Source organism: Cyprinus carpio, chromosome A13 (assembly GCF_018340385.1).
Source record: "Cyprinus carpio isolate SPL01 chromosome A13, ASM1834038v1, whole genome shotgun sequence".
NCBI lineage: Eukaryota > Metazoa > Chordata > Actinopteri > Cypriniformes > Cyprinidae > Cyprinus > Cyprinus carpio.
This window is the reverse complement of record NC_056584.1, coordinates 9,712,169-9,784,257: the sequence shown is the minus strand read 5'-3', so window position 1 is coordinate 9,784,257 and position 72,089 is coordinate 9,712,169. Positions and strand designations below refer to the sequence as shown.

The 72,089-nt window shown below is 36.7% G+C and overlaps 4 protein-coding genes across 5 annotated transcripts; 2 read left to right on the top strand and 2 right to left on the bottom strand.

The window, feature by feature from the left end:
• The first annotated feature begins 14,298 nt into the window (after nt 1-14,298).
• Nucleotides 14,299-15,614, top strand: LOC109079454 (homeobox protein not2-like). Its single transcript, XM_019094604.2, has 3 exons — nt 14,299-14,787; nt 14,898-15,085; nt 15,201-15,614. The coding sequence occupies exons 1-3, from the start codon at nt 14,442-14,444 to the stop codon at nt 15,393-15,395; spliced, it is 729 nt and encodes a 242-aa protein (XP_018950149.1). The 5' UTR covers nt 14,299-14,441; the 3' UTR covers nt 15,396-15,614.
• A 14,575-nt stretch (nt 15,615-30,189) lies between these two features.
• On the top strand, nt 30,190-36,218 carry LOC109079465 (homeobox protein EMX1-like). Its single transcript, XM_019094615.2, has 3 exons — nt 30,190-30,789; nt 32,684-32,868; nt 34,497-36,218. Exons 1-3 carry the CDS (start codon nt 30,447-30,449, stop codon nt 34,662-34,664), a joined length of 696 nt encoding a protein of 231 aa, XP_018950160.1. The 5' UTR covers nt 30,190-30,446; the 3' UTR covers nt 34,665-36,218.
• Nucleotides 36,219-38,313: 2,095 nt separating this feature from the next.
• LOC109079443 (sideroflexin-5-like) lies at nt 38,314-47,737 on the bottom strand. 2 transcript variants are annotated; one of them, XM_019094594.2, is made up of 12 exons: nt 47,711-47,737; nt 47,201-47,227; nt 46,897-46,951; nt 46,354-46,379; nt 46,199-46,252; nt 46,040-46,114; nt 45,531-45,596; nt 44,037-44,127; nt 42,242-42,357; nt 42,054-42,139; nt 39,365-39,475; nt 38,314-38,541 (listed from the first exon to the last, which is right to left on the bottom strand). In XM_019094594.2, the coding sequence occupies exons 1-12, from the start codon at nt 47,720-47,722 to the stop codon at nt 38,457-38,459; spliced, it is 804 nt and encodes a 267-aa protein (XP_018950139.1). In that variant the 5' UTR covers nt 47,723-47,737; the 3' UTR covers nt 38,314-38,456. The 2 variants fall into 2 exon arrangements, with proteins under 2 accessions (XP_018950139.1, XP_018950138.1); XM_019094593.2 differs by lacking the exons at nt 47,201-47,227; nt 47,711-47,737 and having other exon boundaries at nt 38,314-38,543; nt 39,367-39,475.
• A 1,947-nt stretch (nt 47,738-49,684) lies between these two features.
• Nucleotides 49,685-71,846, bottom strand: LOC109079457. The gene is given in 7 exon segments (XM_042768700.1): nt 49,685-52,424; nt 53,181-53,301; nt 54,393-57,113; nt 61,551-61,780; nt 61,783-62,288; nt 63,106-63,617; nt 70,685-71,846. Coding segments are annotated over 7 exon segments (4,728 nt in total). The 5' UTR covers nt 71,065-71,846; the 3' UTR covers nt 49,685-52,166.
• Nucleotides 71,847-72,089: the final 243 nt, after the last annotated feature.

The window sequence follows — 72,089 nt, the reverse complement described above, 5'->3', positions numbered from 1 at the left end:
TTACTTTAAATGTGCTTTACTCAACTCCTCAAAATTAGTGTTTACTCTTTAAAGCATGACAAATGATTATTAAACATAATGATTAAAAATCCACTTTTGACAGCAACATACGTCAAAGTTGCCTGGCAGCAGTGCTCAAAAATCAGCCTATGAGAAGCATTTTACTTCATTAAAATTATATTAATGCACATCCAATACAAGTTAACACATTTCTGTATTCGGTATTATTTAAAACACAGATACATTTCTCAGTCTTGTCTATTGTGACATTCTGACATACATTTTTTCTGCACACAGTGAAGTGACCACTGCTGACTACTGCTTTCAGGTCAGCATGAAAGAGAGGCACTGAGGCAGAGAGAGGGGGAGAATGAGACGGGCAAGAACATCTGCCTCCTGAGTCTTCTGGGAACAGATGGGCCTGCAGGGAGAAAATAACTCAGCCTTAGGCCAGTTTTCTGGAGGGAATACGAAAAAAGCAGAGACAAAAGAGAGAAGGGGGAGGAGAGTGTCGAGAAAAAAAAGGAGAGTAGGGGGTTTGTTGAGAGGGAGGCGTAGAGGCCAACGGGTTCCAACAGACCTGAGACGGAAAGGAGACGACAAGGCTAGAAAGGGGAAGAGAGAGGTGAAACAGACAGGCCTATACAGCTGATCAAAGACAGTGACAGCTGGACATTAACACACAGGACGGAGCAAAAGAATGTGAGAAGGGTTCAAAGGTGACACTGCTGATCAACATGAAATGTTTACGACAATATTAAAAGGATCTGCTATTGATCTAATAACATATCTTACAGTTTCCACAGAAGCAAACATGGTCAGATTCACACATATCAAAGTTCAAAATTATCCACATCATTTTTCAAAATCAGTGTTGAATGTTTTTAAACTTTAAAATGCAGAAATGTTGAACATTCCCCATTATCAAAATTAGCAGTTAAAAACAGCACAAATTATAACAGCTTTCTCTGAATGGCTAAACAGCATTATGGGAAACGGTTTTATTAATTAAAGACTTAAATACTTCCTCATCAAACCCCCAGTCAGCCTGTGACTCTGCTTTCAGCCTCTTTGTAAAGACACACAGAGCTCTTCAGTGGGGGTCCCGTGACGCATATTGATGGTCTATAAACACTGATTGTCTTCATTTAAAATGCATTCAGTGGTAGCCGTTCTGCAGTAAAATGGGTATTTGCAAATGCTCGGCACAGCCCAGTCGAAAGCAACCTGTAATTGTGTGTGAAGTGGACCATCAGCGGTGTTAATACAGCTCTGTGTTTGCACAGGATTGTTTAATGCACCGATTTGCACATGCATCTGTGGATTGTTCTGAGCTCAGCATCTTTTATCCAGTCATTAATAATCCATATCCCACCCGCTGATCAATATTTCATTATGCTTGTCATTTAATGCTGGACTTTAACGGCACTGAACAGTTACTGGACATAATGAATATGTTTTCAGTTGTTCATTAGTCATGAATTGAATAATGCTACTACTATTAAAGAGTATATAATATTAAAATATGGTATGTCCATTGTATGTATAATACATAATAATATTTAACAAGTTCACATTTTCTATTAAATGCATAAAAATGAACAGAACTGAAAATGAACAGCTGTTTACATACCCTAGCAGTGAATGACATGATTAAATGAACAGGCTCCTCCTGAACTTCAGTGTTCATAACTAAGATTACAAATTGTTTTGGTTAATTAAAATAAAGCTGAAATCAAATAAAATCTAAATCTTAGATGAAACACTTAAAATTTGCATGTTGCTGAAAATCTAAAAATAAAAGCTAATTTAAAATATTAATAAATACTAATATTGATACATTTTACAGTAAAAATGCTGCAGTTGTAAAGTGTAAAGTTGTAAAGCAAATTCAATTTAAGATCTACACTCTTCTAAGGGTTCTGAAGAGAATAAACCAATTGAATCAAATAAATGTCCAGAGATTTGTTTTTAGGCAAGTGCAGTCTTTAAAGGAGTAGTTCACGTCCAGAATGAAAATTCTGTCATCATTTACTCACTTCCTCCACTTGTTCCGAACAAGTTGATGGGCAGCATTGTCTTCCATAGTATTTTTGTTTTCCTACTATGGAAGTCAGAAATATCCACCAACTTTTTCTACACAAAAAATAAAAAAAATATCTTCTTATGTGTTCAGCAGAAGAAAGAAACTCAATCAGATTTGGAACAAGTGCAGGGGGAGTAAATGATGACAGAATTTTCATTCTGAAAGTGAACTACTCCTTTAAACCACCCAGGACGCGAAAAGGAGTGGCAGTTTCGTGGTAAAAGTTTCAGTAAACATCCTTGAACTTAAATTATATTTCAATGAACTTTCAGTTATCTAGTTTATAGCATAAATGACAGTATAAGCTTTCATAATTATCTACCATAAAGGTTCTTATCACTTTGGCTGCTGTTTCTGAAGTGAACTTTGTCACTTTGAATAAAAATGCACTGTATCTCCGATATCTTAACCGAGGCACTCATCTCAGGAGAAAAATCTTGATAAGTCTCTTGATAACTCAATCACGACAAGAGAAAACCTCTGAACATGTTGAATAGATTTAGCTCTGTCAGCCTGTTTTGCCCCAGCAGCACTCAGAAATCTGTGAGCCGTGTCAAACAAACATATAATTGCTAGAAGGTGCAATTGTTTGTTTGTTTTAGATAAGTGACAGCAGGCTGAATACTGAATTCATCTAAATTTGATGTTGTCAGGTATGTTTTGGGGATAACAGAAAGATGAAAAATGAACATACTCCAGTGTTTGAACATGCACAAACACAACAAGCGGTTGTCATACTGATCATCTGGTCTTATCTATCAAAGTTTATTTTCATTGTGGGATATAGGGGAGGTGAAGCAGAGATGGTCTGACATGATATGCAATGTCTCTGATATCAGGAGAGATGTCTGTTAAGTCTTCTTCTTTTGATTTTTGTCTGTTAGCAGTATGTATATAGGCTGTTTGTGTGTTTGTGTGTGTGTGTGTGTGTGTGTGTGTGTGTGTGTGTGTGTGTGTGTGTGTGTGTGTATGTATATGTGTTTAACAGGTAATACGTTTGGAAAGATCTCTGTGATCTCCATAGACTTGTTTTTAAAAGCTGAATGTTAGTGTTGCATTTTTAGAATGCAGTTTTATATGTGAGACACTCGGATGGACAAGTTCAACACATGCGCAGTACCTTGCAGTGGATTAGCCGGGTGCCAATATGTAAGTGTTGTACTGAGTTCTGACTCCCGCCAGATGGTAGTTTTAGGATTAGGTGTTGGGAAGGGGTTAGGATTAGAGGTGGGGTTAGAATTAGGCAGGTAGCGGGTTCAAGGAGTGGGGTAAGAATTTGGCAGGAAGTCAAAATTCGGCACAAGACCTTTTGACCTGTAAATCACAGATTTGCTGCTTCACAGAATGCAGACAAGTAAAGTAATTCCAGAGAAACGTGTTCGCTGTCCTGTGAAGAACTATAAACAGAAATACAGAGCATCTCCATGAGCACAGTGCTGGTAAGCCTTCACTGGGTACCTGGTTTCACGTGCACCATCGTTATAGAGGTTATGGGTGAGCGTATACTTTAGCTTAGATTTGTATTTGGGGGGGGGGGTTAGCGCAAGTTACCCTCAGGGGTCCTTGTAAAGCTGGAAGTAATGCAATGCCTGCAAGGTGGGAGGGTGGGAAGCAGGGGGCGCTCTAGATCATGACCAACATTTTTATTATTACTCTTTTTCCAAAAACAGACTCGAATACACTCTACACTTCACACCATACAAGTCACATACAACCAAGTACCATGATATTGTTTGGGACATGAACCAGAGTACCATTTAAATATCATGATACATGAGTTACAGTATCATGCTGTCAGCCATTTTTCTCAAAGTGTAAATGAAGATGAGGGGCTGTAATACTAAAGTTGTCCACAAGATGGAGCCACAGGATAAAATCAGATTGAATGGCTGCGTTTTTGTCTCTTTTGGAACTATTGTGTATATTCTGTAAGCTGTTTCACCAAACTTATTAACTTTTATAATAAAATACTGACTTACTGTAATATTTCGAAAAACACATGGCAGTTGTATCACCTCAATTGTCGTCATTTTGAACAAATAAAACAAATGATACATGTGAAAGTTCTAGTGATTATCTCTGATTAAACTTAAAAGAAACAACAGGTACCAGTTTTGGGACATGTTTTGTCCCATGTCTCAAGATCCAATGAGCTACAACTTGCTCATTCATCAGTTTCTTTTTTATTAGTCACACTGGTACAGATTTTATAGGATTAATAGGTTTTTGTAGGATAAGATTCTTGCACTAACAATCCAGCCAGTGAAATTAAGATTATTTGCACTAATTAAACAGCAAGTTAGAATAAGATCTCTAGACATGGAATCTAAACATAACTCCACCCATTAGGTCCACAAAGGTGGGGCTGGAATAGGTCATGCTCCATTACTTCCAGTGAAGGGAAGCTGGATGTCCTTGGTTCTGCAGTGAGCACTGTTTGCTAATACTGGAATTTTTATGTCTTTTTATATGATGATTTTTTTTTTTTTTTTTGCAATTTTACAACTAGGCCTACTTGACCACCATAACCCTACATGTGATTAAAATGTAGGACCATATTAAACAATTACTATCTAATATATCTGAATAAAAGGTAGAATCTTAAAATATTTAAAAGATTCAGAACTATTCGTTTTCAAAATAGCCAAAACCTACCCAAAACCTGAAAGGTTATCACAAAATCACAAGTAAGTAAATGTGCATGTGTGTGTGGATATGACATTTACACAGTAAATTAGGCAAACAGGCAAATTACAGTGAACTATAATGACACCTGGTGTTTGTTAAATATATTGCGGCTATTGTCAACAGGTTTGCTGAGGATGCCACCTATAGGGCCTTCTGACAGTCATAGTTTTTTCTTTGCTGTGATTCGACAGCAACAGCGATTCTAATGTTTCAAGGTGATCAAATAAATTACGACTCTAATTCAAACTGTGTCTGTGTTTATTTTATTATCATATAGATCTACTCAAATGTTGTCCTTAGTCGAACTTATTTTAACTTGAGAGCTGCGTTTTTGTAGGCTACAGGCCTTCCCGTATTGCAGCTAGAGACAATAAAAGCTTGAAAGAGCATTTATGTATTTATAATGCTGCAATAAGACGCATGCCAATGTGACGTCACTGAGATTGGCTATTGATATGGAGCATCTCTTCACGAGCGCATGGTTACACTGGGTAGCTGGTTTCACGTGCACACTCTGGGTTACAATAGGAACTTGTTCTTTAGTTTAAATTAGTACTTGGGGGGTTAAGCCCCAAGGGGACCTCGTGAAGCTGGAATAGTGCAGCGCCTGTAATGTGGGAAGCAGGGGGCGCTCTAGATCGTAACAACTTCTATAATTATTATCAATATTTAATCATATAAAATAGACTCGCAAACACTCTTTACCCTTCACGTTATTCATGTCACGAACAACCAAGTGCCTTGGTAAACCAGAGTACCATGTAAATATATATATATATATATATATATATATATATACATAATTTACTTTAATAGAAGACACAAGTAGTTAATTGATTTCAACATCATTTTTGAATAATGTCAGTATTGCTGACTTAGGAGTTTATGAACAAAGATGCAGGGGTATCACTGTCAGATATTAATTAATTAATATGGTCTTTTAGTTATAAGTTTAACCTTCAGTAATAAAGTCATCTGTGCCTAATCTAATAAAAAGTGTTCTTTATTTTCCTTGTTGTAATTTGACACTTTTGTTTTAAGGCTGGTCAAAATTCAAACAGAGCAACAGAAACTTATCTAGAAGCATAACAAAGTGCACTAAATGGTACAAACCAGTGTTTATGATTGTGATAATAATTTTAAATAATAAAAAATACCAGTTTAATTTAAAAATTGAATTCAAATGAGGTTTGGGACAGCAAAAAAATATATATTATAAAATTTACTAGATAACATCTTATTCCAGTCCATGAATTTGACTGTCAGTCTGCGTTTTAGTGGTGGGGATTTTTTTTTTTTTAGTGACTCTTTCCGAAGGTTTCGTAATTATGCCAATAGGACTAAGTGACTGTCTTTATGAATTCATTTTTTGAATCCTTTATTCAACAGGTTTGTTCAAAAACAGATTTTTTTCAGAAATGAAACAAGGGACTGTTTTAATGAGTTAGTCATTGAATGATTTACATGAACGATTATTTGTTATTCATTCAGTTCATTATGTGTTAACTTCTCGTTGATTGATCTGTTGCAATGTGCACTACACTGCATTCAGATATCAAACAGAATGAGGACTGCTGTCACTGTTATCCCACTATGTTGAATTTGTTTGTGGACATATGTATTAAGGATCTTTTGTATAAAAATGTCCAGGTATTTCAATGTTCAACCAATGCCAAACAGCCTTTCAATATTTGCTAGTGAATTGCCAATGTATAAAACCATGAATGTGAATTATTTAGATACAAATTAGCCTTATTAAATAAAGCATTTTACCAAAATTGCAGTTGTGAAGTACAAAGTGTCAGATGTTTCAGGACAAGGCTGGGCGAGAACAGTTTCACTAAACCGACAAACAGAAATCAAAGTAAACAATAAAGGATATTACACCCAATCATGTGATCATGGAAGCCACCTAAGCATCAGAAAGCTGAGAAAACTGAAGGGAGCATAAATTTCCCTGCAATTTTGATTGTTGGAAAGTTCAGTTCAGTCATGAATTACTCATCAATTGCATCTGCCTAGGTTAAATAAAGGATCTAGATTTTTTTTTTTTTTTACATTTTTTTAAGATGTTGTCTTTTCCAAAAAAAATAAAAATAAATAAATAAATAAAATAAAAATAAAAATAAATACATTAATTAAATTAATATATTTAAATAAATCAAGGTAGGATACTACTTACAATACTGTTTAAAAGTTTAGAGATTGTTTGTTTTTTAAACAGCAAGCACTGTGACAAAAAGAAAAAGAAAAATGGTAAACACTTTTATCAAGCCACATGAAATAATATATTATATTTTGAAAAAATCTAATTTAATTGTAAGTTCTACATATGTTCTAGGGCGACTTAAATAGAAAGCGACATATGTTACCCCACTCTTCACTGCTAAATAAAGTAATCATAAGCACCACTTGAGGGCAGTATAAAGGCATGGGTTTTTGTAGTTTATAAGAAAACAACCACAATGATCTCTGATGAGCAGTACAATGTACAATGTGCTGTAACACACTGCATCCGAAAACTGAAAAATGCTGCCTTCGGAGGACGCATTCCAAGGTAGGAAGGCATTAAGGCACGTCCGAATTCAATGTTAATTTCAGTTCCTGTCTCCCGAGATGCCTTCATCTGGCCGATTTTTGAAGGCAGCACTACTTCCCCAGACCGCATGTGTGTCATTGTGTGGGTGATCTCCATGGTTACAGGCCTTTGATCTTGTCCTCTTATGAGGGACACTAGCAAAAAACAGCGTTCACATAATGGCTTTGTTCTCTGTAGAAGGTTCCATTGCATCAAATACAGGTTAGCTTCAAGTACAGACTAAGCGAGACTGATTTAATCTGTGTAGGGAAACAGCTTTGTGTGGATGTGTGTTTGTTAGCAACCAGACTATGAGATGTGTATAGACTGCCAGAGATTTTACAAGGATGAGCAATCATTTCTATGACAGCTACTTGAAAAATGAGTGAAGGTAATTTTCAGTATCAAAAAACTGACTGCACTTAGCTATAATATTTGTATATTAAGTTTATAGGATAAATAAAGGTACTGTAAGATGACAGTTAATTATTTTTAAATATTGTTCTCTTTTCAAAGATTAAAAGAAAAAAGAAAAAAAATGAATAAACAAGTTATGTCAAAAAATTTATTATTAGGTTACCACTTAAAATTAATTAAAATTAGGTTACTATTATTTAAAAGTTAATGCTAATTTCTGAAAATAAATAGCACAACTGTTCTGAACAGCAAGTCAGCATATTAGAATCTTTTAGAAAAAAATTTATTTCAAATAAATGCTAATTTTCTGTTCGTTAAAGAAAATAAATAGCACAACTGTTCTGAACACCATAATAAATGTTTTTTGAACAGCAAGTCAGCATATTAGAATGATTTCTGAGGTAAAGGTGCTGAAAATTTAGCTTTGCTTCCCAAAAATTAATTATATTTTAAATATATTAAGATGTAAAACAGTTATTTTATATTGTAATAATATCACACAATATTAATGATTAACTGTATTTGTATGTTGTACAAATATATGCTACCTTGGTGAGGATAAGACTAAAAAACTTTTGAACAGTGATGTACATAAGAAACATGATGAACGTATTGTTAAAAAAAAAAAAAAAAAAAAAAGTTTTTCCTCTTCCTATTAGGTAAACTGAATATATGTGCTTCATATAACATCTAAATTAATTCGGTTTTCTTCAAGTTAATAGTTAAATTAACTCAAAATAGATCCCTGAGATTACATCTACTTAGTGGCTAGGTCTTCACTTAAGGTTTCGCCCTAAAAACTAAATTATTTGTGGTGCTTTGTAAAATAGGCAATAAACTGTCCATTGTTATTATTGCATGAGGTTGAGACATGTAGCTTTGCTCTTGCTTGCATTGTGTGCAGTAAGAGTGCAGTCTGTCTCTTTAAAATAGGGTTGTCTAAATCTCTATAGTAGGTTGTTTACAAAATACATCCATGACTTTCCTTAGTCCAGGGTTGAACACAGTAGTTAGGTATTCTGACACTATTTACTCTCTTTTCTCTCACTCTCTGTGACAGGAAGTGTAAACACTAATCAAGTGTCAAAGTCCAACCCACCAATTCTCACCTCCATTAAAAAGTGTCACCTTGCATAACTTTCCTAAATAACCCCCTAAAATGCCCCATACAATTCCACTACCCCCTCTAAAATACCACCATAAACTCTCCCCTTCTACTAAGGACCACCTGTGTGGGACTCGGCAGCAGGCTATCGATAGATCACACATTCCATTATTGATTTATTGAGATTACACCAAACATCACATTCTGTCGCCACTATGTTCACCTCAAGTGAAAATTTCACACCGCCTTGCACCACTGTGTAAAAAGACATGTAGCCGAGTGTGACAGAGGCTGTGACATATGACAACATTAACTCTTGTATTGAAGGCTGCAATGGCCATAAACCAACAGACATTACCAGAACAGACTAGCATAGGAAGAAATTATTTTGGTAAAAAAAATTACATTAGAATATCAGAAAATATGAAATAACAGATTTGTATTAAAAAATAGAAATAAATATATAAAAACAAAATTAAACATATCTATAGTAAAAAAATATTTGTATCTATTATATTATATTTATTATATTATGTTACTAAGCGTAAGTCATTTTTGTGGTTAATTGTGAATAGATGATGAGACGATGAGAATGTTTCTCTGCATATGCACAAACAATTTAATTGATCACTAGATTTGTAATGGAACAATTCGCAATTTCATTTCAATGTCAGTGAATTGATCAAAAGTGGCAGCAAGGTCTATTATAATGTTACAGATTTCAATTTCAAATAAATGCTGTTCTTTTAAACTTTCGGTTCATCAAAAAAACCTGAAATTTATGTGTCAGTTCTGACAAAAAAAACTTTTTTGAATATTGATAGTAATAAGAAATGGTTCTTGAGCAGCAAATCATTACATTAGAATGACTTCTGAAGGATCGTGTGACACTGAAGACTGAAGTAATGATGCGGAAAATAATGCTTTCTATGAAATAATCACTATATTGGTCTCATATTAGTGTAATAAATCTGTAACAATTAATATAAACTGAAATATAAGTGGTCTGCTAAATTAAATATTTAAATGCAATAAATTACTACTGAAATATTTTATATAAATATTCCTCAGAACAATTAATAATTATTAAAATGCACAATAAAAGTAGTGTAAAAAATAAAAGAAGAACATATATTTTCTACACATGATTGAATTTTTCCTGGCAAAATGGTTCAAGATTTAGACCCAAGGATCTGATTTTGGTTTCTAAGCAATCATTTTACCAAAGAAGCAATCAAGTCATCTCATTAGTCCTCAGTTCCATCCATGTTCTATTGTTGCTCCTGATGAGCAGACGAGAATGAGACAAAGGGCTGGAAGGATGATGGGACATTAGTTGCATGGCTTAAACGATTGTGACAACGGCCCAGTGTTTTTTATACTCTACAGCCCTACAGAGAGAAATCAAGCATTTGAATTGGCAATTGGTGCTGTTGAAAATGCTGGACCATCAAGTCAAGGTGGGGTCAAATGGTGTCAGACAAGCTGAATACACATGCAAAATATCACTCTCTCCAGGGACAAGAATTTTACTAACTGCCCTGTGTCATACTAACCTTTCTGCTATTTTCATACTACAAAAATGATATGGGAAATATCAAATGTGCTTTAATCTCAGATCTCATGTCTCACTCTTACTACATCTTGTTAACATTATATCAAGATGTTGTAGAGAATGACGATAGACCATCATCATGACTATGGTGTGACACACAACCATCATGACTTTGGCGCTTGGTTGATACTGCTTGTGTAAAATCAAAATAATATATATTGTCCAAAATTATAAATCTCTTGAAAAGTGATTGAAAAATGAATGAGGAAAGATGCAATCAGGGGAGCAAGTGGAAGAAAATGCAATCAAAAATGACAGCATCAAGAAAGTAAGTAAGTCCACTTTCCATGTAGGCCAACAAAAATTAATCACTGGTATAGACATTATTTACTGGTGTAACCGAATGTATTTGGTTGATTCAGAGTTAAATCATATTTTTGAATATTTAAATAAAAAAAGATGACGTCATGTGACTGGAAAAAAAATGATTGAATAAAATACATTTTGGATGAAGCATATTTTAACTTTTTTTTTTCAGTGTACATCATGACCCAGCTGAATGTGTATTGACGCTAGACGTAGGTTATGTGGTCATCCAGTCAAACTGCTCGAAACAGTAAATGTGAAATAGATCGACCAATTTGCCTTGTTTCTCCTTGATGACCCTGATGGTCCTACCAGAGTGAATAGAATCAGGATGGTCCATTCTGCAGTATTATGCCACTTCTGCATGTGTACAGAAGTCATCTTGATGCCTATTGACTGAGGTGAGATAATCAGGTGAGATAATTGGTCAGTTTTCACCTCTGAGGTAATAATCTTAATGTCACTTGCTAAATAAAACACTAAGCATTATATCCCAACAACAAAACACATAGCACTTTTTAGTAAAACAGAGATGTCTTTAACAGTAAACTGAAACTGTAACATGTTGAACTCATAATGCAGTCCCTAAGCAGATGCACAACCTTGTAATATTTTAAAACTCAAAAGAAAGGGGAGAAATTAAAAGAATAATATTTCTCTATAAGCTAAGAAGTTTCACTTTAACCTACATGCATTCAAAATCCAGAATCGACTCATTTAAATCCAGACTCATTTAAGATAAATCAAAATAATAAAACAGAAGAAAACTAAGATTCAAATACTGTAGAGCAGTCTTATTCTGCACATCAATGTTTTTATGTCAGAAAATAGTTTTAATCGAAGGTTCGATGTGACAGCTTTGGGTGGTGAACTGAGTTTCAGTTTTACAGAAAAAAGATGTTGTTGAAGGAGGGGCAGCCTGTACTTCACTATGAATATGAAAAGGACCACCAACACAAAAAAAGCCCATCCGTGTATTCTCTGTCTGGCTCCAATACACAAACCAGCACTCATCCTTAATTTTGGTTGACGTCAGAGCCTAGCAACACATTCTGTCCTTGAAATCTAAATCTAAATAAATCATAAATGATACATTATAAAACCATGTTCCTCACAATTAACAGAGGAACAAGCAGATCACAAGAAAATTCATGAGGTCCTATAAATTCATATGAATTAGCCAAAACATTGCAATTAGATTGTGTTGGGAAGTTTGATTCTGAGTGGTTCAGCAGAGCTGTATGAAGTGATAAATCACAATAAAACATGAGCTGCATGGTGATGTGTTGTCTTTGAAGATCTGATGAGAAATACAATAATGAATGCATCTCCAGCACAGTGAAGCAAGGAGGAAGATGTATCATGACGTGGGGAGCATTTTCAGCTGCTGGTGAGCAGCTTCACTGTGAAAAGCCAATATATATATATATATATATATATATATATATAGATATATATATATATATATATATATATAATAAGTTCACAGACAAGGTATTTGTTAAAACAAAAAAATGGAGATCCAAAAAGGTATCTCCATTTCTTTCTTTTGAATGATAAAAACAAAGCCCCGTATAATAATGGGCAAACGAAACACTGCTGTCCAGATGTGCTTGCTGAAGATTCAGACGTGAGGACTAAACGGTAATATGTAAACACCGCCTCGCGCAGCGTGATGCATTTCTTTCAAGCCCGTTCGGAGACACATGTCAACAAACAAGGAAAACTTGGTCTAAGTGGTCAGAAGCCGAGTTTGCACGGGCGCAGAGGCGCGCTGTTTGCGCTGTTCATTAGGCGCGTTGGTGTCAGGTGCGCTGCTGTAATTAGAAAACGCGCAGGTCAAAGGAAGAACTGTTTAACTGTGTTTTAGCAAGTCCTCTGCACTGGACTTGTCTTTTAGCAATGAGCACGTAGAGTTTGCAGAGCTGACTATAATCCTCCCTTGAAAGAGCGCGTCTTTGTTCTAAAGCAGTATTAGAAAGCAAATCACTTCCTTTAGTGAAGCCGCTGCTTTTCATCTGTGGCGTTTCATGTCCTAATTGAGAGCCCTCTTTACATATAGTGATTTCCTGAATTATGCTCCAGGCACACAAAAATTTGACCATGCTTTATTTTCACTCTAAATGCCAGCATAAGTGATAATGAATTAAAAAATGTTAAGTGACAATTTTAGGTAAGTTTATGCTATTTCTCGTGGCTAAACAGCAGCTAATTATAATTCTGAAAAGTCGCAGATAATAATCAGATAATTATAAATGGATTAATGTTAGAAAAACTTCAAATAAATTAGTTAATGCAAGAGTCAAGTGATTTTTATATTGACATATATATAAGATAAAAAAAAAAAATCAGTATAGTCTAAAAGCAACAGTGTGTGCTGCTTATGAAATTCAGTGAAGAGGTCACGTATCACTATCTAATTCAGTGGACTTCTGCAGCGGAAATTTGCAATAGATTAGCTGCTCATCGGAGTTACTCGCCCGAAAAATCAGCAGGCTTCTCACTCAGAGTGAGAAAACTGAAGCCCAGGTGAGGCAAATCCCCTCTCCAATTTTCGGGCAACACCAAAACTGACAAAAAGACAATTGGCACAATGTGCAATACACGCCAGCGCCTGACTGAGGGAGGAGAACTGATCAATGTGTTTACATGAAGCACAGGAGAAGAGATCGCCTATCCCTACTTTCATTTGACACCCCGAGACTGAAACTGGAAGTCAATTCTGACATTATCCACAACACATAAGTGTGAGGCTACCGTGGTCTGCGTGGTCAACATCTTTTCATCATTATGCCATAACAACATCTTAGTTTCAATCTAATTAACTTATCACAATCATTTCTGTCAGATTTAATGAGTTTCAACTCGTCTCGTTTTCTTAATCAGTAAATAACTTCAAAGTATTCCTAGCCTACACTGAATTTTCCAGATTGGCACAATTTTTCAGGCAATAATTAGCCTCAACTAATGTCTGAAATTTGTTACAGCGTGAGGCCTAAATTATGCATTGTTCACTAACCACGATTCAAAGATTATGAGAATCTGGAGTCTTAAAGACTGGCAACGGACTTTCATAGTGATGTACGCGTCGTCTGGGGGGTTCTCCCCTTTTCTTCGACCTCTGAATGTGAGGGTATTTGTTCCGCTGTGTGTCGCATTCGGCGGTACCCTTTGAATACATCGAAATAAGATGATTTGGGTAACATCAATGCACTCTCACAGGACAAATAAGATGATTTGGGTAACATCAATGCACTTTCACGTGACGTTTCTGTGGCGCACAGCCATGCAGGAATTTGTTGTAAATCTGGACCTCCTGGCTCTCGGCTCTTGACCCCCTCTCTGTGTTTCTGTGCTACCTCCGGGGGCATGTAGTGCAGAGGGCCATTAGGATATTTGACAATCTCAGCTTGTTACAACTCCATCAGTTAATTGGATCCCTTGTAGAGCCGCTCGTTTGACTCATCTGCCACTTAAAAGGACAAAGGCGCGCTGGGGGTCGTTCACACCTTGCGCCCCTGAGCAGGTATAAAAGAGCCGCTGGCTCTCCAAGCTTCATTCCACTGTGCTCTTCACAAAGTCGAAAACATCTCTACTGCGGATAACTTTTGCAGCTTTTGGACTTTTACCTACCCAAACAGAAGACATGCAGATGCCTGGAAGACCTTATGCACACTTTGGACATTCAGTGCGTCCTTTCCATCCGGACTATGCCACTTCATCAAAACCGAGCACAGGGAAATCCTTCACAATCGACGCTCTGCTTGCGAGGCCTGACCATACGGAGAGAGATAGAACAAGTGTGTATCGGAACATAACCAATCGAGGGCCAGTCTCGATTTCCGCTGTCCCATTTGCGGCACAAGTGTACTCGCAAATGCCACATTTTGCGCACAACCAGAGTATCATGCAGACGCAGACTGGGTATCCAGTTTTCTGCTACCCGCCTTACAACTACCAGACAACATGTCGTGGAGCTATATATGCACAAGGTATGAATGTTTGACAAATGTACTGTTAGAGATCTATTTTTAAAGATATTTACTGATATAAAAGAACAATGTTATAATGCCCTAACCAATGCAACATCTCTCACGCACAGATGCCGTACTGGCTAAAGCAGCAGTCCACTCTCACTATAAACACAAAGCTGGAAAATCAAAGCGAATGCGCACAAGTTTTACCAATGAGCAACTGTCCAGACTGGAGAAGGAGTTCGCACGGCAGCAGTATATGGTGGGATCAGAGCGCTTCCTCCTGGCATCTGCTCTCCAGCTCACTGAAGCACAGGTAAATAAACATCCGTAATAAAATAAAATTATGAATGCATTTATGTTACAATGTAGCATAAACATCGAGTCCACACAGATCAGACACTAAACTTTCTTTTTTCTTGCATCTCCAGGTTAAAGTTTGGTTCCAGAACAGACGCATCAAGTGGCGAAAGCAGAGTCTTGAGCAACAACAAGCCAAACTAGCCAAACTGGGACTCGCCGTGCCGCCAAAGAGTCCCGGGTCTCAGGGCAGAGAGGATGAGGAGAGAGATTTCACAGAAGAGTCTGATGTGGACATTGACATCGACGATTCACTTCAAGACTGAGAAAATCACATTCGCTGTTATTTTTATACAGTGTTTTTGTACATATCTGGTTTTCTCTAGATGACACAGTCTTCTCTGTTTTTACAAATATTTAATTAATAGATATATATTTAACGTGTTTCTCTTACACACATTGCTCTTATAAGGGTATCTTTGTTTTCGTTAAAACGTTTCTATATGGATGAAATAAAAGGAAATATATTTTTAAAACTAAATTCATGTTCTTTGTTGTGAAATTGTAATTTAAACATTTAGAGTGTCCAAAAAAAGACTGTATCTCGAATGCGAAAAACATTTAAATACATAAGTATTTTACTAAAAATAACTGGTTACATTAAAGTATATTATGTATATAAAATGCAATATAAAGTAGCCTAAATACAATCTAGTAATCAAACAGAGTGACTAATTGTAGAAAACTACAATGCATAATCTTCAGATTCAGTTTAAGTTAAATTTAGGTAGGCCTACATTTATTTCACATGTACTAGGAATTTATGTTGGCATACTTGCATACCAGTGCATACAAAATACTTCACTCAGCAGTAATAGTCCATTATATAAGATAGCAAGGATAGGATAGCAAGTATAAAGCAAATATCCAAATTCATACATAGTAAATAATTGCAACCACAAGCATCATTATATTGGTAGTATATATTATTTTTGCAGTTGACTTATTTAATTATAATTTCAGTCATTTTGCCACTCTTCCAAATGTGAAATCATGTTGATTTTGCAAATTTAGATTTTACAAATTAACTCTGCCAAAAAGTATACTACTTAATTTATAAGACAATGACCTTCACAAACATAATTAAATAAAAACATAGGAAATGAGCATTAATAACAAAATGAAAAAAACTACTAAAATGAAAACTCCAAGGGTCAAATCAGGAACACAGTTAGACTCATTTGGAATTGTGTCAACTTTGCTGAAGTAACAAAGTTGGATGAGAAGACAAAAAAGAGCTTATCTGAGTTCCAAGGGCAGCTGTTGGAGCCATAGTGTGTCTCTCCATTGTAGACAGAGCCTTTTAGACATGGTTGTGTCTTCTTCTTGTCTCTGCTCCGCAGCAGACTAAGACATGCTAAAGCCCGTTAGCATGGCGGCTTTGTGCAGTGGCTGGTCTAATAGCTTTGATAAGGATTGATTAGTAATCCCGCTAAGAACATACTGATTACTAGTTGACAAACTCGTCACAATGTTTCTGTTCCACTCTTTTAATCTAGTTAAGCCCTAAAGACAAGAATACAGAAATGCCAAAGGAATCTGTTCAATGGATAATGTTTAATCTTTAAAATAACACAGAAACATATGATCAAAGATAAGGGAAGTCAAGTGATTTAAACTTGAATAAAGTTTATTATTCACCTGTAGGTGAATGGAAATTAAGTCTGAAATAGAAAGACACAAAGTGCATTGTACAAAACACAGATATAATTATTATTATAAACCAAAATTAAATAATGCATACATTTCAGAATAATAACAAATATTTGCCTTACAGTAAAGAAAAAAACATTATTGAAATGTGTTTATTTATGACAGTTTACAGGAACATTTCTGTACTGCAAAACTCATTATTGGCCCATGGGTTGCATTTCACATGATTACTGGCTTTAGAGAAGAATAAAGCCTATTATGAGAGCAATGTCATAAAACCTCTTTTCCTTAATCCTAAATCATCTCCGAACAGGTAGGATGCTTCTGGAAGCTCTCTACAACATGCAGTACATAGATAAAGAAAGATAAAGAGAAAAGAGTCTGAAAGAGCAAGAAACGGATCGTGCATCAATCTTCTGCCGCCGTCCCATCTCTCTTCCTCTTTTATTTGACCGATTTCCAGGCGTGTGTGGATTTATGTGTGTTTGTTTACGTATAGACAGACTTTCTGTGATGTGATCTGGTGTAATCTCGCAGTAGGCCAAGATGTCCAACAGGGACGGGACCCTGGGAAAAGCCACAGGACAGAAACAGCAGGAAAAGGGGAGGAGAGCTCACCGTTCCAATTAGTCATCTCTCACCCCCACAAGCCACCTTCAGGGCCTCCGTGTGCCCCCCACTGCTAGTATTAGCCCAGTGTCTGACTGATTCAGAGATGCATCATCCTCTTATCTTACACCCCTTAGGTTACAGCAGCTCCCTTCATCCTCGGAACACAGATTTAAACCTTCGGATCAAAGGATGAAATCGGTTAATAATCACAAACAAACAGACTGCGATGCATGCAAGTGTCTGTATGGAAGCCTGTAATATTTCACTGATTAACAACATAGATTGTGCTTCAATATCTACATTAACTGATTTTATAGAAGACAAATTATTATTATATCAACCTTATTATATCAGGTTACACAAAGGCCAATGTTAAAGGTTATATAATGGGAATAGCCAATTTAAGTAATTTTTGCAGGTTAAAATTTTTTATGTGTACTTTTCAAACATGACAACCTACATGATTCTCAACATTTTGCCATTAAACTGCTAACGTTAACAAAGTAGCATATGATTTGAGTATTTTAGCATAGAAATAAAAAAAAACGTTCAATTTTGCATTTTATTTGCAGTGAAAGGTGCGTCCACTCCATCTAATGATCATTAAGATTAATCACCAGCGTTTGAAGTACACGCACGCTATTGTGTCTTTGTGAAAGGTTTAGTAGGCTATGTGAACAATGACTTCTAACGCGTTGACTGAAAGATGGACTGAAAGGAGCACAAGGCAAGGCCCTACTTAAAACGAGCACTTTATGCTAATACGACGCCCTGTGCAACATTTCAAGGAGGTTTATTTTCCCCTCAGGAAATTGAGCCGTCCCTGTTTTCCCAAGCTTTCATCGAAAACGACGACCATTAAAACGACACAAGTGCAATTTCAAATCAAAGACAATACAATTTATAGAATATAATCAGCACAACATTCACATTAAAAACAAAAAAAAAAAAAGAGTTACATTAAAAATAATTTAGCTGGACTGTTTATATCGGTAGCTACTTAAAGTAAGAGAAACCGTAAAAGATAGGCAAGTAATGAGTGCAGGTGGCGAAATGCTTGACTTGTCACGCAGGTGGCAGTAGCGCATATGTTTGGGACTTCTCCCAGCTCGTTCAGATCGAGTGAAAATCTGCAGCTACTTAATGAGAACAGATTAGCTAAACACACCAAGGTCATATGAGACAAAATGCGCGATTTGTTTTTTTAACTGGAGGAAGTGTGAGCCTCGAGCGAACACAGTTTGACAAGACGGATCTGTGCTTTGTTAAAATAGCGAAGCTTAAATGCATTTCATAAATCATCACATTATAGATATATACATAGTTACATGCCTAGGCTACTTGTTCTGGTATCACAGTTCAACCTTTCAGTTCAAAGAGTGATTTTGGTTCATGTGTTTCCACAGCTTTAGCTGATACTATGATTTAAGTTCGAAAACATACAAATTTCGTAATTCTTATTTTTAGTGTAATTGGACTTTTGACTTAAAGTAACTGAAATACAGAGTGATAACTAGCCCCGTTCTCCTCTATGATCAAGAACAAATACAATGTCACACATCTTGGATCACTAAAGGCCCAGAGGCCTCCAACCACTTGAGGGCCCCATACAGCAGCATATATTATCCACATTATAAAAATGCAGACAAAAAATATCTTCACTTCCACTGTGTTGAAATTCTCCACAAAAATTTGAAAGAGTCCAAAACCTTATTTCTGCTTACCTTAAAATAAATAATGCAGTATCCAAAATGATATTAAACACGTTCATGTAATGTCAAATTCATGGTTATAAGAATCCCAAACAGCTGTGTCATCATGTTTCAGTATATTTTTGTCTTTATTAAAATAGTAATTTCTAAACATTAGATAAATATACCTTTAATAGATTTACTTTATTTCAGAGTAAATTCAGTTTTACCCACTGCATGAAAATATCATGTAAAGGGCATCCCTGTGTCTGGAAGAAAGACAGAAATCCCAAAGAGAATATGCAGGTTTAGGTTCATAAATGCCATCAGTGGGTTTCCCCTGACTTCGAAGAAAAATATCTAACCATGTTCTCCCGTTGCAGAAAAGGAAACCAACATGATTGAATCACCAACTGATTGTGATTCATGCATTCTGTTACTATTCAAACAAAAGGTTTATCTGTTTCCAGAAGTAATCTAGCTTAAGCATCTAAACAAACCATACTCGTATGAGTAATTATAACCTGGCCGTATCTCCCACAAGCCCTTGAATAATAATGCGTAGCACTAGAAACTCCACTGTGTGACAGATGAGCTGACTTAGGTGGAACTTTTTTTTCCCATCATTATTATCTGCCACTAAAGCTGCTTTACACAAATCTAGGAAATAGCTCTTATATAAGATTCAGGAGAAATTAATTCTTGTTATTTAAACAAATACAAAATCACAACAAATTATTCAATTACATTTTCTATTAATTATTTAAATTATATTTTTTAAGGACGGCTTGACAGAAACAGAAATGTGTTCAAATGATCTGAGTTTTGTACAAGAAACATACTGTAAATATAAACAATACTCAAAGAGTTTTAAGATTGTCCGAAATATATTTTAAACCACATCTGACATCTTGTGGATCCACTGTGAAGATTATGATGAATCAGAGTCCAAAGATGTATCTTCTGAATATATTTTCTTAAGTGACTCAATCTTCCTTTTCAAACCACACAGAATATACGGCTGCATTGCTTTGGTCTTATTATTCTGCATATTAACAAAATTCAGTCCAGATACTGACTCCTCAGGCTCCCTTCACTGTCAGAGACATTCAGCAGCTCCACCACTTCATCTCCGTCAGTGTCCTCCTCTTCCTCAGCCTCCCTGGATGTCTGCAGCTCAACTTCACCTTTCCCTCCTAGCTCCAGGTAGCCTTTGGCGGGTGGGTTGGCTCTCCTGCTCCACACCCCAGGGTCAGTCTTGTTTTTGGCAGCCTGGGCCTCAGAGGTTTGATCGTCCCAAATCGAAGTTTGCATGGTGCTGTCAGCTTGGTCTCCTGATTCACTGCTTTGAACCCCAGCGTAGGGGGCCACTGCAACTGTAGACTTACTGGAACATAGCCCCATGTGTCCCGCTTTCTGTAAGAGGAGAGCTCCAAATACACAGTCTCCGTCTGCATTAAGAGTTCTCTTTGGACATGAATGCCGCTAATATTGCACTCACTTCTCATAGTAATCCATAAAAGGGTTGCTGGGAACCTATTTTAGTATTTTCCGCTCTCAGCTGGTTTGAACAGAAATCTTTGTCTTCAACAGGATCTGAAGAGCTCTTAACTTCACATGTCCCAGCAGCCTGCCACATCTCTCTGGCAGACACATATCACACATGCGCTTTTAGAACAGCCAAAAACAGTTTATTATGTGATATATTATGTTATCAACAGTAATTAACAGATAAACACACAGAGCAGAGTAAGGCTTATTAATAGTAAAGTATTAAACATTCAGTCTCTATATATCTCTCAGAGATAAGTCATCAAGATTCATCATACACAATAGTTAAAACTCAAATTCCACAGTTGGCAAAACTGGAGATTAGGCATCTATTATCTTTCATGTATGATGGAGATTCTGATAGTTTTGTCATTTTAATCTCACTGGATATTAGTGCTCCTGGTCTATAACTGGTCCCACTTTATATAAAGTTGCCTTAACTACTATGTACTTACATCAAAAAATAAGTACAATGTACTTATTGTGTTAATATTGTATTGCAAAACACTTTTGCTGCTATTGAGGTGGGAAACATGTAAGGTTAGGGACAGGTTTGGTGGTATCAGTAGGTTTAAGGGATTGGTCATAAATGTAATTACAGAACTTAATTACAGATTTAATTGCATGCAGATATTTTTCAAATATAAGTACAATGTAAAAACTTGTATGTACACAATAAGTGCATTGTACCAAATGATTAATTTAAATATAAGTACATAGTAGTTAAAGGGATACTCCACCCCAAAATGAAAATGTTGTCATTAATCACTTACCTCCATGTCGTTCCAAACACAATTTAAGATATTTTGGATGAAAACCGGGAGGCTTGTGACTGTCCCATAGACTGCCAAGTAAAATACACTGTCAATGTCCAGAAAAGTATGAAAAACACTGTCAAAATAGTCCATCTGCCATCAGTGGTTCAACTGTAATGTTACGAACCGACAACAATACTTTTTGTATGCGAATAAAACAAAAACAATGACCTTATTTAACAATTCCTCTCCTCTGTGTCTCTCCACATCACCATAGCTCATTATATGATAATATAATTTGATAAAACGAGCTGAATGCAGGCAGCTTACGCTCTTCTGTTTCAGCAGCGCCACAAGGATGCGCTGTTTTCGTTCAAATCAAAGTGTAAATACACGTAGAAAATGTATCCTTGTGGCACAGCTGACACAGAAGAGCGTACACTGCCTGCGTTCAGCTCATATTCTCCAAAGTGGCGCTATGATGATGTGGAGAGACACAGAGGAGACAAATTGTTGAATAAAGTCGATATTTTTGTTTTATTCGCCTACAAAAAGTATTCTGGTTGCTTCATAATGTTATGGTTGAAACACTGATGGCAGATGGAGTATTCTGACGATGCCTGTCACACTTTACTGGACCTTGACACTGTTATTTATTTGGCAGTCAATGGGACAGTCACAAGCCTCCCGGTTTTCATCCAAAATATCTTAAATTGTGTTACGAAGATGAACAAAGCTTTAATGGGTTTGGAACGACATGAGGGTAAGTGATTAATGACAAAATTTTCATTTTTGGGTGGAGTATCCATTTAAGGCCACTTAATATAAAGTGGGACCGAATAACTTCCTCTGATAAAGGAGAACAAAGCTTTTTCATGTCATGTATCACAGATGTATCACTGATAATTTTGTATTCTTGTATTGGAAAGTATGTATATTTTTTTAAGTTGTAAATAAAAAAGTTTTTGGAGTACATAAAACAATATTTAAATTTTTCTGGTTACACATTTTGCGTATAATTCAAACTTGGGTTATCTTTTCCTGGTAAATGAATCTCTCCCTGGAATGATTATGAAATTTTCTCATATCATTAATCATTTGATTATGCATCGGACCTCCAAAGCTGCACTGGCCCAACCAACGGTGTGAGTTTAGGGCAAAACTTTCAGTTGCTCCAACAAATGGCAGATGGGGAGGAAACCTGTTTGAAAACGTTGAAGTCGTTATTTCTAGCAGTGATCAGTTTTGTAATTTCTGTCATTTTTTTCATTTCACCAAGTATGTTTTACCTCAATTATTATTTCACATGTATGCACATGATTTTTGTCCTTATTTTTAGCTATGTCAGGATAATCTGTTAGCATTTAGTGAGTCACTCATGCTGGTCATATAAGGAACAGTATTTTTGTAATGCATTAACATTAAACTTCTACAATAATAAAAGAATTAGAATTTAATTCTATAACACTACAACACATTCATAAAATTCTAATTCATAGTGATCTTGTATTAAGTCTTGCGTTAAACACAGAGGAAAAAGAAAAGCTGTGATGAGTAGTCAAAAGAAAATTAGTTCAAAAGTCCCTTTTCAGAGATAACCTTTCTTTCAGCATAGAGTCATATTTCTGTGTCCAAAACAGATTTGGAAGGACATTCTCATAATGATGCTGCCAAATTTTCCAGGTGAAAATGATTCAGGAGATAAAGTGTTAATGAACGCTAGTTATACGGTAACTGTGACCCTTGGGTAAAATGGCGTTTGTGGGCATATGACAAATAACTAGTACTCAGCATTAAAGGGATTTCCCTGTTCTATGGAATTTTTACTCATTCGGGAGTTTAAAAGCTGAAGCCCTGAAAACTCATCAATCAGATCAATTGACAACTCTACGACAACTTTACAACTTCACGACAACTCAGAAATAGAGCAATGAATACCTATGCATGCTTCATATTTCTACTGGCCATTGGTCTTTCTGCTCAGATTTCAGAGTTCGATATAGACTTCAAAACAATGGTGAATACAGTCAGACTGGATGAAAATAGGACACTTTTGGTAAGTACTAAAAATCTTGCTACAAATTTGACTCTTTTGAGGATGTTTAAAAAGTACACATTTCTAAATGTTCAAACATCTGACTTACTTTCTTTCATTTACAGAACTGCAAAGAAAATTGCAAGGAGGTAAGAAAAAAGTACTCACAAACTGCTTTTGATTTTGTACTTGACTTGGAGTGAGTGCTGGGCTCCAGAATGTGCATTTGAAACTTGAAACATGTAGATACCTGTTAATACGTTGGGTCTCATACATGCTGTTGAACCACAGACTAATGCTTATCAGAATAACACAAGATAGTATCATATTTGTGCAGTGCTCTGACTTCCTTTCCATTTGCATGATTGTTCCATCTGTATAAGCTCAAATCCTTTTGCCACCAAAGAATACATTTTGCTTTGTTTTTTATAGTGTCTTTATTCTGAGACTGTAGACTCAAAATGGTTTTGCCATTGGCAGACTATACTTTAGAAACATGTCTGCTTTAATAAAGCAATAACGGTGGACTCTCTTCTCTTCTCATGCAGGAAGGACCATGCAAATGTCACAACTTCACTTGTTCGGTAAGGCATGTTTATTTTACAGTACACTGACCTGCAATCAGTTAGTAGATATGTATCAGTTATTCATTTCAAGTTTTCTTGCTTTATTTAGCTTACCTCATTACTAATGTAAATTTTACTCAGCAAAAGTGGCACAGAAGTGCTTCTGAAGTGGAATTTAGATGGTTTTACACAGACTGTTTAATGATTTTTAGAGGTGGCATAAATGCATTTACACAGCAATTGCAATTGTATACTTTGAAACTAGGGGCTGAGGTGGGTCTTCGCAGGCATGGCATTACACTTTTACACTGAATTTTGAGCAGGCATAGAGCAGCCTTACCTCAGCTGTATAAAGACACCTTAATAAGTGCTAAATCCACAGTATTGTGTCATTCTGTTTAGGTGAAAATTACTTTGAAGAAGTGCATTGAAATTGGCCTTGGCAAACTCAACTTAAACCAAACTGGAAATATCATCGAAAGACTGTCGGTAAGTTTCCCTTAGGGAATAATTCTTAAAAAACAGAAGTCACTTATGAATTACATCAGTTCACATGGTAAATAAAATAATTAATTCTTAAGTTGAGTAATATTAGAATGACTGTAACATCAACAGCTTAATTTTTTGCTTCACTCATTTGATGACATCAAGTTCTCTTTTTCTTTTCTTTTGTTTACTACAGGAGCTGGATTTAAAGCCTGAAAAAGAAAGAAAAGAGATATACCAAAGTCTCGCACTAAAAAAGTCTCCTAAAAGCTTCCTCAATGAAATTGAGAAGCTCTATCAAAGATTAAATGCAGAAAAATCTGGTTGATATTTATATTTATGTTTAATTTATATCATATTTATGTATTTATTCATTTATTTATTCTTATTGGTATGAATGGTTCCAACTGTCAAATGTAAAGATTATACAATAAAATCAAATTTCAAATCTAATGTATGTGTTAAAATAGTCTCATTACAAAACTTTTACATTTACATTTAGTCATTTAGCAGACGCTTTTATCCAAAGTGACTTACAAATGATGACAATAGAAGAAATCAAAACCAACAAAAGGGCAATAATATGTAAGTGCTGTGACAAGACTCGGTTAGCCTAACGCAGTACACGTAGCAAAGTTTTTTTTGTTTGTTTTCTTTTTATAAGAAAAAAAAGAAAATAGATTAGAAAAAGAATAGAGAATACTAGTGTCAGAGGCTCTCTCTCTTTCTTTTTAAGAAGACCAGTAGTAAGAAAAGAAATAGAATATAGAGTGCAAATGTTAGAGGGTCAAGAAGTGGCACAGAAGTGCTTCTGAAGTGGCGTTTAGATGACTTTACACAGACTGTTTAATGATTTTTATAGGTGGCATAAATGCATTTACACAGCAATTACAAACTTTGAAACTAGGGGCTGAGGTGGGTCTTCGCAGGCATGGCATTGCACTTTTACACTGATTTTTTGAGCAGCAATAGAGCAGCCTTAAACAGTTTGGTAAAGACATCTAAATGCAACTTCAGAAGCACTTCTGTGCCACTTTTGCGGAGTAAAATTTGCATTAGTAATGAGGTAAGCTAAATAAAGCAAGAAAACTAGTAACTGATACACATCTACTAACTGATTGCAGGTCAGTGTACTGTAAAATAAGCATGCCTTACCGAACAAGTGAAGTTGTGACATTTGCATGGTCCTTCCTGCATGAGAAGAGAAGAGAGTCCACTGTTACTGCTTTATTAAAGCAGACTTAGTTAGCTGGTAATTTTTCAATGTGGACTTATCCAATCAGTTAAAGGTGGTGTACAAAGATACAAATGTAAATACATTATATACTTATGCTTACATATTAAATAGCATACTTTACAATGCAGATTGAAAACTAATGTTAGTAGCCTATACCAAATTGGGATGTAGCCCATTTTACAAGGGTAGGTGTTCAAATAAACTATAAATATAGGCTATATTATTATAATATTTCCATACATTGTTTGCTCTTCTGTATATAACGGCAAAAGACAAAACGTTTTTGTCTTCATGCACTAATTTAAAAAAACATATGTCCATAATTTATCCTTGTTCTGACTACCTCCACAAAACGGTTTAATGCAAATACACATTTTTGTGCCACTAGAGGGCAGCAGCGGACAGCAGGACAGACTGATTGCTGCGAGAAACAGAATCTCCTACAGTGGCTATTTTAATGAATTAGGGAAACTGGATTCTAAAGCTCATTTAGAAAGTAATGTTAAATTTGTAAAAATTAACAGTAAAATGATTCTGGGTCAGTCAAAACTAGAAGTCTAAACAGGGTCCCTTGCTATACAAATATGGGGGACAACATGAATCTGAGAGTCTGGAGAATTTAGCAGAACATAGCTTCATATTTTAATAATATATTGCTTATATTTAAATTATATACTTAAATATAATAAAAATGAAAATATATTTATATGTTTTTTAAATATACAAATTCTATATAAATATAAATTATAATTTATTTTTAAATGTATAGAGTATATGTATTTAAAATATAAAAAGTTTATATTAATATAAAAATATGTGTATAAATTGAATTAATTTATATATTGTTAAATGTATATATTAAATGTACATATTTATATTTAAATAAATACATATTTGTGTGTTTCAATTATTTTTTATTTAAATAAATGCATTTCAATCAGATCCATTGGCACAGTTTTATAAAATCAAACACCTATAGCCATGCAGTCTGCATTTACAAATATTTGGGAAAAAATTATCGTTATGAATAGCTCAGTAATGTGATGGGATGCAAACCTTTGCAATAAGTCTAGTGAAATTTCAGTCAAGTTAGATATTCCATGGTCAACTGTGGTATTATTGGAAAATTAAAACGTTTAGGAACAGCAGTAACTAAAAGTCACAAAGCAGAGTCAGTAAGCGCTGAGGTGGCTGGTGTGTAAAAGATGCCAATGCCTTTCCTGATTCCATAGCTGAAGAGGTCTCAACTTCCACTGGCATTAATATCAGCAAAAAACTGTGTGACAGGAGCTTATGGAATGGGTTTCCATGGCCGAGCAACTGCATGCAAGCCTCACATCACAATTTACAATGTCTAGAATCAGAAGGAGTTCTGTAAAGCATGCAACCATGGACTCTGGAGCAGTGGAAACCTGTTGTGGGGAGTTACTCTTCTCTGCTTGGCAGTTTAATAGTTTAGAGTCTGGGTTTGGCGCATGTGTGAACTGTGAAGTGTGGTAGAGGAGGGATTATGGGATGGGGCTGTTTTTCAGGGGTTGGGCCCATTACTTTAAGTGAAGGGAAATATTAATGCTTCAGCATAGCAAGACATTTTGGACAATGCTTCCAATATTGGAAGGTGTTTGGGGAAGGCCCTTTTTTACTTTTTCAAGCTGTTATAGATGGAAAGGGAGGACCAAAAGCATGTATTTAGAATTTAAGTCTCTGTTGGTGTAATGGTCAGATGTTCCAATATATAATACATATTTTAAGTTTAGTCAACCCATGAATGTAGTTTTGGATGATTAACAAGCTCTTCAACACATTGTCCAAAAACTTTGCAAATACAGCTCACTTACATAAGGGTTCCATATTTGCGTGTCATAGTGGTAAGTTCTCTTGTTTTTTTGGATGTGCTCTTTGAATCTCTGACTGTGTCTTGCTTCACTTAAGAAATCCCAGTTTTCAAATCAGGGAATGGGAGAGAGAAAGTGAGATCGTGTTTGCTTACAGCCGATCCTCCTTTAAAATGATTCCTTTTGGTGAAAGGTTTAAATCTATCTCCCATCCTCCCATCTCTCTCTCTCTCTCTCTCTCTCTCTCTCTCAGCATGGTAGTTTTTAATTCTGTTTGTGCAGATGGCTGGTTGCCCCATTAGCATTCATTACAGATTCCTTGAGCACTTAATTATGGAACAAGAGAGAAGAGTGGCAGACGGAAACATTGAGGAGTCTCTCTCTCGCTCTCTTTCCCTGTCACTTCATTGCACCCTTAGGTCCATGTATGGCACAGATAAGATCCATTATTTTATTTTATTTTTTTTCAGAATGCCTGAATGGACAAGTATGTTCCATATTCCTTACCCTCATGAGGAATTATATAGATATGAAATATAAAATGTAATTTGTGTGACATAGTGCAAATTATGATTTGCTGCTCATTTTATGCAATGTCATGAACACAGTTCTGTCAGAAAGGCTGAGCATAGTCTAAAATGCTGAGAAGATTTCTGCAACTAATGGTACAGTAAAAAGTCGTTACACTAATATTGTCCAATTTAATCATGTTTTATGTCTTACTCATCATACAACTGAAAAAAAAAATTACAACTTCTGCAGCAGAGATCCACTGTCACTTCAAGATACTAAATACCAAGGACAATAAAAGTACTGGACACTTTAATTAAGTGTAATTTAATTGTAAATAATTTAAAGATTCAAATAAACAAATGGTCTGTCTGACTTAAAAGCAATAACAATATGTTTTAAAATTATTAGTAAGATAATTATTAGTAATGATTAGCTAATATTTAGGCAGCTGTAGCCTATACAGCGATGAAGACTTTGTGGAATATTCAAAAGTAATATAGCAAAAGCAAAAGCACACACACAAAATATTTACACAAACAATTTGGAAGCTACTGTTACTTATTGTCTATGCAATGTGCTGATAAAAGAAATATTATATGATTTAATTTTATTTTATTTTTTTCGAATAATGGTAAGCACAATTTTGTGTTACAAATGAAAACAAAGTACGAGCTTTTAACAATTTACTGAATCTATGATCTTGGCACAACTAAGGTTTGAGTTATAATAAACGAGACGACGTCTAGTTTATTCTTTTAGTGTATGTGTGTGTATATATATATATGTGTGTGTATATATATGTATATATATATATATATATATATATATATATATATAAATATTAATACTATAATTAATAAAAAATAGTTTTAAATAAAAAATAAATATTATAATTTAATTAAAGCATGACTGTGCGCATTCACGGGTTTTTGCTTTCTAAAATTGACGCTCAACATGTTGTTCTGCACTCTGTAATGATTTTCTAATGCGCACTGGAGTTAACGAGCCTGTCAAACATTTAGTCTAATCATTAGCTTTAAAAACACAACATAAAACGGTTGCTGAACAGCCCCACAAGATAATACATCGGCCTGTAAATTAATAGCGAGGCAGTCGTGAGCTATAGCTTGAAGCCCTCCTCGCAATGCCTGCACAACTCTTATCAAACACTGAGATGGAATATGTTCAATAATTTACCCGCTCAGTCGTGTAGACCTCATAATGCCGTCTTGTGGGCAGTCCGCTGACCGGCTGAGTGATCGGAAACAGGTGCAGGCGGCCTGGCCTGCCATGAGATGTTATCAATGTGCAGTTCTGGAAATCACGCAGTGAAACAAGTTAATACGTTACTGCGGAAACGGGTCAGCGACTCCTCGTTATAATCAACAAGCTGGTTAAAAACTAAAAGATGACTGTAATAGGTTTGTATAGACGAAAGAAGTGTCATCGCTTTGACGAATTTAGTTGTACTCGGTGTACATTTCATTAGGCTATGCTCTGAAACTCCTCATCAAATTTTGCACGTTATAAAAGGTGGATGGAAAATGAAATTAAATACTTGAACTAATTTGGTCTTGCCTAACTCTGTAGATGCTACCATAAGATTTCAAATTGAATACGACAGAGATGTTGGTCTGTGGGTTCATTCAATTAAAAAAAAAAAACTTTTAGGCTATTTTTGTTTTCTTGGAAATATTCTTGTTTTTTTGTCGCAAAAAAACAAAGCAATCGAAGCAACAAAAACATTCACGTTTTTACAATTACTGTCGTATTTAAGGTTAGTAGGGCTCACCATCGTCGCTGTATTTATGAATAGCTGAAGAAACGTGACATTTGAATGAAAGGTTAAAAAGCAAACCTCTTTGTCTTAACGAATATAAGGCTGGAATAGACCGCAGATTGTGGTACACCCTGAAGGCTTGCGTATACTGTTGGACGCGTGACAAGGAAAATGGTTTTTGAATATCTACAGCGTAGCTGTAACTGACCTGTTGAAGGCAGCCCCATTGAAGTGAATGATCAAACTAATAGAGTTCATTATCTGACCCAAATGAACGAAGGACCCGCCCACCGCCGGAGCTCTGTGCGCCAAGGGCTTTCATCCAATGAGCGCAGTCTCTCAAATCCAAATCGATGGGTCTCGAGCTTTTATTCTCACTTTTCCTTTTATGATTCATGGACACTCGTGGATCGATGGATTACACAGTATCCTAACTGGCCAAAGTAGGGAATATTAAGGTGTTTTATAGTTAGTTTATATCTGACTTCTCTACAATGTTTTTCTAAAATAGTGCTGCTGACAGAGGTCACTGAAGGAGTTGTGAAAGGACGCGAAGGTGAGCCTCATCTGCTGGACTGGACTGGACTGGCTCCGTCACGGACAATGTTCTCGGCAACGGGAAAGCGTTGTTTTACCATTGAGTCTTTGGTGGCTAAGGAAAGCCCCTTAACACCAGAAGACCCCATTCGCCCTACCGCCCTAAGCTACACGGCGCCTGCTGACAGTTTTCTTAACGGGTATCAAAGCCCCGCAGGCCGCGCGCTCTACCCAAACCCCGAACTGGTGTTTTCGGAGACTGTAAACCATGCACCTCTCAGCATGCACCCACAGCAGCTCGGCAGCACACACCTCCAGCACCCGCACTTCTTTGGCACGCAGCACCGTGAACCACTGAATTTCTATCCGTGGGTCTTAAGGAACAGCTTTTTTGGCCATCGGTTTCAAGGTAAGCAACTGGATATTTGCATCCACCGCGCATTAAACAACCCTTTTCACCTAAATGAAAATAATAAAATAAGCTATGCATATTTAAACGTAGGCTACATGTAGGCTGCTGGAAAAGTAGCCTACATGTAGCCTACGTTTAAATATGCATAGCTTATTTTATTATTTTCATTTAGGTAAAGTAAAAGTAGCCCGTGCTGTGCATTACAGGGCATCGCGTGTGTCTCTGAACTTAACTGACATATATTGCTTGCATAAATGCTCGCTTGCGGCTACAGATTACTTGCCACTGTAGAACGGGAAAACACTGATAGTTGGAGTTCGCATTGGAAAGTAACGCAGAAAACGCTGCAAATGAAAACCACAAATCTATGCTTACAGCTTGCCCTGGGGCGATACTTAAAGCGGGACACGCAGATTTAGACTAGGCTTCCCACGCACAAAAGCACAATGTCATACCTACCAAAATGAATGCATTATGTTCGTATAAGCTTATAATAGCAGGATTGGAGAACAGTTCTGATAACAGTAATTGAATTCAGACTTTCCACCAGTTATTCAAATTTATTCAGCCTTGATGCAGTTCGTGAGCTATTTTCTTATAACGTAAAATTACATTACCTCTATTTTTAGAAGATATTAGATAATCGTTAAAATTTTAAAAAACATATTTTATTAGTTGACAGTTACTTCTTAATTAATTACTATGCTATTACTAATATTATTATTGCCACACTATCGACTTCTTATCACGGTGGAGCTAATGACAGATGACTAGACTGCTCTGATGAACTCGTTACCTCGTCATTATCACAATTTTATTTTCAAAGCTCATTGGATGATTAGTTCTCTTCTGGTGTTGTAGCTGTTGTCTAAAGACTTAACAAACTTATAAAGGTCAAATATTATTAATTGGCTAAAAAGGCAAATAAATTAGCTAACAGTGATAATGACCTTTAAAGAAGAGTCTAAGTTTATGTATAGGCCATTCTTAATAATTAAAAGTATAGGTCATTCTTAATAATTAAAAGTATAGGCCATTCTTAATAATTAAAAGTATAGGTCATTCTTAATAATAATTAATGCAGGATTTTGTTTTGTTAAACGTTTGTAATTGAGAACATTTAAAATCGACGGACCCTGTAATTTTTTGTTTTATAGTCAGTCATCAAGTTAAAGGTTACTTATGCGTAATGGGTGTTAAACTAGGCAAATTACATGGCCATTAATGATAGAAAGTAGAAAAAGTGGCTACAACACAAAGAAAGTGGCTATTGATTTAAATGAATGTTTATATTATTTGGACTTAATATTTTATAGACAAATATTTTGTCAATTGATAGCAATTTCCATGGAAGACTCATATAGAAATATTGTAGGAAACTGTTAATTTTTTTCATCATTTTTCAGTGAGTTGAAAATACATCCCTAAAATATTATTATAAAGTCGTAAAGTCAAACATTTATACCTTTTTTTTTTTTTTTTTTTTTTTTACAGAATTACTTGTCAAGTTCAGACGGGTGTAGATGTAGGCTATAACAACAAAAGCGCCAATATCAAGCTGGAGTGGCATAAGATATACAGTTTATGTTTATTTTAAAATATTCTACAATTATAAAGCATAAAATATAGTTGTAATAATATTTCAACAGTTAGGCTATATAAGTTAAAATAGTCATAAAATCAGGGTAGCTACATTTTCGACACTTTAAAGTCGATAGTTGGTGTTCACATTTGTTGAAATTTATAGGCTAAACGAAGAGACCTTTCACGTGATGCCTACTCGGGCTACAGTTTTCTTCTGTCCCGTGCTGTCTATATCCAGTTTAAACTGCCTACTGTAAAAACTAATTAACATGCCTTTTATTGACTATTATTGTTATTATTATTTCAGGGAACGACGTCTCGCAGGACACGCTGTTACTACACGGACCTTTCGCGAGGAAGCCGAAGCGGATCCGCACCGCGTTCTCGCCCTCTCAGCTGCTGCGCCTGGAGCGAGCCTTCGAGAAGAACCATTATGTGGTCGGAGCCGAACGGAAACAGCTCGCTAACACCCTCAGTCTGTCCGAGACTCAGGTAAGCATTAGCAAACTCGTGCTGCAACACAACAACAACAAAAAAAAAAAATCAGTGTTCCCCATGCACATCGAAAATCTCTTTAGCTAATCATTTTAAAATCACAAAAGTAAAATGGTCTTCGTATACTGTTTCACACAGCTTATAACAGAAAAAAAACAGACTATAACTAGTTAAAATAATTCCTGTGAAACCAGGAAACGTTAGTAAAACAAATTAAATAAAAAACAGACAAATAGCTAATAATAATAATAATAGGCTTAATAGGCCTATGTTTTTAAAGTTATGATTAAATGTTTGATAAAAAAAAAAAAATTGTGCAACGAGTAAGAAACTGACTACTATAATAATGAGACATTTTTTATTTTGAATGATTAATGTTGTACTGACAAGCTGTTGCTGTTGGCCTACATGATAATGTAAACAACACTTGGGCTGCTTGCTAAATCCAGAATCGGGCCAATAGCAGAATAAATCCGAGTCTGAAAGGACGCTGGCTGGCCATGTGTGACTTATTAACTGCGCTCTGTGATATCATTTTATTTTAGGCCAGGAATGAGTTCTAGCCTGCTTGCTTTGCTCAGATAAGTAAGAATAAACCCATTCACCCTGATCAAATGATGTAAATCTCAGTTTGAAAACGTTTTATTTCTGATTGTCATATTGAAGAGAATACATTTTATATGTGTTTACATTTCATTCAAACCCTGGCAAAGTGATTATGCCATACAGCTAAATAAGCGTCAACTGACATGATTTAATATAGGCTAGTATCGCAACATAGCATACTTAATGTGTAAAATCTTACAAAATCTTGTAAACTATAGGCCTATATATAAAAAACTAAAGCAATAATAGAATTAACTGCGCTTTATATATCAACCCCAAGAGAAAGATAATTTTGAAAAAATATTATCCAATACATAGGTTATTTGTGATTTTTTAATTTTTTAATAATTAATTTCTAAGCATATGTTTTGTGTAAACTGATATAGGATTCAGTCAGCATCTCGTGAATTTGTTAAGCGAAGCGCGCAGGAGATCGCTTCAGAAATAAATCAAATAAGAAATAAAGGTAAATCATCGTTTTTTTTCTTCTTCCACTACCGAGGGGTTGTTTTTGGCTATCCTTGGTTTCCCTAAATGCGAATATTTATGGCGGTATGCATAGACTGCTCTTTTAAAATGTGTGAAATGTAAACCGTTATTGAAAGAAAAAAAATAAACAAACAAAAAACAATCAAATGCATTAAATTCATATACTATATCTTTGCAAGATCTGTTAGTAAATGTATTTGAATTAATTTAAAATGTATAACTTAATCGTGTTTGTTTGGATCTCTTCTGATATGCAACAAAGTTGGTTCTGATATGCAACAAAAATGGAATAAGGGTAAAATGGATTAAAAAAAGCAACAGAATCAACTGAATGTCTTGTAGGCACCGCGTGTCATCTGTGGCGTTAAAATGGTTCGATTAGAACACAAATGCGTTTGAACTGTAATCACAATATGTCTTGTTTTACCATTGGTAATGACCAACAGCTTAAACTGTCAACCTAGTTATTTATAGCCTATACTCACCAAAACCTTCATGGCACTGATGTCCTGGTCTTCTGCTCCCCTCAGGTGAAAGTGTGGTTCCAGAACCGCAGGACCAAGTATAAGCGACAGAAGCTGGAGGAAGAGGGCCCGGAGTGCACACAGAAGAAGAAGGGAAACCACCACATTAACCGCTGGAGAATTGCCACCAAACAGGCTGGATCTGAGGACATAGATGTCATGTCTGACGCCTAAGACCAACCTAAACCCTACCCAAATGAACACACAAGACCAAGAAAAGCACTATTTATTTAATGTTATTAGTCATGATATCTCAGATTCTAAACCTAACTGTAGAGAACCTGACCACTTGAATGTGGTGATTGTGAATTAAGGATGAATTAAACAGGTCAGCAATTAATCTACCACCAGGACTGAACACTATAGTTTTTTAACATACCTCTGCTGGAATTATCCAGTGTTTGAGACATGCATCACCTTTAAGATGTCTTTCTCTCGCTATTTTTTATTTTATTTTATTTTATTGGAAGAAATTATATTTAAAACTAACAATGAAGTTAATTTTCACAAGTCAATATTTTTAATTCTGATTATTTTGTTGTTTCTTTGTATAGTCGGTTACTAAACTGGACATTTTTTATTAATTTCAACATGATGTTGCTAAATTCATCAAAAAAAAAAAAGAGAAGAAGTTGTTCCAAATGCTTTAAAACATGCTGATGAAATTGGTGTCAGCTTTTGGTAATTACAGCTACTAGATTGAAATAAGGTTAAGTGATGTGAGGAATCAGTTTACCAGCCAGTTTTAACTTGACCACCCTGTACCCACAGCATAGAGGCAAGGGTGTATGTGTCTGTAAATAATGGTCTCTGTATCTAAAGGAGTGTAGGAATTGGTGTTAGAGTGCTCGAGTGTAACAGGATGAGTGTGTGCATGTGTGTGTGCACGCGTGTGTGAGTGATTTGCATGATGTCATTTGGTAGGCTGACTGGTAAAAACAGGCTGATGTATGCTGGTTTCTCTGTAACAGCTCCTTGAGTTACAAACTAAAGCGAATGTTTGCCAATTTACACATTAGCTTCTTTATAGTGTTCCTTCATCTCATTTTCAAGCAAAACATGATCAGAAATGTCCATAATTAATAAAGATGTCTCAGAGACAAGCAGCTCACACGAAAAATAATTTACCCCTTTTTTTTTGCACACACACACACACAGCCAGCAATTTCCTCTCATCTCACCATGCTAACTTCCTGTCAAAAGAAACCGAGGAAGACTGTGTTATATGAAGGTGACCTTTCATCTCAACATTTGACCCTGAGCCTGCAGTGTGAGCAAGGGTTGTGAGAGTGAAAAGCACAGATTGATGACACCTGAGTATCACTGTCAAGTACGACAAGAGCGTATTGAGACAGAAGGCGAAAAAGATTGTTTTGGTGAGTTTGTTTTGATGCTATCAGATATCCAATCCTGGGTGCAGGTGCACACATCACATCCTCTGTCGCTTTACATTGCACATTCCATGCATTCCCTAAGAGCACTCTTTCCTCTCTGAAAAAGGAAAGACACTGAGAAATAGATGGGCGTTTGTTAATGCATGTGAAAGAGTAAGAACTTTCCAAATGCGCATTTCTTTTTGTGAGACTGTACAAACTGTAGCTGCACAGTTTTAGTGAAAATGATCTTAATTTGAATGATAAAAGACTAAATATGTGACAATAAAAACATGTTAATTGTTTAATGGCAAGTACCTTTACTATATATGAGCTAATGTGAGACTTCATTAAATTTTACAGTAAAATATGGTTACATGAAGTCATCTCATAATTTACAGTGAAAAAGAATAGAATTCTGTGACATTTCACATTCATAGGTTTTCATTGAAAATTAACTGTTTGTTTAACTCTATATGAGTTTTGTCTTATCATTTATGTACATTAGGGTTTTATATGCTATATCTTATGCTGTTAAATTATTATTTGTTATTTTATTGATATGGGTTAACATTATGGTGTGCATCTTTCTATACATTAATATTTACCTTAGCATATGGAAAAGCTACTTGTGATGAACTTTGATTCATTATGTGGCTAAAAATTACCCGTTTTTAAGATATTTGTCAGTATATTGTAAAGGTATACAGATTTTAGTAATTTGGTACATTAACATTATTTCAGTTGAATATACTTTTTTTAAAATGTAAATTTAAGTTCAATTAATAAAACTTGCTTACACCAAATTTTTCATGATAAAATGCTTGCAACCACATCTGCAGGGTTTTTTTTACAGCAGTTTATTTTAAGCAATTTCATTTAAGCATGTAATGGTGTAATGGAGAACCTATGGTAGGTAAAGAGAAGCTTGTTGATGTAGAGTGGCGCTCTAGTGGAACATACTTGGCTGCTTGTTTTGAAAGGTACCTCAATGACTTTTGAGTTAACAAACTATTATATCAAATCACCAGCAATTTTTTTGTTGCATACTGAATCAGTTGCATTGGAAACATTTATCTTGTAACAAATTACTGAATATATGACTGTCATTACAAGTGTATTACAGTGAGCAGTGCATGTACTTCAAGTAATTATACCAACACTGGAACAAAATTCCAGAATTTTCAAATTTCTGTTTTCTCTGAATATGAGAATAGTTGAGCCAGACCCGTCTGTCACAGGACAGATCAGTTTCATAGTTCTGATTTTAGTCCATACTGACCAATTGTTTAGCCTTTATAGGATAGTTTTATGCTCACATGAACACCCATTCTCATTTTCATGTAAATTAAAGAATTGAAAACAAATTTTCTCTTGATTTTGAAATTAAAGCAAAAGCTGGCAAAAGGGAAAGTAAAAGCACTAATCTTACCCTCATTAATGCGATCATGTGCATGTTGTGCAACTGTGTATGGCAGTCCTGCACGGTTAATGATTCTACATGCGGCTTCATGTCATGTCTCTCCTCACTGCTGCCCACTGTGATCAGTTCCCGTGACAACCAGGTAGAAAAACCCACAGGTCTATTCCCTCATTCTAGCGATGGATCTAGCGATAAAATATAAGTTTACAGGAATCATTTTACAGCCCAACCAAAGGAACTCAAACACATCCAAATAAAAGCAGAGATACAATCATCTAAAAACACCAGAACAAATGGATAGAAAAAGAAGAAAGCAGGAATTGCACAAATGTGTACATTGTTACCATTCATTAACTATGATAAGGATTTCTGTGTATTTTCTTGAACCAATCAAAATAGAAAAGCATTTGATTTTAGTGTATATTTTTTTGTGTCTGCTTTCTGCAGTGTGCAAATAAAAAAGGAAACCAATGTCAAAAAATGGGGGAAAAAATCATTGTAGATAAAATCTGAGTGAGGGCAGTTATTACTGACCTATATAAAACAGTTGCAGAATAATGTTTCTGTATACACACACTTTAGATTATTACAGTGGATGAATATAAAATAATAATACATAATAAAATATAATGATAATGACAGGTCTACAGAAATGCAACAAATAAGGTTTAAGTAATAGAGATCATAACTTATATAGAATATATAAGCTATACATCTTTTCCATATGGGAATTACTGGTAATTCATTATTATTATTTAATTCCTATTCAATTTGAGCATGATTTGGGGTTTGTAAATGACTTTTTAGGAAATAACACAAAGGGATTCTGTGTAAAAATATGATGGTTTATTTATTGTTTTACACTAATTACCTTGTAAACATTTATTTTTTGTGATTTGTAGTCAGTTAATACAAAAATGTTTGAATGGGAAGACTGATAATTATGTAAATGTAAAGTATGTCACAGGGAAATTCAAAAGAACACTGCTGTAAATATCCTGAAATCCTCTATTTGCAACCTCCACGTTCAAGTACATAGAAAAAGGATGATTAGCGCTGGTGTGAGTCTGTCTCTGTGTGTGGTTGAGAGAGGATTCACATTCATACACAGCAGGAATAATCCAGTGAGATGCAATCAACATTTCTAATGACGCTTTGCATTTTGAATGGTTAAAGACCCTTATTGTAGGTCAGGATCTTGCACTCTGTTGCAGCAGCGATCTCTGGCTCTAGCTCTGACACGTGGATCTGAGAGACAGAAAGCAGGTGCGGTCAAAATATCACAAGAGGCAAATACACGCTAATAACCATATATGTGGTCAGCATTTATAGCTTTGTTAATACTTTATTACCTCTAACTATTGGGTTCATTTAATTTACCCTTAGTGGTAATAGAAGTGCCAGGAAAAGATTGTAACAAAATTTCATCGCATATGATTCTGCTGTTTTGATTACGGAGTCTTTTTATTTTTATACTGACATTAAGATTCCGATCTTTTGGCTACAGTGAAATAACCACTCACAGCAATCATTAAGTCATTAAGATGTTTCAAATGTTTCATCAGATGAGAATTAAAAGTGTGCCATATCTTTCCAGCCTCGAGCATTTTTCACAGTCAAAACTGACACTTCAGCCATCATAAAAAGCTAAAATGAAGCAGCGAGCACTGGTAAATATCCAAACCAGGGCCAAAACTTGCAATATTTTGCTCAGAAACAGATGGCAATGAGTGTGTGAGTGTGTGAGGCAGAATCTGAAACAGACATCCTGTGGGGTGTGAAAAGGTGGGGGGGACAGGAGTGGAGTTTTTTGGGAGCGTTCGTCTGGAACCCTCGGAAAAGTGTAAAGAGGGAGCGAGAGAGTGAGAGGAGAGGAGGAGGGGAGGGGTGGGAGAGGAATAGAAGTAGTTGGCAGCACATATGTCTGCAGTTCAGTAACCATATGGATGAACAGCTTAATAAACACCATTTTAAACCATAACCGTCTTCATGGCAGACAAAGAGAAGGGACGGAGGGAAAGTGAGAGGGAGAGTGCGAGCGGATGGAGGGAGGCATGTGCGAGTGCTCACCTGACTGTTTTTGGGGGAACAGGCTGATGGCAACAGGCAGCGCTAGGCCGAACGCACAGACACACACCATGCTGTGAACAGGCAGCCCAAGACGAGGGTGCTTCTGCAGCAGAGGGAGCCTAACGTACAAACAGCCACAAAAATACATTATTTGTGCATTATTGGCAGAACGCACCAAAACCGGGAGCATTCCCGCCATTTTTATTATTATATGTGCTTGCTGATACTTTCGAACTGCTGTACGTGATTGCTCTCTGACACCTCCCCCTCCCTCCCTGGCCTCAGTGCGTGTGGGGGGTTGTGGGATAGCGTGCTCTGCAGGAGTCCTCCAGAGCAGTCCTGCTTTAATGAAGGCAGCTACTGCCTAATGATGACTTCATCAACACATACGCATGATGAGCTTTAATTAGCTACCAGAATCTCTCTCTCTCTGTGTGTGTATGTGTATGTTTGGGAGAGAAATGGAACGGGGGAAAGGATCAAAGTATGTTAAAGACCTTTTATCATGTCCATCAACTGCTCTAAATAAACCAACACACATCCATCACTGTTCCATGAAGAGGTCAAAGCTGAACTGAAGTGACATATAGTAAACATCACCTTTAAATGAAACGTATCCTATGGTATTAGGGATGCACAATATTTGCTTTCATGTTATGACCAATAACTAGTAAATGGCAGATATTACAATTTTATAAAAAAATAATATAGAAATTAACACTAAAAAACTGAAATCCATTTAAAATGCTACAAACACATTTAGCTTACAAAATCTTAAAAATTGCTTAAGATTACAATTATAAGTGTTTTTGAAGATTAACCTTAAGTGGGCATTAGATGGCAAAAGTAATCTAAATATAAAAATAGAGTAAAAAGGGATTCTAAACCTAATCAGACAATTTTTGGTAACACTTTACCTGAAGCCTGTATGTATAATGCATTTTAAAGGTAATGCAATATATATTTTGATAATTAATTGTAACCAACATTAAAATGCATTATAATATTTGCAGTTTCCTTGTTACATCTGAAATTGGTAGTTTGTCAAGTACTTTAATGCATTCAAATTTCTAAAGATGCAACAATGAATTGATAAGTATTATAATGTATTATAATATTATATTTACAATTATTCATGAGATAAAGCAATGCATTTTAAGGTACATTTGAAGGCATAATTAATGCATAAAAAATATGTTTATAATGCACTATATCAATGCTTCAAGTAAAGTGTTTCCAATTTTTTATATTCAAAAAAAATTTTTTTTTTGAAAATATTGATACAGTACAAATCCCTACATGACTTGTTGGCAGTTAATCCCTATAAGAATAACATCTGTAAGAAGTAATTAAGTTCATAAATGTCAATTTTTTTTATTATTATTATTTTTAAAAATTATCGGCAAATAAGCACAGTAGTTATATTTATTTGCTTGGTTATGTCTAAAGCTTAAATTTAAATAATTTTTTTTTTAAATTACATTTACTTAAAATTTCCTGTAGATTATTTCATGTGACACTGTTGTTTTCCTACTTTAATGCAAAAACACCAACACTGACTGTTCAGCAAAGCAGCTGTCTTCGTTTTTGGACACAGCTAGAGTGACAGTTGAAAGGTTTAAGCACCACACATATATCACACAGATTCCTCTCAGCGCTCTAATTAATCAAGGATAGCCCTGGCCCTCAGCCCCACCCTCAAAGCAGTGACCCTCCTGCAGCCCTGTTCTTGCTCCATTGAGAGCCAGTGAGGGTGAGCTGACAGGCAGCATAGCAGAGGACAACTCACCATTTACTCCCGCTCACACACAGACACACACCTACACACACACATAGCTGCACACACCTGCGAATCAGAGCAGGAAGAATTTGAGGAGGTTGCGACATAGTCTATCAATCATAAAACCCATCGAATTCTGATGAATTTTATAAAAGGAATGGAATGTGAAAAAGACTGGAAAGTTCATAAAAAATGTTTTTCCTAAAATTTCATTCTTAACTAAAGTTTAAAAGCAAGAAAAACAGGTTTTAAGGTGGACTTTTGTACTCCAATGCCACACAGGATGGCTAGACAGATTTTAAATACATTTTGTCATCATAATAAATGTGTATCATTTCTTTTCCTCAGTGAACCACAAAAGGAAACCGTGCAAACATTTTGGGGTTGGTAAGATTAATTAATGTTTTTGAACGAAAGCTACATTTATTTGATCATAAATACAGTAAAAGCAGTAATATTGTGATATATATATATATATATATATATATATATATATATATATATATATATATATATATATATATATATATATATTATAAAAGGACATTTATTCCTGTGATTGTATAGCTGAATTTTCAGCAGCCATCGCTCCAGTTTTCAGTGTCATATGATCCTTCAGAAATGATCAAATTCTTTGTCAAATGTCTTTACTGCCACTTTTGATCCATTTAATGCTTCCTTGCTGAATACAAAAGTATTAATTTCTTTCAAAGAAAAAAATCTTGAACTGAACTGAACTACTTTTGGGTGAACTATTCCTTTAAACACATACAAAAAGTTGTGATCACATCAAAGTAAAATACTAATATACCAGGACATATGGTGCATATGGGTGTGTGATTTCTTCGGTAAACTGTGTGATGGTGCTGTAAAAATAACTCAAGTCTGAAATGTCAAATTCACAGAAATCCTCTGACCTCTCCAGCGTAGCCATTATTAAAGATGGCAGCAAGAGAACAGGCATGGGCAGCACGACACGTGTCAGGGATGTCTCCATCAGAGCCTGAACACAAAGACATTTATCAGATCAGAACTCACAATAGGACTGCACAAAAGCTGACAGTAACCTTTCACCTTACACATGGAATTGGATCCACATACTCACATGCCTGGCAGCAATATTTGAGGTGCCCACCACATTGCCTTTGTCGTCCAGTACGCTGATGCCCTCTGACAGCTCAGTGTGGCACATCAGCAAAACATTACACACGTTGGCACTTGCTAAATGAAGGGAGAGCTGCAGTTAGAAAACAAGACAATCACAAAAAAATTCCATCTGATTCCCAACGTTTCCTTATTTGTATCCAGTAAGAGAGAATCATGAGAATAGTAAAATGCACATGCAAGCAGATTACAATCTCTCTCTCTCTCACATACACACATCCTACATACATACATAATTATATATACATTTTCTGAAAATAAAAATGGTTGTACCTCGACATGCAAACAGTTTTTAGCATTAAAAATCTGTATCACTTCTAAATATGTGGTCACATCACAAATACTATAGACAGTTTGCTAGATGGTGGGTGACACATCTTTCACATCTCCCATGTTATATATAATAAAAATACTACAGAACGAACAGAATACAATAGTAATAATCTGTCAGAGAGTCACCGCCTGTGAATATTACATTAAAAGCAATCAACACTGGAAACCATTCTTGATCTGGAATGTTGGCGCTAAGAGGGGTTAACTGGATATAAAACAAATAGTTTCATATGGTCATGTCAAAGTGCACACGTCAATTACAAGCAGAAAAATGATTAGAATAATGATTTACTTCCTGGCATTATCATCTGTGGCATGTGGTGAGATTAGTGTGGGTGTGTGTGAGAGAGAGAAATAAAGAGAGCCTGAAGCATTTTTAATTTACAGGCCGTGTGTTGTGAGTTATCAGTGTTCAGTGCTGTAGTGTTGTGGGGCTGAGTTAATTGGCTGAGTAAACAGCTATTCACCTCTGAGGGGTTCAGACCCAGGCCAATTAAACACACACACACACACACAGAATCAAAAATGGAGAACAAAGAAACAAACAAACACATACTAAATTTTATATGAAGGAGGTCATCCTGGTTTAGGTCGTCCGATCTTAAACAAAATCTTTAAATATCTTTATAAAGGTTCTAAATTCAAGATGTCCTTTTGAGTTTAAATTTGAATTTGACTTAAAATGTATATAAATGCTAATCCGAAATAAAATCAAAGGCAAATTTCGAACACTTTGTCTCCACTGCGTTCCATTAGCTGCTTTTAACTGCCTTTTATAACTAAAACACTAAAACAACAACAACAATAACATGGCAGCCTGGAGACAGGGAACTCAGTGTTAACAATGAGAGCACTTTAGGCCTAATTAACCAATTAGAGAGTGGCAGCCGAGAGCTAACAAGGTCCCGTTACCCCAGCCCAGAGAGGTGAGGGGGAACCTGCTGATTTAATTAAAGGGGAGGGGAAAGAAAACAATTTAATTACAGCCAAGCATTCCCAAGGCATTGTGGGACAGTCTCCCTCAGCCCCTCTGGACCTGTTTGAGCCTCAGAACGCTAATGGAACACTGAGATAATATTTCAGCAGCAGCTCCCTCTGACAACAGGATCAGTCAAAACACAACATGTTAATACATAACAATAAACAAACGCTTGCAGTTTAATGAAAGTCTGAACAAATGCTCATTTACAAATACAAAAGACAGCAAAAGAGCTGACTGAAAACTGTATGCATTAATTAATTTTGTGCATTACTCAATCGTTTTATGCTTTAATAATCAGCAATTTAGCAAGACCGCATGACAGGATGCTTGATTTCTGTCATAAACACAACAGGGCAGATTAAGAAGTGCATGCCAGGAAATCAACACATACATAAACCTGCTGTTGCACACATGCACATACCAACGGCAGGTAACGGGATGAACCTCTGGACCAGGATTCTTATAGCTGGACTGAAATGCTCAGCTCTTTTAATAAGAAGATTCAGCCCCACCTGTGTAAACATACAATTACATTTAATTTCACTATTTACTTAAAATAAAATAAAATAAAAGTTTTCAAAATAAACATTTATACACGCACACACTGTTCAAAAGGTTGATGTCAATAATATTTTTTCTTTTAAAGAAATTCATATTTTTATTCTATTCAGAAAGGACATGCAACTATCAAAAGGGACAGTAAAAACATTTATAATGTTACAAAAGATTTCTATTTCAAATAAATGCTTAACATTAAAAATTTATCAGCTGCCACAAAACAAATGTATCACTGTTTCCATACAAATATTAACCAGCATAACTGTTTTCAACACTGATAAAAATGTATTTATATATATATATATATATATATATATATATATATATATATATATACATAAAATAAGTGGATAAAAATAATATATATATAAATAATACATAAAAAGTTTGGAGTCTGTAAAATGTTTTAATGTTTTTGTAAGAAGTATCATGTGCTTCACTGTCACATAATGAAGACTGGAGTAAAGGCTACTGAAAATTCAGCTATATAAATGACATTTTCAAATATATTAAAATAGCGCGACAAATTTACATGTGTGGAGCATTCACATTTCCCACTGTGCCACAGATCTGACTTTATATTACACCCATCTGTCCAGAGAGTGACATCTCACATAGTCATAGAGCATGACAGTTCCATGTTTATAAGATCTGTCCTGAAATTAATCTCAAATGAAATCTGATCGCTAGCCTAGTAAAAATGAAATATTAAACTGATCTAATATAATAAATATAACCCATGAAGTCAAAAACATAATGGTTACAATACACATTTGTTTTCATAGTGACCTTAAAAACACATAACTCCCAGTGGGCTTCATGACAGGTCATGACAGGCTAAGTTGTTTCTAGTCTTGCCTTGTGAGCCTCTGGTCATCTCTATGAGCTCCAGTTAAAGGCCGTCTAACAAACATCTGAGAACCAAACCCATTCACAGCCCTCCCCTTCCCAGCAGGGGTCTTCAGAGGGATTGTAGTTTTAATTAGTGCCCCCCTCCCATATTTCTCACAGGCATGGGGCCATTTGTAGTTGTCGTCACCATGGTTCTGCTTGTCATGCCCCTGGGCATCAAACTGCCACCCAGCAGGGCAGCTAATTGGCTCTAGAGGACACAGGGGGCGTGACTAGAAGAATATGCAATTCAGCAATGTGAAATACAGCAAAGGGCTCTCATTTGATGCTATCAGCCTCCATCAGTTCACTTATTAAATTTAAATTCATAGAATACTAGAAAAGTCATGAATAATATTTTTCTCTGTTAGCGTGAAATGGCAATTCCAAAATTAAATGATTAAAAGAGAATTCTTTCTACACATCAAATTACATAATACAGTTTTTTGTATGCATGTGAACTCACTGCAATAGTAACGGCACTGCTGACTGCACCAAGGTAACCCTGGAAAAACTTTGACATTGGTGTGGGCTGCAAAAAATAAATAATAATAATAATAATTTGGTAAAATAAATTCATATGATATATTTAACAACACTTTCTATGATGCCTGTATATATAATGCATTATATGTGCAGTCTTATTCATTATAAAGCATGCATAACATCTTACAAAAAAAGGTAACACTTTACAATCAAGTCTTATTTTTTAACATGAGTTAAAGTATTAGTCAACATTAAATAATCTTTTGTTGATCAGAGCATATTTTCTGCAAAATGTAAAAGCCAGTGGAAAAAATCTGTTGGGTTTTTGTCGAGGGAACCAGGGTGATGTTAACTTCTGTGTTGGCCTACAAAAATGCATCATCCCTGCAAGGCTCTATTTTTCTTTTCATTACTTTTTAATGATAATTTTACATTATATGTGAACATGAAATATGCCATGCCATCACCATATGTACCGGTCAAAATGACAATGCTTATATACCACATCTGAGTTGCATTACGGTTGCAGTAGTTGACACAGGCGTTATTGCTCTGGCTCTGCCACTGGGAGAAAGACAGTGAGACCGAGTTCATAGTAAACAGAGCTTAGACTGATATTTTATCTGTAAAGACCAGAAAAACACATACCTGCCAGAAGATGGTGGAAGCAAATGTCTGATTGGGTAAAAGAAGGCCCACAACCTATAAATGGAGGAGTAATTTATAAGAAGTGATTTTTTGAAGTTTACATTCGTAGGCCTGGACAAGAAGGAAAAGTTGAATATCTTTTCAAAATGACCAACCACTGGAGTACCAAAGGGCACAGAATCTGAAAAGAAAAGGAGAAACACGCCAACACAAAGAAAATGAAGAAGATGATGAACCCTTGATCCAATAATGGAGAATAGGCTGAATCAGGTCACAGAAGTACATTTCATGTCATGTTTGGTTTAATGATCAGGATTATAGACTCTCATTTGACATTATGACTTTATTACTGACCTTTAATGCATTAATAAAATCCTCATTACTCATAAAAGATAGCATGGTTCAGAGGTAGCCATCATTATTGTCAGGCAGGTCTCTCCCAATCTGTTCTCTCTTTAAATAGTGGTGTTAACAGAAGACTAAAATACTCCTATTTCTGAGTGGCCCAACAACACTTCCAGACAGCAGGAGGGAGAGGGTTTAATCAGAGCCCAGCTGAGTGTGACCTTTGCCAACAGATCGGTCCAGAGAGACCCCCTACCACCAAACTCCAGTCTCCAGAGCTGGTAACAAGCAGAAAACTGCCTACCACCCATGACACACACACATACACACTGAAAACACACTCACACCCTTACCTGACATGCGAAAGGGCATGGGGATCTTCTCTCCTGTGTCTGGATGGATGGTGGCCTGAGGACATAATGAATCCACAGACAGCAGACAGGATGAAGAGGAGGAAACGAGAGAGAATAAGAGGTGAGAGCGAGCTGATGGGAGAATTATCATGCTGAGGTTAGCTGTAATTCTCCTCTCATTACACCGCTATACAGAACTACAGCTTGTGAGTGCGACACACTGCGCACGTAGATGTTGAGTGATTCGAGCAGGTTCTTTCATCATAGCAACCTGTAAAAGGCTTTCAACGCTGTTCACACTCACCTGTTTAATCTTCTGTGCCTCCCAAAGCTATTGTGAAAAACAGAGAAACATGCAAAAGAGGGAAATGTTTACAAGTATTTCATCCTCACTTTGCTTTTGTTGTGTAACTAAAGTTACCAAGAAAACTGAAGTTCTTTACACAACACATGTGAATTTTGATTGAAATTTGAGTGGCTGATGCTTGTTCCTCTGCCCACATATCCGTTAGCTAAGCTTTAAAAAGGCTCTTTATAGACATCTGTGGTTCCATGAAGAACTTTGAACATCAATGGAATCTATTTGTCGAATATATTAATGGTATCCATTCCACTACAGGTTTATATAATGGAAAAAGGTTCTTTATATTATTAAAATGGTCTTCACACTATGGAAAAAAATTTTATTTTCAAAACTGTTCACTGAAATGTTCTTTGGTGAATCAAAAATTGTTCTCCTAGATGCTTACTGAAAAAAGTGTAGCAAACATGACACAGTGAGGGTTTCCAAATTAACTTTTAATGGTCCCCAAACATACCTGCACATTAGTCACAGAGGCAAAGATCCATTTTTGAACTGATTCAAGAGATTCATACCTTCATTAAAACGTTTCTAAAAAATAAAATAGAAAACAGCATTCACATACAAACTATCAAATCATTTGAGGTTTACATTTCAAAAGACTCTTGCTTACCTCGAGCTATACAAAGAGCTATACTTTTACTAGTATAGTGGAGATCTTTAACTGTTTAACATGGCATTGTTTGGTTAAGTTATTCGGCATCATATTTTAAAATGACAATGACAAAAAATTAGATACTTGTCTCAATTTATATGTATCTATACCTACCCATGTTGTATAAACTAAATTAACTTCACTTGTGCTATTCGTTGGTTAATATTATGCTTGTCACTTTATTTATTCATTTGTGTCTGTGCAAATGATGATTTCCCCCTAAAGAATCTCATGAATTCCTAAAATACTAAGTTACTTCTTGTCTTGAAGGTCAGGTCTGTGTGGAACAAGAACAGTTCAGTTCCGTGATTAAAAATAACCATGATTATTAATCATATGTTCACGATTTCCTTAAATGATTCGCCAAATGACTTCTGGGGTACCAGAAACTTTCTCCAGACGCGGGAGTCAGCTGCTGATGCAGACTCTGACACCAGGGCAAAGCCAGTTGTTGTCGCGCGCCAGGTGTGTCCGCCTCATTATGCGCGCGCACCAACTGTCTGCTGGCTGATCTGTAGACCTAAAAAGTTCTTCCAACGCAATTAAAATGTTCAAACGTGTGTGTGCAAGGAGGAATGCAAGATTCAAAAGCAGCACGCAACATATTCTGTTTATCACGTCTAACAGACGGTCCTCTGCACATATGAAGGACGGTACCGCTGGAGCAATAACACCAGATGTGAATTATCTGTATTAAATAAATAAATGAATGAATAAATAACGTATATCTTCCTTTGAGGTTAAAGTTATTGAGTCACTAATGCATACAAAATGGTTTAAATTGTTTTTTTGACGCAGTGAATGCTCCAGTTTCCACATGTTTTAACAGAGAATAGTGTTGTTAATGAACTAGCTTTGGCACAAAATAGTTTTTAACGACGTTTTATCTCTTCATACTTGATTCTGAAGCTCGAAAATAATTAATTGAGGGGTGCTAATTATAGGGGACTTTTATAAGCAATTTAACATCTAAAGAATGTCAAAAAAGGTACTCAAAAGATCACTAAAGTATTTCACATACAAGTAGGATATATATAGCCTAGATTATGACGTTTTGGAACAATTCGAACAGAATTCATTTAAATTTTAAATGACCCATCTGAGGCTATACTACAGTATTTCTGCCGGTAATCTAAAAATGTGTTTGACTAAGCAACAACACATTTTCCAAAGCAGTTATGTCACCAACAGAGGTCACTGTTAATGCGACTTAAACAAGGAGTGAGGGCGGAAGAAGCAAACACTGCAGTGAACTGTTTGGGTTTGATTTGGGTTTAAAAAATTGCCATGAACGTCAGTGAATCGTTGTTTTTCTTTCATTAATAAATTAGGGAATTTCAGTCGCTTAACTATATCATGTGGTTCAGTTTAGTCATGACCTTGTTTCTGTACAGGGTGTGTGATTTGATCATAGAATTTCTAAAATTTGTATCTAATGTATTTACCTGAGATAGTCATTGTATATGCTGTGCAATATTCATTTTGTTGTAAATTATGTTCTCCTATCAGCATGCTCTAAAAATATCAGAAGGACCTAATTTAGTGTGAGCAAACTAAATCTTTTTATCACATTTGTTTGACTAATGGTGTGACTGGAAGCTAAATATGTCCTCCAATTACTGAGGTAAATGCCTTTTAAATACATTTAAAACTAAAAATGTATGACTTAATTACATTTAGTGCTCCATTTACTAGTGTTGAAATAGTGGTTTAATTTGAGACCCATGAGAGCTTTGTCTTCATGTCAAATAAGGACAGTCAGAGATGCATCCTAAAGTGAAAAGTTTATTTCATCAACAGAGACCTTTTCTTAGCAGAGATGCTTAAGAGCACACCAAAAGTCAATTGAACATCTCTCAGATGAGGCATTTGATAAAAAAAATAAAAAATAATACTTCACAACCTCCAGTGGACAGTCATGTAACTACACCCTGAACATCCAATCGAGCAGCACCTCAGGGAAGCACTTCAAATAGTTTGCACCTAAAACAAATGGTTCCACTAAACAAACCCATAATGTACGGAGCTTAAATGCTACTTGATACGTGAGGTTAATTTAAGCCATTCTCATCTTGACTGTGACAGGAATCCACTGAAAGTTACACCAAAGAAGGAAGAATTGAGCCTATTATAGTTTTAAGAATGAGGACTCGGGCATCAAACTGCTTACTGATGCATTCCTACAACTTTAAAATAAACCCTTTGCAATTCTTTAAAAAAAAAAAAAAAAATTAGGTTTTAAATGACCTTAAAAGAAAAAGGAAAAAAAAAGACAGTCCAGACCTCTAAAAATAAACTGAAATGTACAGTAGTATAGTAAACACAAGTTTTTATTTGCAAGTTCCAGAGTTTGTACTACATAAAAATGTAGCTTTGATTATCATCTTCACCATTAAAAGCATACAAATCTTCTTCTACACACACACATCTCATGATAACATTCAGCCAAGGGCACTTGAACACACCTTCTTACTAGACTGCAAGCTGTGTGTGTTGGTTAATATTTATATAAACTGCTGTTCAACACACTGGCAACCTAAGCAAACATTTCATATTACATTCCTTCTGTTTAGACCTAGAAAAGTATGAATCTCTTAAATTCTGCAAAAGCCTGGCCTTCACATCTATTGCTTTCTATTACAACTGACCTTTAGAAATCACAATGTACACAAACAGCATTTAAAGGAAATGAGAGACTGTACAGACCTTCAGACCACCCAAAAGAAAAGGTGACAAAAGACCTGGCCACAAAGCAAAATATAATAAAAAAACATAAATAGATATTTGCATGATTAAAATGGAACATTCTTGGAAAACTGTAAACTTTTACGTTAAGCCTTAAAAAATTAACATTCATTAATCCACCTACAAATGTCTAATAGACAAACCTTCAGTGCACACGAGTCCTTAAGTGCTTCTACTCACAGAAATATCTTGAACTTTCTAGCAGGGACTAGCACTGATACAACATGAATATTCTGTGTTTAGAGGATGAGTAGTCTGTGCAGTGAATGTGTGTTTGACTACGTGCACTTCCTAAGATGTTGAGAAAGAACTGTTGTAAATGCCTCGGTGTGAGGTTTAAAAGTGCTGCGGCCTACGCCTCTATCACACATCTACATATAGTGCTACAGTGTACACATACAGTGGCAACACTGACAGTGGCAACATCATAGAAACACCAGAATTACATTACAGTAACATTAACAGAGCCGGTGCGGTATTGAAAATACTGTAACGTGAATTTAGAGCAAATCATTTCTGGCATTTGCTGTTTTCATGGCTTTCGTTCTCTATTCCGATCCATTTGTTCATTTCGATGCCTAACAGTCTTGGGAAAGTTTCACTTGAAACACTCCTCCGCCATTAGTTTTGTAATATAATGTGCAATCTAATAAAAAGTGGTGAGTTCAGCGAGAACAGAATGGAGAAAATACTGTATGATAAGGCAGCATCTGGCATTTTGTCAGAGTGGCATATATGCAATGAATACAGTATATATCCCATTCATTACACCTGAAAGCACTGGCAGCGATGTACGTGCATTGGCTCAAGCAAAGGAAGAGAGAGGAAGGACACTGACCTACAAACCGAAGCTAGAAGGTCAGTTGGTGTGAGCCTCTACCCTTAAGCTCTTAAGTAAAGTGCGGAAGACATGTAGGGAGGCACAAGCTGATTCGAAACTGGCTGATTCTGCTCTCTTTCCTGTTTTCTACGACTAAAGCTACTCTCGTACACTTTCAAGTGATCTCAAAATCTTTCTTTTGTTCTCTGTTCCAGCAGCTGAGCAGTATATGTTAAAACATGATAGAACAAACAAAAGATAAATCAATGTTTTTCTTCGTGCATTAAAAAGCATTCACACTAACACTAGAAGACTGGCATGTCACAGTCATGCCTTCCTTTCGACTGACAGGTGGTTTTGGTACATAGCTGGACTGGCATGTGTCTTAGTGACATGTCTAGTGAGTGAATATCAGCTGACACATGTCAAAATGGATCTTACCAGCTTTAAAGTTTAGCAGCAGAGTGCCGACCTTTAACCATCAATGCAAACCTGCAATGCATACGTTACGTACTCAGTAGAGGCCCGGGTATTTTAGGACACAGTTAAGAACACCAAATCTATACCCTTTGCTCCAGACCCATCACCTAGCGCCAGATAGCTCTCTACATCTATATGGTTGCTGTAGCAGTGCAGGGTTGTGACATCCATCCAGGATATGTGGAGGGATAGTGGAGGCGTTTGTTGTTTCATTTCATCTTGGAGCGAACCTGCAGCAGCGTGGGGGTCTGCTCCATGATGCGTACAAGAAGTGTGTCGATGTAATCTTCTAGATCCCTGATCAGAACCTTCATCTTCTTTAGCTCTGTCTCGCGCTTCTCCAGCAATGCCCCTCGCTTCTCGTACTCCTCCCGTTCCTGCCTGAGCTCTGTATCCCGCTGGATCAGCAAATTCACCAGCTCGCTGTGGTTCAGGTGATAGTACGAGCCTCCTCCCTCCACTAGTGGCTAAAACAAGAAAGACAAGAAAAGATTTACATTGCATAAAATATTTTGAAGTTGATTAAAAAAAAAAAAAAAAGTCACTTCTGGTTTATATTTGATTTGTGATCATGTTAATGAAAGAATTATTGTAAGTAGTACTAGTAGTAGTAACATAGATGCACATTTAATTTGATTCATATTCAAACATTTTAATTTTAGCTAATTATTCTACTAAGCTTTCATCTAAATGTTAAAGTAAAAATATCATGTCTGAGCATAATGCATTTCTGCAAAAATATCATGGTTTTTACAAATGTATTGATCAGCACGACTGTTTTCAACATTGATAAGAAATGCACCAAATCAGCACATCAGAATGATTTCTGAAGGATTATGTGACACTGAAGACTGGAGTAATGAAGCTGAAAATTCAGCATTGCATCACAGTATTAAATTACATTTTAAAATGTATTAAAATAGAAAACAGTTATTCATCAATTATATTTTAAAACATATTTCTAATTGCTACTGTTTTTACTCTTGTGGAAAAATTATATCTAATATGTTTTTAGATAAATATTGCAATAATATTATTTTTTAATAATGATCAGAGTAGGAAAACCGTTGTAATTGCACTGTATTAAGAAGCCAATAAGGAGATCAAGTGCATGACAAGTGAAAGCTGACTAAATGTTTTTAGGTTAATCAGTGTCAATGAATTAAATGCGATCTGTTTACTCAAATAGCTACAAAGTGGACTGCTTTATACTCATGCAGTACCTTCTTGTCAGCATCCTGGCCTGTTCGTCCTGAGTGGATGGTGGATTTAAGCTTCTCTAGTACTGAGCGACCCTCTGACCTTTTCTCGTCAGGAGGTGTCAATGGCTTCACTGGGTGTGGACTAAAAGACAATGATATGTCAAGATTAGATGGGGAAGAGTGTTAAAAACAATGGTGACAGCTTAATATAATGAGTTAAGGAATTTATTCACAGCAGCACACCAACTAAGATGTTTTCATAAAAAGACCTTAGTTCTGAGAGAAAAGAGATCTCAAGAACACAATAAATGCTTTCTTCAGTCACCATCCTATAGCCCCTTAGACCAGATGCAATAGGGGTAATTGAGCTAAAAAAAAAAAAAAAGAAAAAATATGAAAGAAACAACCAAGCCCCCAAAATCATAGAAACTAAAAATGTACTTTGGCAAGCTTCCTTTGGACTGAACAACGCACACTCACAGCTCACTAGGTTAACACCTGCTAATTGAAGCGAGGCTCCCCCATCTCTACTGTAGGATCCACAAGAGAGTGTGAGCTTATGTGTGACTGTCCATGGAGAAATCAGGAGACGTGCTGCTACCACAAACAAATTAACACAAGAGAGAAGATGTGGATGAAGGGGAAGAGTCACCCTGCAACCTGAGAAAGTGAAGCGCATTGATGGCTGCATATAATAAGACATCCCAAAAGACATCTTGCCCAACGCCATAACACCATTTTCACAAGAATCATACCTCACACCACATATTTGCAAAAACAGGAACTCTGTAGTTACTGAAACCGGCAAGATATCAATGGTAGATGCATGGAGAACCTCAGTTTATGATGCTGTAGCCCATACATAGTCTAACACCAAAATAATTTCTAGCATGGATGGACTATATATTGGTGGTCTTATCTCTATCAGCCAATAAATTGTACTTTTTAATGGTATCTGTGCAATATATTTAAACAAAATATAAATAATCGGTTTTCCTACATTTCCATGTTGGATCAGCACTAATTTCGAGGAGTAGAAATTTTCAGTTTCAATAATTACAGATTTTACCTTTGAACATCAGTGAAGACAATTGCAAAGAGAATGAAAGTGACCGGTGAGCCCAAGGATTTTAAAAAAGATCTTCAGATGTGCCTATCAGTGCAAGATCAAGACCTTGAGGAATCAACCTCGGTCTCTCATGACAACTACAGCAAAGCTAATTGAGACCTCACCTGCTCTGATGATCAGATGTCTGTGTTTTATCCTGGAGAAAACGATTGTATGCTGTAGAATTCACAGGCTGCATAGCAGGAAGAGGAGCAGCAAGTTCTGGACGTGGCAATGACTCCACTGAGGTAGGGGGAATTGTGGGGAAGGGGAATAGCTGGGGCAGCGCATTAGTGTCTACTGTTACATGTGGTGTTGAGGAAGCAACAGGTGAAAGGTTGAACAAAGAAGATGTAAAGTTAAGATTATGATCATTCCTTGAAGTCATTGTTAGCTGGTTGAAGGGTGAAGGGGCTGATGGCTGGGGTAAAGGGGGCCAGTGCACTGGAACTGAGACAGGTGTCTCAGAATGTTGAACAGCTGGAGTTGTACACACATCAGTATTTACGTCTAGACTCTCTGCTGGTTTAGGATTTGGTTCCAAGTCATTGTGAGTTTCTGCAGATTCAGGGTTTGAAACAGGACCTTTGCTAGTACAAAGAAAGTGTGTTTCAGTTGGCTGGGGTACAAAGACGTTTTTCAGGTCAGAATCAGTTATGACAAAGTCCTGAGTGATACTGGAGGTTTGTCCTGATGAACAATTAGATACAAATGCATTAGAATCGGTCAACTGGACTAAATGCAAGTTGTCCTCTGATTCATTTTCAAAAGATTCTAAATTAATGGATCCATCATTTGGGCAGTTTTTACACTCATCTACCAGACATGTGTCTGTATCTAATGGCGCAAGCTGAACCTCAAGTTCTGCTATCATTTCTGAGGTAACAACAATTGGCGACATATCTTTGGGAAAGTCATATTTCTCAACAAGAACCGCTGAAGGGTTGCAGTATAGCACTGCTTCGTCAAAATCTGACTTTATCATGTTCTCAGATGAAGTATTGTGTGAGGAGGCTGGTTTTGGTGTAAAGGTGTGTGTTTCTGGGAGGAGGTCCAATAAGCAATTATTTGGTAGAACAGCCAGAGGAGATTGTTGTTTTGGCAAGGCTTCTGGAGAAGAAATAATGTTTTCTGCTATGACCTGATCTTGCCTACAACCCATTTCTGGTACGCCTTTTACAGATGTGTCATCTTGTGACACAACATTAGGGATATGGTTTGGCAAGGATTCAAATTCTGAAGTGTCTTCCTCAGACAGATCATGTCTTGGTTTCACTTCCTTTGTGAGCTCTAAGCTAGGGGAAAACGGGAAATCCTGTTGAGATACACAAGTAAGATACTGGTCTGAATCTGCACTCTTGTACAGGCTCTGAAGAAGCACTCTACCAGGTGAGGGCACTGAGTTTGGATCTGATGTATCCTCCCCTGTCCCTGTTCCAACTCCAGTGGTGGGATGGAGATGTCCTACAGGAACTGTCGGTCTATTAGAATGCATTATTTCTTCCTCTTCACTAATGGTGCTAAGTTGACTTACCAGGTAATCTTTCATAAATGGACTGGTTGGCAATATACTGACTTTCTGTTTGTCTTCCTGCATGTCATTAGACATGGATTTTGAGAGTACTGGAAAGGAAGGCCCGTTAATTAGGTTCTCAGGAACAAAATCTTTGATTTCAGAACAGATATCTTTACTACTGACACCCTCTAAGAGATCATTTCCTGATTCTTTATGAAGCATGGCATCCATAACTGCACCCGTTTTCCCTCTGTTCTTCACTGGCAGAGCAGTTAATACTAGGGAATTCTGTTCTGATTGAACATGGAATACTGAAGGCTCAGTGGCTTCAAATAGGGACTTTCCACTTACTGCCACATTTTGAATGAGTGAGGCATCTGATCTCCAAAATTCTTCTTTAGAATGTATTATATTACTTTGAATGATGTTTGCCTGTGGAGAAAAATGGTGCTCAATAGACTGGTGGTCTTGGTCTCCACCTAAGGAATCAGATGTCACAGTGGACTGTTCCAGGGTGTCACCTGAGCTGTTGTCTCTACAGAGTTGCATAGGATCCTCATGGACTGTCACAGACTCAAAATCTTTAGCAAACTCTAGCATTTCAGGCCTCTGTGATGTTTCAGGACTTACAGACACCACCTCTGAAAATTGAACGGAGAAACTAGGAGGAAGGTCAACAGTGTCTGCTTCTGATACTGTTGGCTGTGTGACATCTGATTTGGCATTTTGTTTGTTCTTTGGGCAGCCTTCAAGAGTTGTGTCATCAGCACTGTCTTCATTATTGGAGCGGGGTGACAGTGCAGGATAAGGGCATGCAAGTGTATTCAGTTCAGAAAACTCTAAACTGGAATTTTCGGGTAAGGAGATTTCGGATGAATTGAGATCAAATTCTGGGAAGCCATGCACCCCATGAGCAGTGAGGTCAGGCTTGTTAGAACTACAGTAAATATAATTAACATCCCTTCCTGAAACTTGAGGTGTGTTAGCAGCAGTTTCCTTAGATGTCTCTACAGTACTTGCTGAAGCAGTTTGTCCTAAATCAGTTGGGTAATTTGTATCCGACACCATTAAGCCACCCAAAGCACCTGAGAGCTCTTGATTATTTGTTTTCATAAGAAGAGCAGGGGATGTAACTGAATTCATTGTTTCATTCACCTCCTCTGACTTCAATCTGTCCTTAGTAAAATGTTCAAAGTCATCCTTTTCTGTCGGCCCCTTGAAGCGAGTAATTAAAGGATCAATTGAGATATCCATTTGGGAAGGTCCTTTTTGGTTTCCAGTCCTTAGCAAATCTAGGGTGGCGTTACCGCCAGACTGTGAGTGGGTTGAGCTAAAGAGAGAAAGCACATCAGGAGTTAAAGGAGCAGCAGAATGAACCTCCTGAAAGAAAGAATTCTGCTGTACGTGTGGGAGGAATGGATTGGCATCAAAAAGGGGTGGGGAAGAAGTGAAGGGATTAGTGTTTTTGTCAGCCATACTCTGTGAAGGGTCCTTAAAGGTCAAGGGTACAATGGGACAGATTGTACTGGCACTTGAGTCTGACTGAGGAGACACCAGAGGGCTGTGAAAGGAAGGTATATAAAGTGCACACCATTAGTGACCGTGGCCTCCATTAAACCCTTAATAACGGCGAGAAACACTGATGGCCAAGAGCAATGACCAATGACCTTCACCATCCAAAATGCAAAATCCTTCAGACAAGAGTGACTAATGTCCCACAGCACTGCATGTGTACTACTTGTGCACAATGCTATTTTAAACAACAACAACAAAATAAATAAATAAAAAAAAAAAAAAAAAAAGAAAACAAACCTCTAAATAGAGATCATTTAGCCAACAGGCTAAATAACGGTGTTATTAAAAATGTGCTGTTGTGCTCGAAATACTATACTATCATATTTAGCAGTGTTCACACTCTGGATAGTGTGTATATTATATTATATTATATATATATATGTATATGTATATGTATATTATATTATATATACACAGGTCCTTCTCAAAAAATTAGCTTATTGTGATAAAAGTTCATTATTTTCCATAATGTAATGATAAAATTAAACTTTCATATATTTTAAATTCATTGCACACCAACTGAAATATTTCAGGTCTTTTATTGTTTTAATACTGATGATTTTGGCAACACCTGCAAAAGATTCCTGAGGCTTTTAAAAACTCTTGCATATCATGAAAAGGTTCTCTAAACGAGCTATTAACCTAATCATCTGAATCAACTAATTAACTCTAAACACCTGCAAAAGATTCCTGAGGCTTTTAAAAACTCCCAGCCTGGTTCATTACTCAAAACCGCAATCATGGGTAAGACTGCCGACCTGACTGCTGTCCAGAAGGCCATCATTGACACCCTCAAGCGAGAGGGTAAGACACAGAAAGAAATTTCTGAACGAATAGGCTGTTCCCAGAGTGCTGTATCAAGGCACCTCAGTGGGAAGTCTGTGGGAAGGAAAAAGGGTGGCAAAAAACGCTGCACAACGAGAAGAGGTGACCGGACCCTGAGGAAGATTGTGGAGAAGGACCGATTCCAGACCTTGGGGGACCTGCGGAAGCAGTGGACTGAGTCTGGAGTAGAAACATCCAGAGCCACCGTGCACAGGCGTGTGCTTTTGAACCAGAAACAGCGGCAGAAGCGCCTGACCTGGGCTACAGAGAAGCAGCACTGGACTGTTGCTCAGTGGTCCAAAGTACTTTTTTCGGATGAAAGCAAATTTTGCATGTCATTCGGAAATCAAGGTGCCAGAGTCTGGAGGAAGACTGGGGAGAAGGAAATGCCAAAATGCCTGAAGTCCAGTGTCAAGTACCCACAGTCAGTGATGGTCTGGGGTGCCATGTCAGCTGCTGGTGTTGGTCCACTGTGTTTTATCAAGGGCAGGGTCAATGCAGCTAGCTATCAGGAGATTTTGGAGCACTTCATGCTTCCATCTGCTGGAGATGAAGATGAAAACCTGCACCTGCTCACAGTGCCAAAACCACTGGTAAATGGTTTACTGACCATGGTATTACTGTGCTCAATTGGCCTGCCAACTCTCCTGACCTGAACCCCATAGAGAATCTGTGGGATATTGTGAAGAGAAAGTTGAGAGACGCAAGACCCAACACTCTGGATGAGCTTAAGGCCGCTATCGAAGCATCCTGGGCCTCCATAACACCTCAGCAGTGCCACAGGCTGATTGCCTCCATGCCACGCCGCATTGAAGCAGTCATTTCTGCAAAAGGATTCCCGACCAAGTATTGAGTGCATAACAGAACATAATTATTTGAAGGTTGACTTTTTTTGTATTAAAAACACTTTTCTTTTATTGGTCGGATGAAATATGCTAATTTTTTGAGATAGGAATTTTGGGTTTTCATGAGCTGTATGCCAAAATCATCAGTATTAAAACAATAAAAGACCTGAAATATTCAGTTGGTGTGCAATGAATCTAAAATATATGAAAGTTTAATTTTTATCATTGCATTATGGAAAATAATGAGCTTTTATCACAATATGCTAATTTTTTTGAGAAGGACCTGTATATATATATATATATATATATATTATATATATATATATATAATATATATATATAGTACACACCAACACACACACACACACACACACACAAGGACACTAAATAACACCAACTTTGCATAATAAAATCAGAGCACACAAGGTCAGGTAGTACCCCCAACGGTGCAGTGTCAAACATCTGCATATGCATATGATAACAGGTCATGATAATGACTAAATATACTACAGTATATTCATTTTGTGTATTGTATCAAAGAAAAAACATGCAGTAGTGCCTTGTAATGTGATACAATATGATGCAAGATAATATTTCGAACACAGTGTCTGGCTAGACTTGCTCTGCCTTGAAATGTGTAGAAACACCATAACAATCCCCCAACTATATCAGAGGGAGAGGTGAGAGGCAGAAAAAAGAAAGACAGAGCAAACAAGTCTTTTACAGACCGACATCTATGCCCATATAGTTAAGATCATACACAAACTACATCATTTTTTGCTTCAAGGAAGTAAACATAAGAGAGCATGTGATTGGTTGGGGTATTTGACATGTTCCAGTAGATGAACTTCAATGACAATTCTATTAAATCATTTGAACTGTATGCGGCAGAGTTAATAAAAACATGCAAGAAGCCAGTTGCTTAGGAAAAGATTAACAATAGTTGTGAGCTAAACTGCATTTTAAATGGTGACTGTCAAAATAAAACTGTTTTTATGTTAGGTCAAGGCTTAATCTGTATCCATTTAATAGGTCATTAGTCATAAAGATTAAGCCTGCTATGGGACATTTCATGGGTGAATAATAACTTGATCAGTATAGATTATATTCTCTTTGAGGTCTATTTGTGTAAACACATTTATCTCCCTCCCATCAGGATTTCAAGGGACTTTTTTTCAAATGACTGCATCGCAGAAATAGCACTGCTATTTGCAGAATTTTTGTGTTTTGCTGTGTAAACCCACCATAAACCATGGTCTTAGTATTAAATTTTGATCTTAAAGTTATCAAGAAGCAAATTTCAAAAGGCATTTTTGCATCTTTGACAGACTATGCTCAAATGTGGTGCTTTTTGTAGGGTCATTCCAAACCAATGTAAGCAATAGCCCTTCCAAAAGGCCCTTAGCGTAGTATGCAGAAGACGGTCATTTCAATTAAGACTATTTTCAACTATTTTTGCAGTTTATGACAACACAACCCTAGTATGGTCATTTCTTACAATATTAAAGGCTGAAGTCTTACTTGGAATTTCAAAACCCAAGAAACAAAAAGAACAATACTGGAAGCAAAAGTTCACCTGTTTTTTGACTAATAGGATTTAAAATAAAGTGTCAGTGACGTCTTCGCACATGTACCAAATGTGCAGATATGAGCTGTAATGCTGCTCTCTTCTGAGTAATCTCACTTCAAGTGCCCTACAGAGTGAGTACAACATAATGATGCTCACTGTGGAATTTGCTCAAAGACATCAGCAGGAAACCTCAACATGAGATTAATTTAACATTCACAGATCTTAATTAGCTAATATTGCTTTCTTGCTCCCCTCTAGTTTGCGTTTTTGCTGAAAAACTGTAGATGTGACAATTGCAAGCCCTCCCAATTAATGTAGGGATTTCATGAATTTGCTAAATCCTAGAGGGTCTTGTATCTGTTTAAGATTGATCATATCAATAGCCGCATCACTAATATACAAAAACCCAAACCAAAAAAACCAAAAACCAAATCTAAAAAAATTTTTTTTAAAATAGATCAGAGTGTGATCTACCATCACCCATGAAAAAATAAAATATTTACCAAACAATGGACAGCATACACACCTACAACAGAAACAATAATGTAGTTATACTGGTTAAGGTCAATGACAGAATTAAACTGAGTGACTCCTCCCATTCATAGCAAACACAAACACTCCCACACATATTCAGATCCATCTGTCTGCAATACAAAAACAGCATTTGCTGATTATAACAGAGAAATCAAATCTTGGTACTGAGGAAGAACAAGTGTGAGAGAGAGAGAGAGAGAGAGAGAGAGAGAGAGAGAGAGAGAGAGAGAGAGAGAGAGAGAGAGAGAGAAACAACTCAAGAGTTCAGGTTTCCAGGCAACACCTCCCTCTGCAATGCAGATGCTGAAACTAGATCTCTGGCTGCATGTCACAATGTTCACTCTTACTGAACCACAAATACAAACACACATGCTTCTATTTAGCATTTCTATCATAAATATGGCAAATATAATTTTACCTGGGTTTACTGTGTGAGTCCTTGGAGCTAAACCATCCTTTATGTTTGACTTCTACAAGTGGTTGAGCACGTTCTGCTTCCTCTTTACTCGCGATTGGTCCTTTCCCAGCCGAATCACCTTTCCCATGTGAGAACCGTCCCCTCCTTTTCTTGTTCTGAGTCTCTGTCTCTCCAGCAGGTATCACTGTTTTCATCTCCACCTCATCTGTAACTCTTCCAGCTTGCTCTAATGCTGCTACAATGGCGGCTTTTTCTTCCTCTCCAGGTTTATCAAAGGACCAGCGACGGCCATCCACAGGGCCGCCGCTCTGCTTTTCTTCCCCACGGCGAGAGAGGTTCTGTAGGAGAGGGAGAGAGAGGAGCCCTTCTGAAACACCCCGAGGGCTGGGAGCAGGGGCTCGGGCCTTGGCTTTGACTCGGACTTGAGTAGCTGTGTCTCTTGGGATTTCGGTTGAGTTGAGTCGGTTTTCTGTGGCTTAGCTGGCAGCGTGGTTGCCTGTGGTTGACCTGACTTTTGAGTTATTGGTTTGGCTGACTCTGGCTGAGGTTGCTGTAATATGAGTGATGGTGGGTGGTGAGTGAGAGGAGATGTTTCCACCGGATTCCCATTCACGCACACTGAAGGAAGCAGAATCGTGGTGTCGTACTCTGACGTCAGAGAATGAGGCACTGGTAAGCTGATGTCGTACATCACATGTCTGACAGGAGATACCTGTGGTGAGGGAGCCACTGTGTGTTCTGAAAGAGAAAGAGCTTTATTGGTTTCTTAAATTTGTGACGTAATAAAAGAAAAATATTTTCTTCAATTTTTTGACATTTATCTGAGTGAAACAAATTATTGTAAAAGAAAAAATGTAATGTGGGGGCTTAATTATGTGGATCAGTTGTTGATTGGACGGGCTTGTAAGAATGGGTGGAGTTTAAGTAGACTAAATGACTGGAGAGTTCAGCATATGCCACCAGAGAGAAGTATGTAGTTTCACCGAAAGGTCGAGTTATAACATTTTGATACAAAACTATTAAGCAAAAAAAAAAAAATAACAATAATAAATCAAAACTGAAAAGTGAATTTCCCTTTCATGCTGAATTTTCTAGGTTCAATACAATTTAAGCTCAGTCACCGGCACTTGAGACATAATATTGAATCTTCACTGTAACCTTGATTTGATTTGATTTTTTTGAAGAAAATAAGGGATCAGTCTAAATTTGTTTTTAATTTGTTTCTTGAACTTTAAATCATGTTAATGTGTTCTAACAAACCCCAAAAATAAATTGAATAAGCATATTATGGGCACATTAATATGTGTATTATTTGAGCTGTGAAACTGTTTAGTGTTTTAGGATTTACAACATCACGTTGTTATGACAGCAAAGTGGTAAAAAATGAGCAATTTTTTTCTAACAAGTTTTTTAATGGCTCAACTTCTAAAACAGGAAGTATTTGAATATTTATAGATTGACCCCATTCACTTGTAAAAACCTCACTCTAACCCAGATTTGAGCTTTTTTGTTTGTTTGTTGGAAAGAAAAGCAGTGGCAATGCTGTTGTGCATACCTGGACTGTTGTCTGCAGTCAGGTTGCTGCTGTTACTCGGAGAGTTGGACAGATCTGAGACCACCACACTGATACCTGCCGTCGGGCTGAGGCTGCCGCCCCGCGATGAAGACTCACTGCTCTCGGAGCCCAGTGACGTGCTTGAACGCGTGTCTGAAGACTTCCTCAACTTCCCACGCAGGAAAAAATTTCTCATCTTACTCCTGCGGACCTCCCCGCCTTCATCGTCCTCGTAGTCTTCCTCGCCGCCCCCATCGCTCGGCAGCCGCCCCCGCATGCGTGCCAGTGCCCCGTATCCTCCAGGGACGATAGCAGAAGAGGAATCTTCTTCACTACGCCGCTTCTTAGCTCTCATACGTTCTCTGAGCTTGTCAAAAGCAGAACGAGGTTTGTCCTTCATGGAAAGGTCGTACATGCTGGCCGTCAGGTTGTGCCGAGTGAACTGTACGGTCAGCTGAAGCTCCCCTCGTTCTTTCTCCTTTTTGCCAGTTTTAGAATGCAGCCGGTACCACCTATGAACAATAATGAGATCTTTATAACAAGAACAATATAAAAAGGGGGATCAGCACAAAGCATCAAAGAATCAAAGTTTATTTCCAAATACTGCTAAGCTAGATGTGCCTAAATCTAGATTGCTGCTGAAGATGAAGCTGAAAATATCTTATGGAAAATGAGAACCTTTTTAATGATATAATTGATTTCAATGTTTTGGCAAATGGCCATCTAACGAACTGATAAACTCCCACCCCACCCCTCCCCCGATGCCTTCGTCAATCGTGATGTTTCACTGTAGTCTGTAGACATCGTCTGATGCCAATTTGGTAGACATCACCCAAACCTAAGTCAGTCTACTGAAGACTGAAGAATAGATTTATTGATTTGATGCTGCTAGGGTTTGCCAGGTGCCCTCTCCTCTGCATTCACATCCACACATACAGTTCTCATTTTCTAACAAATAAAAATACGTTTGAACTTAGATCACAATGCAAATGGGCTTACTGCTAAATTAAATGGAGGATTTCCGGATACTCAGGGGGTTTTATAATTATTATTATTTTATGTAAACACAAACAAATTCACACACAAACTCACACATGCTGACAAAAGCAGAGCTGGGACAAGAAGGTCAGCTTTCTTCCATCAGCATTATTGCTTTTCTAGGCACTCCACCCGACAGCGAGCACACACACACACACATACATACATACATACTAGTAATAAAAAAAAAAATTTTATCGTTAGAAACTTGGCTGTTTAAACAGCCCTTTGTCAACACATTAAAAGAAAACAATTAACCAATTAACAGATGAACAGGCGGATCCACCCACACATGAATGTCCATTAATTATTCACATTTACTAATAAATACATTTGGCCTTATTCCAGTGCTCTGTGTTGCTGGTAGCATCACATTCAAGTGAAAATGAGATGTGTTTGGCATATATATTTTATATTTTGTATTGTAATTAGTAATAGTATTGGTAATACATGAACATCTAACATTAAACATTTTTTAAATCATGTTAAAATGCGAGTCTCAAATATACAAGAGGCTTTTAAGGGATGTTTATTTGGTCATCTCTCAATCATCATTGCATTGCATTTTGCCTCCCACAATAAAATTTGATAAAACTAAATATCTTTATATTATTGTAATCGTGATTAATCGTATTCAAAAAAAAAAAAGATTGTGTTTACATAAATATACACACTACATACATATATTATTATGTATATGTAAATATACACACGTACACGTATATATTTGAAAAATATATGCATGGGCATTTATACATAATAAACATTCACATTACACACACATATATTAAGTAAACACAATTTTTTATTTTGCATGCGATTAATAATTTGACAGCACTAGTATTTTCAACTAGGAGATGGAGAGTGACATTATATGCATTTTAGTCTGTTATACTCCTATTGAGACCTCACTGATTTACATCAAAGGTTTCACAATTTCATCCTTCTTTTTGGATATAAATATCAGCAACTGCACAAAATTGTTTATTTTGCCCAGTTTCTGTCCCTAAATAAACCTGAGGTGTTTTTCCTCATTAAGCTCCATATTCCCACTATATCACTATATGAGTCATAAAAGCCAGATGTAGCAAATATTATACTCAAAAAAAAAAAAAAAAATACAATAAAACAAACATAAAACACATAAAACTAAATGTTCAATGACCTCAAACTTTTAGTTATGTACAATAGTGTGCTCAAACAATGTCTGGTCCACTAAGAAAAAGAAAAGCAAAATGTAAAAATTAATAACTGAATATTTTGTCTAACTTTACTCAAAGAGTTTTGTGTGAAGAACTTAACGTGGTGGCTGAAGCACAAAATGTGACTTTCTGTGTCTTTGAACAGCTTAAGATTCAAAAGCGATTAGTCAGCAAGTCAAATGATTCCTTTTCGTTTTCACTGTTTGTTTTCTTTGTAGCATCTTTTATGATAACCATACCAAACCAATGAGCCCAAAACACCCACTAGTTCCAGTATGAATCTAAATAACCCAGATTCAGCACTACAATCATTTCACCTCTGTGTGAGGTGAGCAGCAGACTCCTGCCCAGAGTGCTTAAATGTGGGCTGTATTGCTCAGCATCCAGCAGAACTGCCACTTTCACAGTGTGGTCCTTTTAAAAAAATTCAGCAAATGGAAACACATTTCGTGCCAGGTATAGAAAAATCTGATGGTTTCCCATCTGACTAATTGCTTTAATCATGAAGTGCCGAGTCAAGAGTGATCTAGTCTTACTATGGTAATTTACCAACCCACACACTAACTACATGATTCATCAGTCTACCCAATTCACTCTATCTACACAAACAAGGGGAGATACCAACACTCAATCTGGAAATCACCAGGTACCAAGAAGTGAGTAACACATGTAAGCAACATATTCAGCAAATATTAAACCAATTAAGTCAATCTTCAGTGTATTTAGTAAATTGAGAGTAGAGCTCTGCTACATACCTGAGATGGACAAAACTCAGAAAAGAAAATCAGTTTTGAGCCAGGCCCAAGTGTTTTTCCATGTATAACTCTGAGTTTATGTCAAAGGGGGATTATACTTAATAAAAAGCATGAAATAATAAATATTTAGCTTTAAAAATATTTACATGCACACAGTATCTTTGAGTCAAAGCCTGTGAAAATGCACATCAGGAACTAGCATACTGTAACTCTTATAACTTTTTTTTTTTTAAGTTTTTTTTATTATTATTATTTTCAAGGTAGCATATATATTACATCAAACAAGTATACAAGAAAATGAAACTAACAACTACTAACCCCCACATCACCTCCACCCAACTCTCACCCAGCCCACAGCACATCAGGAATTCAAAAATAGGTACAATACAGGTAAATGAATAAAACAGCAACAAAAATAATGAAAATATTTTAAGAGACCAAAATATCCCTGACTGAACAAATACAGTTCTTCCACATAGACAAAGTGACCGGTTTAGTATGATGGTTCCGTGCTGATGACAATTCCAGATATAATATCTCCAGTAAGGAATGTAACCAATGTTTGATGGAAAGGTCATAAGGAGGTTTCCATCGCTGATCTAGAAGTTTCACCAAACAAAGGAACAGTATGTTATTTTTATTTACCGTAGTTTTTCAAATCTTAAAGCAGATATTTTTCCAAAAGCAAGAGCATGGTCATCTGAACTGACTCCCTTTAATATAAACATTGAATGGGACACAGTGTGGGATAATAAATTTCATGCATTCACAAATCCTAATCATCAATTCATCCATTTCAAAATTATTCACAGGGCATATTTAACCATGCGTATAAGACATGTTATGGGTTTATCACCACACCCTTATTGTCATTTTTATGGTACAGGTTGCCTGGGTGGGCACGTTGATGCATATGCTTTGGGATTGTCCAGATGTGCAAGATTTTTGGGATTTGGTGCTTGATGTTCTGTACAAGGTCACCGGGACTCGTTTTCCTAAAGATCCTGTTCTGTTACTGTTGAATGATAACTCTCAATTTCCTCTAAAAGAGAAAGACTGGAAACTTTGGTTAGCTGCCTTGACTGCTACAAAGAAACATTTAGCATACTGTAACTCTAAATATACACTACATATTTACAGAAGTCTCTGACCAGGAGTAATGGTTGGAATAAAATAGCTGCATCAATAAGCTCATTTAACCTGACTAACTTTGGTCCTTTAGACATACATGACCATGTGGACATTTACACTTATTAATATTTGACTTTGTTTGCGACTCTTGAACAGGAACCCAGCTTAAACAACTTGCATCTGTGTGCATCAGTCCGTGTTGTGTGTGTCAACCATAACAATAAATGCCATTTTTAGGGGTTTTTTTGTTTTGTTTTGTATGTGTATGTGTCACTCTTTACTTATTTATCCTTATTCATTTCAAAACAGTTACTGTTATTATATTAAAAAAAAAATACCTATTATGTTATGCATGATTTAGTAGTATTGTATTTTAACAGAAACATAAGAATAACAAATGGTATAAATAAGAATAAATAAGTTGAAAGTGAAAGTGACGTGACATACAGCCAAGTATGGTGACCCATACTCAGAATTCGTGCTCTGCATTTAACCCATCCAAAGTGCACACACACAGCAGTGAACACACACAAACCGTGAACACACACCCGGAGCAGTGGGCAGCCATTTATGCTGCGGCGCCCTGGGAGCAGTTGGGGGTTCTGTGCCTTGCTCAAGGGCACCTCAGTCGTGGTATTGCCGGCCCAAGACTTGAACCCACAACCTTAGGGTTAGGAGTCAAACTCTCTAACCATTAGGCCACGACTTCCCCTACAATTTTTTTTTTTTTTTTTTTTTAAAGGACCGAATATTAGAACCGTATATTAGCAGATCGACTTCAGATAGCGAGAGATGGCAGATTAAAAAAATTTTTTGGAGGAACAAAGCATTAAAAAGAAGGGTTACGATCAGGCAAGAGGTAGGACCCGCGTAAATTTTGGAGCAGCTTTCAAGCAACGGAGAGAACTCAAGAAGCCGGAAGGCCTGGAATCAGACGCCGAGGTTGCTTTGTTTCTTCTTGATAGGTGAGTTGATTTTGCTTTTTCACACAACTATTCTGTGTTGGCTTTTGCTTGAATATGCTGCAGCCGGCAGGCATAACAGAATCTGCCATCGTCGCTGCCAGGGTTGTGTACGTACATGTGGGCAGAGTTATCAAAATAGGAGCGAGGTCCTGTAGGGTATGGGCTTGTTTGTTTTGGTGCTTTCAAATATCAACATCATTTGGCAAAAATCACTTAGTGCACCATTAAAGGGATAGTTCACCCAAAAATAAAAAATTGCTGATTGGGAACAGATTTGAAGAAATTTTATTTAGTATTACATCACTTGCTCTCCAATGGATCCTTTGCAGTGAATGGGTGCCATCAGAATGAGCTTCCAAACAGCTGATAAAACATCACAGTAATCCACAAGTAAAACTCCAGTCCATCAATTAACATCTTGTGAAGCGAAAAGCTGTGTGTTCGTAAGAAACAAATGATACATTTCTCCAAATCTGTTCCGATGAAGAAACAAATTCATCTAGCCTATATCTTCAATATATTTCAGCTCATTTTTATTTTGGGTGAATTATTTCTTTAAGAACACATGGTCCAATGGATTACTGGCGTACTCAAAGAGGAAATATAAAAGAAGTGTGAGCCATTTTGACAAATTTATAGCGATTTGTCTTAAAATTTGATTGATTTGAGTTACAGGGTCTCATTCAGGCTACCATTTAATGCCTGTGTGTAGTGCACTAATTGGGTGGATTATGTAGGCTTAAACTACAATGCACGGTTTACAGTATCACTCGTCTCATAAAAAAAGAGGCTTCTTCACATAAGTTAAACACATCAATTCCAATTATGTCTCTACAGAAGTGATACCAGAATATCTATAGAAAGCAGCACTGAAGGCCCTCTATATAATACAAATAAATGATTTCTTATTTGCTTGCCTGTTACAGGAAGTGGGGCGTGTACTGCAAATAAACCTCTCACAACTATAGTGTTAGATTCTAGATATAGAGCCTCACTCACCCGCTCAACTACTCAGTAAAATATATTTCCTCAGAATCAGACCAAATAATATATGCACAAACACTCTACACACAGGTTAAAATACATCTTGAAACACTTTCCTTTGCATGCTACAGTAAAACATAAGAATGTGTTTTCGTTTGTCTCAGGATGAACGAGAAATGAATAAGTCATGCTCCACTGGTCTGATCAAATGTCTATTTTGAGTTATTCTGAGCTTCTGATATCTGTTATCTAGCACCACAGCTGCTTCTGGTATCACTCAAAAACTCTTGGTTACTTTTGGAGAACAATGTCTTACTAATATGACGAGTAGCTGAAAAATAACATGGACATTAATTTTTATTCAAAACCAAAAAATTAGGTTCTCTGGTCAACATTTATTTTGGCCATTTTTAAAGCACATTTTTGCATTCAATAGTTAATTTAAATATTTGACAAATGAATTTAAGTATAAAAAAACTGCTTTTTCAAATAGTTTTTGATGCAACAGAGTTGCACATCAAATGCGGGTCATGTCAACTGCCAAACTATAATTTTATTAGTAAACTTCTGTCTTAACCATCTTTGAGTTACTAAGATTATAGTATAACCTAAAGAAGAGGTTCGTTGAACACCCTATTTGTATACGCTCTAATTTGTAATGGATCTTAATTGATGGACCTATGAAGTCAACCTCATCTCATGAGAAACCTAGCAATTTCGTATTTGAAAACATACGATTTTTAGAAAAAACCAAGCATGAAGATCCACCATCTAAACATGACCATCACTGGGGTGTAAGCAGATTGTACAAAAACTCATGAATGAGACAGTACAAATCTATACAAATTACCCAAAATGTAAAATAGCTATGAACTACTAAGAGACCGTGTTGGTGAAGAACAAAGAAAAATACATTTAAAGAGAAAACACATGACCCAAGCCTTATTCCTTGCTTGTGCCTTAGTCTTACATAATCAGAAAGGTGACAGAGCAAAGCTAAAAGGCTCATACAGATAAACAATGACACATCCAATACTTTGTATGCAATTTTAGCAACCTGAATCAGACAGATGAAAAACACAGGCCATCTACACAAGTGTTACTCATCATCACTGATACCGGAGGCCCCCCAGCACTACACATTTTGGATGTCTCCCAGTTGGGACACACCCATTTGAGGTCTGTGAGCCTATACTAATAAGCTCAGGAGTTGAATCAGCGTGTTTGATGAGAAAGATGAGAACCATTGAGAGGCTTGAGGAACAGATATGGGAAGCACCACAGAAAACCCACTTTTCTCTGTCAACACACAGGCCCGTTTAAGAGGGCGTGACTGCAGAGGAACACATTGCAGCACTCTTGAGTAAGACATATCCGACTGGGCTAATTGCACAATAATCATTCTCATTCCTTTAACCATAGTAAAAGCCACAACTGCTCCTTCAGACTGACACTGATGATAATAATGACAACGAATACATAACAAACATTAACGCAAACTTACTCATTTTTCATGCATTTCCGCTCCTGAAAGGCTTCGTCCAGAGGTATAACAGCCTGGCCCAGAAACACATCCAGTCCTATGAGAGCTCTGTGCATCACGGTGAGAGTCAGGTCGCCACTACCGGGTGGGTACGCGTCTCGCCCTCCCTCCTCGAGGATCCCCGGCTGCAGCTCGAACGCGCATTCCTCGCCCCATTCCGGGTCCGTGGTCTTCTCCATCAAGCACGTGGAATATTTCTCTTTGCCCAGCTGGATGATGGTGTAAACGTCGCTGGTACCGTGTTTGCCCTTCGCGCGCAGCCCTCGGGCCCGCAGCACAGTTACCTGCACGTGCGTTGGCAGCCATCGCTGATCCTCGTCACTCTTCTTCACCAAGGACATGGTCACCGGTGTACCGTACACGGACACATAGACAGTGGGGCAGCTGGTAACGGCTGTTCTCCCGGTCGAGCGTCGCTTGGTAACCCTCAGCCTATCATCCACAGTAAAACATCTTTAAGATTCAGCGCGCGTGACACGTCGAGCCGCACACGATGAAGTGGCTGGTCTGGTCTGTGTGCGCACGCCGGCGTGGGTCGTTTCTCTGGGTCGGGAGGACGGGTTTCTCTCTGCGGCGTTATAGAGCCACCTTGCAGACCGGTCCGCCGACGTCACTGCTTTATGCTCTCCGCAGGACAAGGAAGTGACTAGAAGCGGTACCCGGACTACAGCATACTGCATTCGTGTTGCTGCAAAATACACTCTCTCTAGTGTGCATTTAGAAAAGTCTGAGATTAAATAAACAGTCGTTCGTTCTCGGACTGCTTATGATAATAAATGCTAAAATTATTCCGTAGTCGAGCTACCCTGCGTGAGAATCTGAATACTGCCTTATGATGACATAATATTGCAGAGATGGTGATGCGCGTGCTAGTACAGAGCAGGCTGTCCTCAGAAACTTCCCCTACTTGTAAATTTTGGCTCACATTAAAAAACATTAAAAAATAAACTAATTTTTGATTAGCCTGCAAAAGGTCTTTATCCGTCTTTAAGGAAAAAGTGTTTGTCAGTGTGTAGTGTTAGATGTTAATTTGTGTTAAAATAAGAAGATAAACCATTGAATGTTGATGGAGAGACATCTTTTGTATTGAGAAATGTTAAAGACTCAATTTGGACACAGTGTTTCTCTTCCTGGTTAATTGTTTAATTTCATAATATGTATTTAATACCAATTTATGTACTTTTATTTTGCTTTAAATTCATTGATGGTGTGCATACTTTATAAATTAATCTGTAATATAGATCCACTTTGGATATTTCCCCCAACAAATCCACATTATATTGCACATTTATCACAACAAATCAAGAGCTTTTTATCCCAGGCCCCTTTAGTCCATTATATACATGGTTATCAGGATTTCCTTTCA

What these genes read in the sequence shown, in the direction of transcription:
- LOC109079443 (XM_019094594.2), bottom strand. An exon ending in AGGCACAGAAGATTAAACAG is followed by an intron (nt 46,952 to 47,200) that starts GTGAGTGTGAAC and finishes TTATGTCCTCAG; the next exon opens with GCCACCATCCATCCAGACAC. An exon ending in ATCAGCCTGTTCCCCCAAAA is followed by an intron (nt 38,542 to 39,364) that starts ACAGTCAGGTGA and finishes CCTGCTTTCTGT; the next exon opens with CTCTCAGATCCACGTGTCAG.
- LOC109079454 (XM_019094604.2), top strand. Translation starts at nt 14,442, where the DNA reads ATGCAGATGCCTGGAAGACCTTATGCACACTTTGGACATTCAGTGCGT. An exon ending in TGGAGCTATATATGCACAAG is followed by an intron (nt 14,788 to 14,897) that starts GTATGAATGTTT and finishes TCTCACGCACAG; the next exon opens with ATGCCGTACTGGCTAAAGCA. An exon ending in TCCAGCTCACTGAAGCACAG is followed by an intron (nt 15,086 to 15,200) that starts GTAAATAAACAT and finishes TTGCATCTCCAG; the next exon opens with GTTAAAGTTTGGTTCCAGAA.
- LOC109079465 (XM_019094615.2), top strand. Translation starts at nt 30,447, where the DNA reads ATGTTCTCGGCAACGGGAAAGCGTTGTTTTACCATTGAGTCTTTGGTG. An exon ending in TTTTGGCCATCGGTTTCAAG is followed by an intron (nt 30,790 to 32,683) that starts GTAAGCAACTGG and finishes TTATTATTTCAG; the next exon opens with GGAACGACGTCTCGCAGGAC. An exon ending in TCAGTCTGTCCGAGACTCAG is followed by an intron (nt 32,869 to 34,496) that starts GTAAGCATTAGC and finishes TGCTCCCCTCAG; the next exon opens with GTGAAAGTGTGGTTCCAGAA.